At 37.3% G+C, this 72,089-nt stretch overlaps 1 protein-coding gene and 2 non-coding genes across 4 annotated transcripts; all 3 read right to left on the bottom strand.

Moving 5' to 3' along the window:
* Positions 1-28,734: 28,734 nt before the first annotated feature.
* LOC130970968 (small nucleolar RNA R71) lies at positions 28,735-28,842 on the bottom strand. The gene has a single exon (XR_009082209.1). It is a non-coding gene; the product is annotated as a small nucleolar RNA R71 (small nucleolar RNA).
* Positions 28,843-37,028: 8,186 nt separating this feature from the next.
* On the bottom strand, positions 37,029-37,136 carry LOC130970967 (small nucleolar RNA R71). Its single transcript, XR_009082208.1, has one exon. It is a non-coding gene; the product is annotated as a small nucleolar RNA R71 (small nucleolar RNA).
* Positions 37,137-61,576: 24,440 nt separating this feature from the next.
* On the bottom strand, positions 61,577-68,708 carry LOC130970325 (kinesin-like protein KIN-14J). Of its 2 annotated transcripts, none has more exons than XM_057896377.1 (22): positions 68,327-68,708; positions 67,706-67,850; positions 67,443-67,597; positions 67,152-67,253; positions 66,757-66,952; positions 66,514-66,638; positions 66,269-66,352; positions 66,079-66,162; positions 65,895-65,987; positions 65,738-65,767; positions 65,038-65,391; positions 64,870-64,951; positions 64,694-64,789; positions 64,415-64,594; positions 64,206-64,312; positions 63,940-64,118; positions 63,527-63,691; positions 63,175-63,428; positions 62,871-63,034; positions 62,209-62,762; positions 61,986-62,092; positions 61,577-61,885 (listed from the first exon to the last, which is right to left on the bottom strand). In XM_057896377.1, the coding sequence occupies exons 2-22, from the start codon at positions 67,791-67,793 to the stop codon at positions 61,824-61,826; spliced, it is 3,261 nt and encodes a 1,086-aa protein (XP_057752360.1). In that variant the 5' UTR covers positions 67,794-67,850; positions 68,327-68,708; the 3' UTR covers positions 61,577-61,823. The 2 variants fall into 2 exon arrangements, with proteins under 2 accessions (XP_057752360.1, XP_057752361.1); XM_057896378.1 differs by having other exon boundaries at positions 67,706-67,845.
* Positions 68,709-72,089: the final 3,381 nt, after the last annotated feature.

The following is a 72,089-nucleotide window of genomic DNA, read 5'->3' as shown; positions in this document are numbered from 1 at the left end:
CTTACCTTGTATGTGCCTCAATCAAACTAAAGCCCACTCATTCCTTAACTCAATTTGATCCTATAACATCAATATAACCAAGATCTTAACACACCAAAAACCCTAAAATTTCAGATCTGAAGAAGAGAGAATAGGAGCTGAGATTATGATTTCCTCACCTTGAAAGGTATCGGGTTTTGTAAAGCTCATCACTGCGGACGCATGGGTGCAAACAGTGCGGCGATCGGAACTCCAGATCAAAATTTATTGGAATTTAATCAAAGCCAAGGGTTTTTGGTAAAGCTAAGAGCTCTTCCCCCTTTGCTGAAATATTTTCAGCGTGAATGAAGTTGAAGGGAGAAGGGACCTGTCTTCCTTTAAGGCTTAATGGGTTGAATTGGGCCTTGGGCCTATTTTGGGCCCGATTTGACCCGTTCAGCCCAATCGTGGGCCAAATTCTTTGAAATTGGTGTCAAAATTCTCATTTTAATGAGCTCTATTTTATTTTAATATTAGATTTATATTTTTAATTTTTCCAATTAAAATTTAATTTATTGACTAATTATTAACTAATTTTACGGGATTTACACTTCCAAACATTATCGGAGATAAGTACAAAATTGTCCTGATTATTTAGGGTGTGTTTGGGAAACGCGTTGGAGGCTGGAGAGGATAAAAGTGCATTTAAATTCTTTAAATACTGTTTTTTGGTGTTTGATAACTTTTTCTTCTCTAAACGCAGAGATAATTTTGCATCCTAAAAGCCCATTCACTTAATGTGCGTTTATGTTTGTTGCTGATCATTATTGGTTTTAATATTTTTCTCCATAAGAATTTTAAAATTTATTTCAAGTCATTTCAAATATTTTAATTTTTTATCATTTTTAGTACTTTTTTTATATTTTAATTTTTTATTAAATTTTTAATTGTAATTTTGTTATAATATGAATTATTGATATTAATAAAAAGGACAAAGTAAATAAAAAAATGATCATAAATAACAATAGAGTCATAAGTAATAAAATTTTACTTTTTAAAATAATACTAAATAAAAGAATACTGAGAGTATTAAAAAATTATAAAATATTTTTTATTTAACATTATAAAATTTATTATTGTAATTCTTATGCACAATTTATTATTCTAATTTTTCATAATATATATTATTGTTTCTATTAGAAATGATAAATTAAATAAAAAATAACCATAAATAATAATAAAAGCATAACTAATAAAAAGTTAAAATCCAAAACAATAATACAAATCAGATTATTGAAAGTACTTAAAAAAAATACTAAAATATGTTATTTTATATGTTACTTTTAATTTAATAAATAAATATTAATTTTTATTATAAAAATAATACTTAAAAAGTTGTCAGTTTTTATATGTTATTTTTAATTTAATAAATAAATATTAATTTTTATTATAATAATAAAAAATTATAACATATTAAAATAGAATACTATGAAAAATACTATATAAAAAATATACCAAAAAAGTATAAAAAATTAAAAATATTTAAAAAAATAATATTATAATTTAATGTTATATTTTTTACTAATTAACTAATTATCTATCTAAAAGTAATTTTAACTAATATTATCGAAATAATATTTATTTTATCATAATCAATTTTTGTATAGAATTGTCAAACATAAATTATGTTGGCATAAACTCACTTCTTTCCAAAATCAATTTTACAGAATTACTTTTATTCAAATTTTAGTTTGACAAACGCCAATCCAAATACGCACTTATGTTCCCCACAAACAAGTAGTTATTAGAATGCAGATCCTTCTAGATTGCGTTGACAATGAACATAATAAGGTCGTGGTCATTGGAGAGAAAAAGCGTAATAGCAAGGTAACTGGTGCATTTGAAAAATAAGGCGTCGTGATGAGTCATCTTAACGGCGTGAATGTGTAGTCGAAGGAGGCATCGTCGTCGGTCTTCTTCCACTTGAATTGAACTTCTACGATGGAATTTACCAGACCTAGGTGCTTTTGATTGATCGAATCCACCTTGTGAACCCATCGCTAGCTCGTGACCAATTGTTTTCAGCTGCTTTATTTGACCATGGAATGGAATCGCAGAGATTTGAAGGGGGAGAGAAAAGAGTGATAGAAAGTGATGAGCGACAAAGTGAAGAAGATTGGATTAGTGCTGCAATGGTGAAACTTGGAAGGAAGAAGGATATGCTTAACGAAGAATCAAGTCTCACTCTCAAACGACAGCATTTTGAGTAAGGGTGTCAAAATTTTCCAGGAGACGGCCTCGAATGGGGCCTTGATGGTGGAAGATTTTTCCTGCAGGGATGGAGATGGAGGCCAAAATTCTTTTGAAGCAGGTGTGGGGACCCGAGCGGGGATCTCCGTCCCCGTTCCCGCATTCCCTGAAATCTCCAAATATATTAAATTACTTAAACACCCTTGGTGGTTTATTTTTTACTTTGATTTTTTAGTCATTTCACCTTCCATATACATATTGAAAAGGAAAAAGTATAGAGTACCAATATACTATCTGCCAACTTATTGCCAACAATAATTAATAGTAAAGACACCTCCACTTGAAGACACATATATAAAGAAACATACTCAGGAAACATATCCAAAAAGACACTTTCATTAGACACAGCCGTAAAAAGATATTTTCATTAGACACATCCACAAAAATATTTTCATTAAACACAGTAATAAGCAAGAGTTGGCAGAAATTGCTAGAATCCTTGTTGGTTACGTAGCGAGAATGATTAAAGAGTTAGAACCCTAATCCCTTCTCCCACAGTCCCACACATTAGCGCCGCTCCCCCACCCAATCACCCTCACCCATCCTCGCGACCCCCCTTCTGCGTTCTCCCCATCTTCTCTGCAACCAGCATCCCAGCCAGCTACCTCCGAACATCACCTCCCTCACCACTATCCATTTGACCTCACCGTCCCACTCACCACACCATCACCAGGCACCGTGCCGTTCCCCCTCTGCTGCACTACTGCGATTTTATCTTCTCCCCTTTTCCTTTGTCAATGTCGCTGGCTCAGTGCTTCGTTGAATCCATTCAACTCTCATGCCACCGCCGTCCTGCATTGCTACTCTGCGTCTCTGCTCTTCTCTTCATCGGCGTCTCTCACCTCTCCGGCCATTTCTTCCCTGTCCCTGGTAAGATTCACTGCTCTGTCTTTTTCTGCTTGGATTTTGGCATTTTACTTCATTAGTTTTGGTTGACTTTGACTCATTTCAAGTATTGATTTATAATATTGCAATGAATTATTATCTTTTTTATTTTTAATTAGTTCATAAATTATCTGCTTGAATTTTCTTTTCTTCTTCTATACATGCATGATGAATGTAACTTCCAAATTCTTATTTTGCATTGCAATTTCTATTAATTCACTATATATCACTGCTGTAGTTCTATGTTACGATCTTTTAGCAATTTTTTAATCATTGAACTATGCTCTTGACTATTTTCTATAACTATAACAACTTGAAAGTTGTACATATTTTCTTTTTTCTTTAGTTTATTAATTTTTCTCTTGTCCCTGATAAGATAATAATTTTTTGTTGTTGGTGCCTGTTATTTTTGTTCATGAATGTGGTTATGAACTTCTGATTTTGTTGGCTGTTCTGTTTAAAGATATATGAATGTATTTCCAAATTTTCACCATGTCTCCCTTTCTGCCATGTTGTGTTCATGTCATTCCTCCTGTGTAATACAAAAAATTCCCATGACCGTGCAGTATGTGGTTTATCATTAATTAGAAAAGGTCCTATTTTGCTTCTTTTGTTGTTTATTAGTAATTAGTAATTTTTTATCCTTCTGTTTTTTTTTTTGCCATTTTTAGTTATTTGTATGTATTTTTTTGTATTTGATTTAATCCTTTTTCTTTTTTGAATTTTTCTTTGTATTTGAAATTGAGCTAGAATCTAATTTAGTGTTTCTATATTAAAACTTAATTTAGTGCTTCTGTATTAAATTTTGCTGTTTATGTGCAGAATGGATAGTTTTAGCTCAACTCCTATTAAAAATAATAATGAGACGGAACCAACACAAGATAATGATAGTCAAGCAATTGAAGCAAATCTTCAAGAAACACAAGAGAAAGGACAAGAAGAAACACAAGAGAGAGGATGATTTGTTATGTTATATTTTAAGATTTTATTTTATGGACTATGATTTGTTATGTCGTATTTCTGGACTTATAATCTTGAATAAGATATATTTGTGTGTTTGTAATAATATTTTGTAGTTTGTTTTTTGTTTTTTTTATTTTTTACTATAATTTTCATATAAATGTTAAACATAAGGAGATGGAAAATGAGGCCCCACGAAAAACACGAAAAATGCAAAAACGAAGATGGGACAATTATTCTCCCATGACGGAGATCGGGGTGGGGACGAGGAGTAGGGAGGTATTCTCCGCCCCCGCCCCACTCCATTGACATCCCTAACTTTGAGTTAGGGGACCCTCTTAACTTTTATCTCCTTCTGTAACCGTTGTGTATACATAATTCTTTTCATATCACTAAATTCTGTAGCATTTTATAGACTAAGATGGATAGGAGAATTTAAATGTCTCACATTTAAAAATGTCATAGACTTTAATATATTTCTCATTTATTAATAACTTAAATATTTACAGAGAAAAAGGTTAGTAATTTATTTATCTTTTTTTCTAATAATAATTATAAAAAATTTTAATCGTAAATATTAAAATTTTATATCTTATACATGTTAAGACTTTTATTACTACATTATTCAGTTCACTTATGAATGTTACATAAGACTTTTACTATTCTTTATTTCTTAGTCTCTCGTACCAATTGACAAAAACTCCTCCAAATAAATTTAAATTTGAGACATCTTCTTACTAAGTATATTCAAATATATCATGATTATAAAGTTAATTCATAATTTTGTATTATATTTTTAATATTTTTTATTCTCATTTTATTTTTTGAGCAATGCTATGGGGCCAGCAATTTTTGTGATTGTTAGCCATCAACTAGCCATCAATGATTATTTGATGGTGTGAGATTGGTGTGAGATTTCATCCAATGGCTCACCTTCCTCTGCTGGTTACATGCTGGCCAAAATTCAATAAAACTGCTGGCCCCCTAGACTTTTCCTTATTTTTTTTCTAACCCAAGTAAATTTAAATTTGACATGTCTCTTTACTATGTAGATTTAAATATATCATGATTATAATTTTTCTTTTGGTATTGATCATGATTATAAAATTAATTTATAATTTTATATTATATTTTTGGTATTTTTTATTCTCATTTATTTTTTCTAATTTTTTTTAATTATTTGCAAACTAAAGAACAATATATAAAAAGACAAAATATGACAACTAAAACAAATATAAAAATAAAAGCAACAAGATAGAATTTTGTGCAATTTTAATATAAAAGGCTTATATTTTTAAATAAATAAATTCAAATTCTTAATATAATAAACTATATTTTAATTTGTATTATATTTTAGTTAAATAATTATATGGACTTGTATACACATTATTAAATAAATATTCTATAAAATATTTTTAATATAAAATACTTTAAATTTAATATTAATTTATATATTATCTAATCAATGTTTTAATAATATAAGACTTGTTAAAATATATTATATTCTATAATTAATTTATTTTTTCGTCATTGGGCGGTTTCCTCTAGGTTTTTTTCGAAAGACAATGTGCATCAACGCATAATCAATGTGGTGACATGACCACTAATTGTCATGGAAGAGATAGTTAAGATTGGTCAAAATTAATTTGTAGTTCAAGAGAGTTAAAAATTTAGAAATTACCATGAACCGTTTTATCTTTTAAAGAAAACTAGCAGTCTACCCGCGCGTTCGCCCAGTGTAGGTTGAAGTAGTTACCAGAAGTAGTTATTAATCCTAATAGCCATTATTTGTATGAGTAATTGTTAGCGGAGAAAAGAAAATGTTTAAGCCGAGTAAAGATATTTATTGGAGTTAATTTTAAAATGGTAAATTTATTGTGGGGTGTGAGAAAAAGAGCAAAGGCAGTATTGCTGCATAATTATAATACAGTAGTAAATTGGACAATGTGTGTAGGTCATGGCTGGGCATTATTTTTAAAATGAGTGTGTGGTTATATGTGAGGTAATTAGTGTGTGATACGCCTTGGAAAAAATTGTTTAGCGAAATTGGGAAGGAAAACATCTTGATGGTGAAGTAATTAATTAATTATAACATGATGCAGGTATGCAGTCTTGTCCCTCGAATGAATGTGTCTTTTAAATAGGCTGAAAAGTGAAGGTATTTGCATTAGCAAGAACCAACCTATTGTGGTTGGCTTTTGTATTGATATTTGAATTTAAATTAAATTTAAGCACGTGTGTCGCCATTTGATAAATTACCCGCGCATGAATAATTTATGCATCTTTGTGAAAGGACTTGTGCTTCGATGACATAGTTTTGTAGCTTCTTGAAAAGTGAGAGTGAAGATTGTTGTGGTAGTTAAGGCAGGGTTTGGTTTATGTCTTTTTTGAGATAAAGACGTAGAGATATAAACATTAAAGATATATACATAATGAATAAAGTTTTGTTTTTATCCCTAACGGGTAAATTTTAAAGTTGTTCCTAACGCTTAAATCATCTTATTTAAGTTTCTAACATTTTAAATTAACCTAATGTTGTCCTGTCGTTAGGGAACTGTTAACAGAATTGACGGCGAGACAAAATTGAGATGATTTTGAAACGTTAGGGACTTAAATAGGACGATAATATTGGAGACAAAAACGATACATAGAAATAAATTTTAATTTTGTCCTTCAATAATATCAATTTTTTACGGTACATAGTTATTCAATAATTTTTTATCACATCTAGGTAAATTATACTTAATCGCATTGCTTTTGTTTCAAATAAATTTATTTTTTTATAATTTTACTTGTAAAAATTTTTATTTATCATAAAATGTTTATAAAATGCCTAGTACATAAACCTGTGGGGAAAAATGATACATATACAATAAAATAATGTGATTCTAGTCATTATTCTAAAAACATTTTATGATGAGTAAAAATTTTTAAGAGTAAAATTATAAAAAAAATAAATTTATTTAAAATCAAAGTAATGTGATTAAGTGTAATTTACTTAGATGTGATTAAAAAATAATTGAATAACTATGTATCGTAAAAGATTGATATTAGTGAAGGATAAAATTAAAATTTATTTTTATGTATTATTTTTGTCCCCAACATTTTCGCCCTATTTAAGTCCAAAACGTTTTAAAATCGTCTCAATTTTGTCTTGCTGTCAATTCCGTTAACAGATCCCTAACGGCAGGACAACATTGAGTCAATTTTAAAACGTTAAAGACTTAAATAGGACGATTTAAACGTTAGAGACAATTTTGGGACTTATCCCAAACGTTGGGACAAAAATAATACTTTACTCTATACATAAATTACAGTATATATGTATTGTGTTTGGTAAAATATTAAACAGTTTCGCTACATATACAAGTCTTTTTTAGCAAACAAGCCCAAACAAGTTAATCATAACCCAACAAAACCCACTTATATAATGCGCGCGTGAAATCACGCCATTTTTTCTTCACGTCCCTCTTCGAATGTTTGTATCCCGCGTTCCTCCTCCTCCTCCTCCTCCTCCTCCTCCTCCTCCTCCTTCTTTGCATTCCTCCTCCTTTTTCTTTGTGTTCCTTTTTCTTTGCGTGTTTCATCCTCATCGTCGTTTTTTTTATGCTGATCTTGTTACTGCATTTTTTTCCTCCTCTTTTTTCTATTGATTTTACAACATTATGTATTTTTTTCTTCTTTATTTGATTTTTTCCTCCCAAAAAGAATTATGAGAAAATGAAATAAGAAAATGAAGAAGAAGCAGTAGCAGGAAATGAGGAGGAGAAAGAGGAAGAGTTTTGAATTATGCAAAACTTATCAGAATACAAATACATCAAAAAATTTCCAAAATACACCGAAAGTTTTCCAAAATACACCGAAACGAGAATGAAACATATTCACCACAATAATAATTCAGATCCAAAACGACTACACCAAATTTTTGCAACGAATGCACAAAAATATTTTTTTAATGTATTTTTTCTTCTTTTTTATTTCTTTTTTTCTTTTAGTTGAATGAATGTAGGTTCATGATCTTTCAAGTAATTTTGCAACATTATATGTTTATTCTTTTTTGTTTGATTTTTTTGTTTTTATTCTTGTTAAAAAAATAAAACAAGAAGAAACTTGAGAAAGTAAAACAAGAAGAAAAAGATAAATAAGAAAAAAGAAGATGAAGATGATGATAAAAAAGAAGAAATAGCAATAGCAAAAGATGAGGAGAAGAAAGAGGAAGAGTTTTGAATTAGAAGAACTTATCAGAATATAAATACATCAAAAAATTTCTAAAATACACTGAAAGATTTCTAAAATACACCGAAAGTTTTTCAAAATACACCAAAATAAGAATGGAACAGATTCATCATAATAATAATTCAGATTCAGAACTCCTACACCGAAATTTTGCTAAAAATGCACAAAAATATTTTTTAATGCATTTTTTTCTTCTTTTTTTCCTTATTTCTTTCTTTCTTTCTTTTAGTTGAATGAATGTGGGTTCATCCTCTTCCAAGTAATTTTGCAGCATTATATATTTCTTCTTTTTTGTTTGATTCTTTTTATTTTTATTCTTGTTAAGAGAGTAAAATAAGAAGAAACTTGATAAGGTAAAACAAGAAAGAAAAAGATGAATAAGAAAAAAAAGATGATGATGATGAAAAAGAAGAAGAAGCAGCAGCAAAAGATGCGGAGGAGTAAGAGGAAGAGTTTTGAATTATGCAAAACTTATCAGAATATAAATACACCAAAAAATTTTCAAAATACACCGAAAGTTTTTCAAAATACACCAAAACGAGAATGGAACATATTCATCACAATAATAATTCAGATTTAGAACTCCTACACCGAAATTTTACTACAAATGTATCAAAATGTTTCTTTTAATGCATTTTTTTCTTCTTTTTTTCTTATTTCTTTCTTTTTTTAATTGAATAAATGTAGGTCCATCCTGTAATTTTGCAGCATTATATGTTTCTTCTTCTTTTTTGTTTGATTTTTTTGTTTTTATTCTTCTTAAGAGAGTAAAACAAGAAGAAACTTGAGAAAGTGAAACAAAAAAGAAAAAATGAAGAAGATGATGATGATGAGAAAGAAAACGAAGTAGCAGCGAAAGATGAGGAGGAGGAAGAGGAAGAATTTTGAATTATACAAAATTTATTAGAATAAAAACACAGTGAAACTTTTTAATAATAACACCTAAATTTCTTTGTTTTTATACTGAAATTTTGCTACAAATACACAAGAATGTTTTCTTTATTGTTGCATTTTTCTCTTCTTCTTTTTTCTTTATTTTTTTTTTTAGTTGAATGAATGTAGGTCCATTCTCTTCCAAGTAATTTTACAGCATTCTGTGTTTCTTCTTTTTCTTTGTTTGATATTTTTTTAAATTCATGTTAAGAGAGTAAAATAAGAAGAAATTTGAGAAGGTAAAATAAGAAGAAAAAGATGATGAAAAGAAGAAGAAGCAGCAGCAAAAGATGAGGAGAATGAAGAGGAAGAGTTTTGAATTATGCAGAACTTATCAGAATAAAAATACACCAAAATTTCTTAACAATAACACATAAATTTATTAGTTTTTACACCGAACTTTTACTACAAATACACAAAAATATTTTCTTTAATGATTACAGCACATAAACTGAGTTTGAAAACAACACACAAAAATGACTAAATTATCAACCAAAATACATCCAAAACAATTTTGGATCTGGCGTCATCAATGATGTGTGGAAAACGATCCAACACAAAACTCACCGGCAAGTGTACCGGGTCGCATCAAGTAATAAAACTCACGGGAGTGAGGTCGATCCCACAAGGATTGAAGGATTGAGCAATTTTAGTTCAGTGGTTGATTTAGTCAAGCGAATCAAGTATTGGTTGAGTGATTTTGTATCTAACAGTAAGTAAATAGGTGAAAATGTAAAGGGAGAGGGATAAATTACAGAAATTAAAGAGAACTGAAAGTAAAGGTGCTGAATCTTAAAGAACAAGAAATTAAAATGACTGAAACTTAATGTGCAAGAAATGTAAATTGCAGTAACTTAAAGTGCAAGAAATATAAATTGCTTGAATGGAAAAAGGGATTTGAGGACTGGAAATTCAGAATTTAAGCAAGGGAAATTAAATTGCAGCAATTAACAAAGCAAGAGAAGAATTGAAATTATCTAGATCTCAAACAGAAATGGAAATTTGATTTTAGCAGTGGTTCAACAGAAGAACCAAAATGAAAATTGGATCTCAGGACTCCAGAGACTAGATAGCAAAGTCTAGATCTCAATTGCCTTCCCAGATTCAAGTTCACAAAGCAATTAAAGAGAAATTGAAGATTGAAGCAGCAAAGGAAATTTAATTCAACTCAATTATGTAGTAGGAAAATCAAAGAGATCTTAAATGGAGATTGAGACAGAAATTCCTCAATTCTTCACACCCAAGTCTCAAACAAGAAAATTAAAAAGTGCTCAAGCAAGAACGAGGAAGAAGAGAGATCTATTCTCCTTCCCAATTCTCTCAGATCTCAGTTCAAAGCTCTCAAAGAAAATGAAGTCTCAAAATGTCAAAATTCAAAAATCAAAAAGAAGGGGTCCTAATTACATCAAACTATCTCCTATTTATAAACTTTCTATTCTTGGATTTTTGGAATTTGGATGGGCTTTTGATTTGGTGAAGAAATGAATTAAATTGGATTTTTAATCCAATTTTCTGCCCATGAGAAAGTAGCTTCCAGGAGGCTGCCCTGCCCTTGTGGAGGGCAGAGCAGGAAATGGTGCATGCGGCCTCATTGCGTGCATGCTTGGTGAGTGTGATGCGTCAGGATGCTGCCTTGCCCTTGTGGAGGGCAGGGCAGTGTTGCCATGGTGCGCCTTCCGTGCCTCCAAGCTGCGCGTGATGCTCCTGGTCGTGCGTGCTTGGTGCGCACTTTGTGTGCTGCCCGTGCCAATTTGTGCGCTGGCCATGCACCAAAAAAATGCTGCCCTGCCCTTGTGGATGGCAGGGCAATGTTGCCACTTGGTGAAGTCCTAAGTTCGAAACTTGGTGGAGGCACACACTGCTCCTTTTTCCTTGGTTTTCTTGGCACCAAAGTAACGCCTAGTTCCTTGCTTCCTCATGGTGGTGTGTTCGATTCTTGGAGATTGAAAACAAGCCAAGTTTTGCTTGTTTTCCTTGTATTTGAGCGCTACTCCTTTCCTCCTTGTTCTTGGGTTCGAAACCCATAGGAAACACTAGGAAGCAATTTCCTTTGAATTATTTTTCATGAAAGCCCGATATTGCTCTTGAGGAGGGCAGGGCAGAGTTTTTGCTTCCTTTGGTCCTTGGCATAGAATTGTGCTCCGCTCTTGTTGTGGGCAGAGCAGTGATGCTTTTAAAGGCTTGGTTCATTATGCTGCTCTCCTGGAGGGCAGTGTGCTCTTGTGGAGGGCAGTGTTTGCTTCCTTCTTCTATGTTGCACCACACTTCTCTTCTCTTGGCCACACTTCTTAAGCCACATTTTTCTTCTTTTCTTCCTTTCTTCACCTACAAGAAACCAAAACAACCAATCAAAGTATCTCTAAACTCATAAGGTTTATAATTCATTAAAAATCAATAAATTTTAGCTCAAACCTCATGATTTAGCATCAATTGAATGGTGGTTGTTTGATTTAAAGAAGTTATGCATTTTCATTCCAAATCACTTACTTAGGATGCAAGAAAGTTCATAAAGACTAATGAAACAAGTGAATTTAGCTTAAAAAATGGGTATATGATGACTTGTCATCACAACACCAAACTTAAATCTTGCTTGTCCCCAAGCAAGCATCAAAACTAAGAGAAAATGAAATGAACAAGAAGAGCAAACATATCCTTATTAGGCATATAGCAGAACTTGATTCATGGAGTTTTTATGCAGACAATGATAACTCAGTTATTGTTTGCTGTTACATAATATACACTTTTCCTCAAAGGCTTACTAAACTTGCTGTTATAAGGTTTACTCTTTACTTGCTCCCTTGCTAACTTTTCTTTTCTCATTTTTCTTAACAAGCTTATTATTCTTTGAAGGCTTGGTGTCAAATGCTGTAGTATCCTTTGGCTTTATTTTTACTCAACATTTCTCCACCACAGACACATGGCTCACTATTTCCTCCTAGGATCATTGATGCCCAGCATCTCTTTGGATAACTAAATGTTCTGTATCTAGGTTGCTCTTTATTGTGGACTTTCAATTGGCCATCCCAAATCAGTTGATCTAAGTGACCGGGTTTTGAAATACCCCTCAGAATTTACTTGTCCAAGCATATCCTAGTACAAGAACACCACAGGCATGTGTCCTAGGGTCCAAGCTATTGGTGTCCAGCCTTTATTCTTTGTTTTTCTTGCCACATTGGCTTTTTCTACTTCCTTTTCTTTCTGTTTTATTTTTGTTCTCAAGGGCTTTTTCTTTATTGATATGAACCTTTATAACAGCAAGCTAGCTCACACTTCAATGAAAATGACATTATGCAGCAATTATTTCATGAGTTATACATTTAATCAAACACATACACCACCATTAACTTCCATTCTAACTTATGCAACATTGGATATTTACTTTCTAATTCAAACAATTCTCTTTTATTCAAGCATATGGGAAACAAAACAAAATTCAGCTAGGTGATGAATGACAAGCATCATGCAGATCATTTCTCTAGCTACTTATTAAGCAATAAAAAAAATGCATGAAAATGGAGTAAAAGGGAATAAACAGTAGAGGCATATCATGTTTCAGACATGCATCTCCTTATTAGTAGTATGAAAGAACTTTTCCACCTTCTAATGATTGTGGCTGCTGCTTGATTCTCCCTTTTTCTTCTTTCTCTTCCCTAGCTTGGAATAGTCTCGAACTTCTTCACCAGGGCATCTTCTATCCCAGACAGAATCTAAGAGCCCTGAGAGCCCAACTTCTTCCAATCTGTTAAGTGTTACCTCCGTATAGTGATGAGACCTTGCTTGCTGCTTGGCTTCAAATTCGGGGCATTGCTCAAATGGCTTGATCTGTGGATTGAGTGTTGGCAAATTGTGGGTCAAGTACTCCAACCTTGCTTGTATGTTTTCATCACTCTCCATTCTTTGCACATGTCTAACTTCTCCCATGGTGTGATGAATATTCTTCCATTGATACAGGTTGTGACTATATTCTCCTGCTTTAGCTTGACTAAAGTACAGCTTATCATATGATTCTTTGAGTTCTTTGTATTGCTCCCTTTGTTCTTCAAGAATCTTTGTGTGAAATTCTTGCTGTTGAGTCATCATCTGTTGTTGCCAGCTCTCTTGCCTCTCCTCCATTTGACGCTGCCAAGCTTCTCGCTCCTCTTTATCCCTCAAATATTGCTCCCGAAACTCTAGATGGGGCTCTAGATATTGCTCTTGGCGTCCTTGATTTTGCTCTTGTTGAGCTTGCATGAGTTGCTGGGATAGCTCTTCAATTGCTCTTTGTAGCTGGCTCATGTCTATGGCACCATGAACTTGCTCTTGTTCTCCCTCTCTTTGAGACCTTCTTTGTCTGGGAGCTACCACTCCCTCTTGATCATCTTCTTCATTCAACCCTTCCATGCTCCTCTTGGTGATTCCTTTCCCCTTTTTCACTTTTTCTGTGTCCTCATCTTCAAAGATCACTCCAGCCTTGTTGCATAGCCTGAGGATGGTACTTGGATGTCCAAGACCACTTGATTTACTTGTGCTGTTAGCCATCTCTTGAATACTGTCGGCTATAAGTTGTGCGAGGTTGATTTCACCTCCATGTAGGATACAGTATGTCAAGAGTGCTCGTTTGATTGTGACCCAAGAGGCGTTTCCAGTAGGAAGGATAGATCTCCTTACTATCTCATACCATCCCTTGGCCACAGGAGTGAGATTTATTCTTTTCAAGTGGCTTGGGATCCCTTTTGAGTCTCTTTCCCAGTCTGTGTTTTCCATACATAACCCTTGCAAGATTTCATCAGGATTGTTTTCCATCTGCAATCTGGTCTCACAACTAGGCTCTGCATAAGTTATGGTTCTCAACTTTAAGGCCCTTGTGATGGCTGCTGGACTGAAATTCACTTCAACTCCTCTGACATAGCTCATGTAGGGGACACTATCTTTGTTCTCTTTTACAGCATTTGCATAGAATTCCTTGATCATAACTGCACAAATGTCAACGAGAGGAGCACATAAAAGTTCCCACCTTCTTTCTTTAGTGATTTGCCTCATGATGGGCCATTCCCCGTCCTTCAACTCAAGGCCCTTCTCATAAATGACATTCTTTGTCTTCATGAATCTATGATATCTCCCTTCATGGAATTGGGACCTAAATTTTCTTGCATCATATGATGGAGGCTCGGTCACCATTGGTTCCTTTCCCGGCCTTCTTTTTGAACTTGAGGAGGCCATTAGATTTGAGGCGAGAGAAAGGGAAAAGTGGGAGTAAGGGAAAAATGTGTTGTGTTTGGGATGATGCTTGGTTTTGTTGTGCAAGAGAAGGGAATTGTTGGCTTTAGTTTTGGGAGTAGAGGGGGTTATGTTTTACAAGTGAAGGTAGTTTGTATGAATGTGTAAGCCATTTAATGCTAACGGCTATTTATAGGCAGGTTTTTCAAACTTTCTAACAAAACCACAATGAATGAGGGGGGAGTTCGTTGGTGATCATGAAGGGTTGAGATTGAGTTGAACATATAGAGGGCTCATGGATTGAACGGCTTGCATGCATTGTTAAGGCTTGACGAGGATCCTCTTCTCATTGGTTGCATGTATTTAGGTGTTCGATGGTGCATGCATGCAGATTCTGCTTCCCAAGGAGCACACTTCTCTAGGCACATGTGACCACTCCTCAATTGGCTTGTCCTAGCCGTGGCCCCTCTCCTCCTAGTATTTATCTCAACCTTTTTTTCCTAATCAAACCAAAACAGCTAGCCTTAGAACATGAATATATACGTTGGTAAGTGGTTTGCAATAAAGAAGAAAATTGCTTTTGTTTCTTTTTCATAAATGATCAATTGTGTCCCTTAGTTAGCAATGCCAAAGGTTGGTGAACACCAAACTCATCTCTCACTGAGGGAATAATTCTTCACAATTGATATATAATTTAAAAAATTTTTTTCAAAATTTCAAAATATAATGATGGATGATCCATCTCTGTATGATTTTGATTCCATGAGTAGAAATTGATCTTCTGAACATTGTTACATATGCAGATACCAAACTTAGTGTTTGGTCATATGCTTCATCAAAAATGATTATGCATATGTTCTAAGAATAACCCCCCCTTTTTTTTTTGAAAAACAAATTTGGGTGTGCCTTAAGGCACACCAAACTTAGAAGTCTGACATATGCTTCAAAACAATATATGCATTTATATGAAAGTTCAAAATCATGCTCAGGTAATCATAACTTATTGAATAAAAGAAAGGACAGGAATCTTAAATCATGGGTTGCCTCCCATGAAGCGCTCTTTTATTGTCACTAGCTTGACATTGAACTCCCTTTTAGGGTGGTTGATGCTAGTGATGTCTCAACTTGTCCCCTCTCACTGTAAGCTTTCTGTGCGTGCCTTGATGCTCAATTTCAATGTGCTCAAGAGAGAGTACTTGGTTGACAGTGTAATGATCTTCTGTTCCCAGCTGTTGATATACTAGTTGCACCTTGTCACCTTTGGAAAATCCTTCAGTTGGGATTTTCTTATTCTTCCACCCTTTGTAGGCCTTCTTCTTGTTCTTCATCTTTTTCTTTCTTGTTGATCTTTCTCCCTTGACAGTGACTTGAGTTGTGATACCTCCCTTTTTGTTTATCATCCCGGCTTCTTTTTAAATTCCTTCTCCTTCTTGCACCTGCTCATTTTTCTGTTCTACTGTGTTGTTGGTTGCGTGCCTTGGAAGAAAGTCACTACTTGTCTTGCTTGTTCCTTCTTTACTTTGTGATTCTGGAAATACTTTCAGGGTGATGCTTTCTTCATGCATCCTGAGGGTTAGCTCTCCCTGCTCTATATCTACAATGGCTCTAGCAGTGGCCAAAAATGGTCGACCAAGTATTATGGAGTCATTCTCATTCTCTGCTGATTCTAGGATCACAAAGTCTGCAGGAAAGATGAACTTGTCAACCTTAATTAAAAGGTTTTCAATTAACCCTTTAGGATATACCACTGATTGGTCCACCAATTCCAAGGACATTTGTATTGGTTTCACCTCTCCTATGCCAAGCTTTTTCACTAAAGAGGATGAAATTAGATTTATGCTTGCTCCTAAGTCACACATCCCCTTGTCGATGAATAGACTTCCAATAGTGCAAGGTAGGAAGAAACCTCCAGGATCTTCAAGCTTGGGAGGAAGTTCTTTTTCTGATTAGTGCACTGCATTCTTCAGTGAGCATTACAGTCTCCTTCTCATTCCAACTCCTCTTCTTGTTGATGAGCTCCTTTAAGAACTTGGCATATAGAGGCATTTACACCAATGCCTCAGCCAAGGGTATGTTGATCTCTAGCTTCTTGAAAGTCTCAAGGAATTTGTGAAAATGTTGATTCTTTGCTTCTTTTTGGAATCTCTGTGGATAAGGTAGTGGAGGTGTAAGACTCTTCTCCACTTGCTGCTGTGTTGGATTTGGTTCTTCCATGATCTGTTTTCCCTTCTTTAAATTTTGTGGTTGGTTGTTCTCTTCTGTGAGCTTTTCTGGGACATTCTTACTTGTTATGTCCTTGTTGTTAGCTCCATCTTTCTCTGTTGGTTCTTTGTCACTCTCCGTAAGTTTCTTGGTTGCTCCTTGGTTGCCATCCACCAATGTCTTTCCACTCCTTAATTGCACAGCTTTGCATTCTTCTTTTGGATTAGAAATGGTATCACTTGGTAGTGAGCTTGAAGGTCTTTCAATAGAAATCTGCTTGGAGATTTGTCCAATCTGTCTTTCTAGGCTCTTCATGGAAGCTTCTTGGTTCTTTATTATCAATTCTTGGTTCTTCATCATCTTCTCCATGAGCATCTCCAGATTAGTAATCCTAGAGTCTTGTGAGATTGGTTGGTTTTGGGGTGTTAATGGATGATGGTAAGTGTTTTGGTTAGTTGGTTGGTTATTGGGTGGATAATGGTTAGAGTTGGGGTAATTATTTTGGGGTTTTCTGTAAAAGTTTTGGTTAGTTGGCTGCTGGTTGTGATTTTGATTATTTCTTAGAGTGTTTTGAGCTGAGTTTCTTTGCCATGATTGTTGGTTTTGGTTGTGGTTGTCTCCCCACCTAAGGTTTGGGTGGTTCTTCCAAGATGGATTGTAGGTGTCACCATACACTTCATTTGATCCAGAATTTTGGTTGTTCATATAGTGCACTTGCTCTTGTTGTTGCTCCTCTTGAGTTTCTTCATTTTGCACCCATGTGGTTGATGGTTGGCTTGTATTAACTGCTGCAACTTGAAGGCTATCAATCCTTTTGGCCATTTGCTCAAACTGTTGTTGAATTTGCTGCTGCATCATTTTGTTCTGAGCTAGGATTGAATCCACTCCTTCCAACTCCATTACTCCTCTCCTTTGTGATGGTTGGCGTTGCCTTTGGTGAGCAAAGAAATATTGGTTGTTAGCCACCATATCAATGAGGTTCTGAGCTTCCTCTGCAGTTTTCATCAATTGCAATGATCCTCCAGCTGAGTGATCAAGTGCCTCTTGAGCCTTCAGAGTAAGTCCTTCATAGAAGTTCTGCAGCTTGTCCCACTCAGTGAACATCTCTGGTGGACATTTCCTCAGCAGAGCCTTATATCTTTCCCATGCCTCATATAGATTTTCAGCATCCATTTGAGTAAGTGGATAGATGTTGATTCGGATCCTCCAATGGCCCTCCTCCAAAAGAGCAGTTGTTTTGGACCAATGTGATGAGTTGTGGCTTTAGTTCAAAGTTGTTTGTATTGACATTAGGGGTAAGAATGCTACTCCCACAATGTCTAGCATTTGCAAATGTGTAGGAAGCCAGTACTCTCCTTTGTTGTGGGTTATTGTTGGCCCCTCCTTCTGGCTGATTGAGATTTGATGGATCTCCTTCCATCTCTTGGAATTCCTCCTCAGATTCTTCCTCTCCAACAATGTCCTTCCCTCTTTCAGCTCTTCTTATTCTTCGAAGAGTTCTTTGGTCAATTTCAGAGAGAATAGGGGAAGCTCTTCCTGTACCTGACATACAAACACACACAAGAAACACACAGAACCAGAGAACCAGTGAAGCTTCAAACTATTGCTAGAGTGAAGTTTTGGTTAGCTTAGGCAAATAATCAAACAGTTAATATGTTAATTAAGAACAAAAGAAAAAAATGCTTAATCTAGATCTCCACTTCACTTAATCATTGTCAATCTATTTCAATCCCCGGCAACGACGCCAAAAACTTGATGTGTGGAAAACGATCCAACACAAAACTCACCGGCAAGTGTATCGGGTCGCATCAAGTAATAAAACTCACGGGAGTGAGGTCGATCCCACAGGGATTGAAGGATTGAGCAATTTTAGTTCAGTGGTTGATTTAGTCAAGCGAATCAAGTATTGGTTGAGTGATTTTGTATCTAACAGTAAGTAAATAGCGGAAAATGTAAAGGGGGAGGGATAAATTGCAGAAATTAAAGAGAACTGAAAGTAAAGGTGCTGAATCTTAAAGAACAAGAAATTAAAATTACTGAAACTTAAAGTGCAAGAAATGTAAATTGCAGTAACTTAAAGTGCAAGAAATATAAATTGCTTGAATGAAAAAAGGGATTTGAGGACTGGAAATTCAGAATTTAAGCAAGGGAAATTAAATTGTAGCAATTAACAAAGCAAGAGAAGAATTGAAATTATCTAGATCTCAAACAGAAATGGAAATTTGATTTCAGCAGTGGTTCAACAGAAGAACCAAAATAAAAATTGGATCTCAGGACTCCAGAGACTAGATAACAAAGTCTAGATCTCAATTGCCTTCCCAGATCCAAGTTAACAAAGCAATTAAAGAGAAATTGAAGATTGAAGCAGTAAAGAAAACTTAATTCAACTCAATTATGCAGTAGGAAAATTAAAGAGATCTTAAATGGAGATTGAGACAGAAATTCCTCAATTCTTCACACAGACTCAAACAAGAAAAGTAAAAGTGCTCAAGCAAGAACGAGGAAGAAGAGAGACCAATTCTCCTTCCCAATTCTCTCAGATCTCAGTTCAAAGCTCTCAAAGAAAATGAAGTCTCAAAATGTCAAAGTTCAAAAATAAAAAAGAAGGGGTCCTAATTACATCAAACTATCTCCTATTTATACACTTTCTATTCTTGGATTTTTAGAATTTGGATGGGCTTTTGATTTGGTGAAGAAATGAATTAAATTGGATTTTTAATCCAATTTTCAGCCCATTAGAAAGTAGCTTCCAGGAGGCTGCCCTGCCCTTGTGGAGGGCAGAGCAGGAAATGGTGCATGCGGCCTCATTGCGTGCATGCTTGGTGCGTGTGATGCGTCAGGATGCTGCCCTGCCCTTGTGGAGGGCAGGGCAGTGTTGCCATGGTGCGCCTTCCGTGCCTCCAAGCTGCGCATGATGCTTCTGGTCGTGCGTGCTTGGTGCGCGCTTTGTGTGCTGCCCGTGCCAATTTGTGCGCTGGCCATGCACCAAAAAAATGCTGCCCTGCCCTTGTGGATGGCAGGGCAATGTTGCCACTTGGTGAAGTCCCAAGTTCGAAACTTGGTGGAGGCACACGCTGTTCCTTTTTCCTTGGTTTTCTTGGCACCAAAGTAACGCCTAGTTCCTTGCTTCCTCATGGTGCTGTGTTCGATTCTTGGAGATTGAAAACAAGCCAAGTTTTGCTTGTTTTCCTTGTATTTGAGCGCTACTCCTTTCCTCCTTGTTCTTGGGTTCGAAACCCATAGGAAACACTAGGAAGCAATTTCCTTTGAATTATTTTTCATGAAAGCCCGATATTGCTCTTGAGGAAGGCAGGGCAGAGTTTTTGCTTCCTTTGGTCCTTGGCATAGAATTGTGCTCCGCTCTTGTTGTGGGCAGGGCAGTGATGCTTTTAAAGGCTTGGTTCATTATGCTGCTCTCCTAGAGGGCAGTGTGCTCTCGTGGAGGGCAGTGTTTGCTTCCTTCTTCTATGTTGCACCACACTTCTCTTCTCTTAGCCACACTTCTTAAGCCACGTTTTTCTTCTTTTCTTCCTTTCTTCACCTACAAAAAATCAAAACAACCAATCAAAGTATCTCTAAACTCATAAGGTTTATAATTCATTAAAAATCAATAAATTTTAGCTCAAACCTCATGATTTAGCATCAATTTAATGGTGGTTGTTTGATTTAAAGAAGTTATGCATTTTCATTCCAAATCACTTACTTAGGATGCAAGAAAGTGCATAAAGACTAATGAAACAAGTGAATTTAGCTTGAAAAATGGGTATATGATGACTTGTCATCAATCAATATGGCAAAAATTCTATGATAATGATAACAATAACAACGATACGTATAAGAAGAAGATGACGATGACTATAATGATGATGTTCATGTGATGAAGATGATGGAGGAGAAGAAGAAATTCTAATGAGAAAAGAAGGAGGAGGAGGAGGAGGAGGAGGATGAGGAGGTGGTGGTGGTGGTGGTGGTGCTAGTGACGATGATAACGAAAGACAAAAATAACAAAAAAAGAAGGAGAAGAAGAAGAAGAAGAAGAAGAAGAAGAAGACGAAGTATCAGGGATGTAACACCCAATTTTCAGTACATCATGATCATACTGAAAATCAAGCGTCACTAACTTGCTTCCTAAAAATTAACTAAGTATTTATTATTAAGCCTGTAATCGTAGTAGCGCGCGAATCGAATTTTCTGAAAACTGAATTAATTAAGGAAGTTTGATAAAATAACACAAACATCAGATATATATATATATATAGTCATACATGTTTTGAGTTAGCGTACAACCCTTCACATCTTGTTACTATATACATAATCAACACTCTGGGCTGTGGTCCATATAGAAGCCCCTAAACTGGTGCCCGAAAATTAGCCTAGTCAACTATATATATCCTACTCTCTCAGTGAGTCTAATCAAAAGTGAGAGACTAAACACAAAAGCTAGGCTAACAAAAAAAAACTCCCAAAAATCACATCCTCAGCTCCCAAGCACCAACTGTCATCGTTTGAGGAAATCACAATCATATCTGAACACTCCTCAGGATCCTCCTCATCATCAGAAGTCTCAATAATCTCAGGAGTGGTACTAGCACTTGTACTACTACTCTGGTCTATACTCGTCGGTCCACTAATAAAGGTGGTGTGTAACTCCTCAGATGATGGTTCAAACGAAGACACTGAGATTTGTTCTACATGAATATCTCCCTCAGGTATAGGCTCCAGTACATGTTCCTCCATAGGCTCAGGCTCAGGGTCCACCTGATCCTCAGGCTGATCAGGGTACTGATGAGGTACAGGTCCGGCATGGAACGGGGAAAACAGAGCATCCTGATGAAGCCAATGCAACAGAAACTCATAAGGCATATTAAGGTTAAAGAGCGGAGTGTTAATTGGATGACGGAAGAGGTGGTCGCGTATAATGTACATACGGGTCCTAATTTTTGCAGCTACTACGTAAAACATATGCTGTACAAGATCCTCATATATGTAGGGAGGATCCATCTCATAGAACAGGACTCATGTCTCCATCTGAAGGGGAGGAAAGAAGGGGTAAGAATTGGGGGGTTCTTAGTAGGGTTGAGGTAGTTAGTTATGTCAGGATTTTCACAGTTCAAGTAATCCACAGCTAAATATACAAGAATCACATAGGAATAGCCAGTCACAACAATTCAGAATACCATTAAGGAATGCACCAATACAAGAAGACAATTACAAACAAATTCACATTATCAAGTAAAATGCAAATGCACAGCAAGGATGATGCATGTCTAGTCCTATCGCAGGTAATGAGCTCATTTGTCGGTTTTGACTCGCACCCGACGCAATCCAACTCACAAATTAGATAAGGCATTCCAGTGACATAACCTTTCCAAGTTTCTACTTCTTGCAGGCACTAATTATGCAGTTGCAGTACGTCAAACATGACCTCTGCAAGTACTTGCAGGCGCTGATTCTCCAGCTAAAGCAAGTGACCTCTTCTCCTAGAAGTCATTCCATATTTATGGGTGTCCTCGCACAATCATTCACATACAAAGCTCACGACTTAATACTTTCACATCAGCACCATAATTAAATACTTTCCGTCACTCTCTCGTGACCTTTCAATCATTCTCATAATCACACGTGCCGATTTATTTTCTCTTTCATTAAGAATCAAGCCCATTTTTATACAACTTCCCCTAAGTACTTTATGGAAAGGGATTCTATATTTATAAAGCTTTTAAGGATGCTTTTCCTTACTGTTCTCTATTCTGTCCTTCAGAAAAATACTATTATTACTAAATAATAATAATAATAATAATAATAATAATAATAATAATAATAATAATAATAATAATAATAATAATAATAAGGGATAAGTATTGTTTTGGTCCCTCACGTTGAGGGTCGGAATCGAACCTGTCCCTGGTGTATATTTTGATTTAAAATCATCCTTAAAGTCGCATTTGAATTTAAAATGGTCCTTTATAATATTTTTGGACATAAATGCCCTTGCATTGTTATGAGGCAGTTATGACCACCGAAAACAATTATATATATATATAGGAAATTAAAATTAATGGAAAAGTTTAATCATTATACATTGAATTGAAAGGAAGAAAGGGTAAAGCAGCGTGGAAGCCATTGTTGTAGAGTTCACCGTGGAGGACCTGCTAGAGGGAGAACGCCATGGCTGCACGAAGCTCAACCTCGTCTCGAAGCAGGGCTTCGTCACAAGGTAGGCTGCTACTTTGTTCCCATGGTGAGAAGCCGTTGTTGCGAATCTCGGGGACCAAGGAGAATTCAGGTCGCAGATTTTGGGGTTGTGTCTACTTCGAGGTTTATTTTTTTACTTTTCCTCTGAATTGGGTCTTCTGGGTGATGGAATGGATGGTGATCTTAGTGGGTATGTGCATGTGAAGAAGGCTACAATTTCTTTCGTTGGGCAGATCCAGAGACAGAGGTGGAACATTCAGAAATTGCTAGAATAAGGAAGAAGCTTTCGATGATGAAATCAAGAACCAAAGCAGCAGATTGGAAGCTGAAGTTCGTTGCAGTGTTAGGGTTTTTTGGGTGGGTTGGGTTTGTATGTTTGCTGTTGCAGAGTTGGTCTAAAGCAACGCAACAGTGTCTAATTCCATTGAACCTGGTATGAAACATGTGTTGGTGTGTTCTCCTGTTGTTTTTGTTGGTGAATTGGACTAGGGTTTATCTATTAGGGGGGTTCCTAATTGTGTTATGTTGAATGTATTTCAACATGTATATATGACTGTTTTGTAAGCATGGTTGGATATTGAAATGAGCGTGAACCTTTTTCTTGGCAAAACATGATTTCCATGACTGAACAATAAGATAACAGTGTCATTAAAATGGTAAATGTCTAAATACATAAAGTATAGTGTTTGACATTACCAGAACCTTAAAAGAAACTTAACTCAAAATAACCTAACCATCAAAAGGATTGGCTGGGAACAAGCCAATATTTCAGTACAACAGCCAGTAGCACAAAGGCAAAATATAAGCAACAAAAAGCAACCAACAAGTCCACACTGGATTAACCAGAACCTTAACACAAACTTAAAACAAAATAAACCAACATGCTAAGTGTTGTCATTTTCCTAAAGCAATCCCCATTTTCTTGGAGGTAACTTTGCCATTAACTTCAATTTCCTGGGAGAAACATGAGGTCCTCCAGTAAAGCTAACAGAGTAGTGCCCAGTGGGTTGGCTTGAAGCTGTGGCAAGGGATGGCTGAGATGCTGGAAGAGTTGTGGTGGTTGGCTGTGATGATGAAGTAGAAGGTGCTGAGCTTTTTGGGCCTGCTATCCTCTTGGCCGCTGGTGGACGAAATTGTGATTCGTACTCTTTGTACTTATATGAAATTTAATTCGAGATAATAGCTCTTTACTATGTGTGGTCACAACTCCGTTCAACTAACCAGCAAGTGTACTGGGTCGTCCAAGTAATAAACCTTACGTGAGTAAGGGTCGATCCCACAGAGATTGTTGGTATAAAGCAAGCTATGGTCATCTTGTAAATCTCACTCAGCCAGATTTAAATAAATTATGGAATTTGGAAAATCAAATAATAGTAAATAAATATAAAATAAAGATAAAGTTACTCATGTATTTCCATGATGGGAATTTCAGATAGGTGTATGGAGATGCTGTGCTCCTCCTGAATCTCTGCTTTCCTACTGCTTCATCCAATCCTTCTTACTCCTTTTCATGGCAAGCTGTATGTAGAGCATCACCGTTGTCAATGGCTACATCCCATCCTTTCAGTGAAAAAGGTCCAAATGCTCTGTCACAGCACGGCTAATCATCTGTCGGTTCTCAATCAGGTTGGAATAGAATCCCTTGATTCTTTTGCGTCTGTCACTAACGCCCAGCCTTCAGGAGTTTGAAGCTCGTCACAGTCATTCAATCCCAGAATCCTACTCAGAATACCACAGACAAGGTTTAGACTTTCCGGATTCTCATGAATGCCGCCATCAATTCTAGCTTATACCACGAAGATTCTGATTAAGGAATCCAAGAGATATGCGCCCGGCCTAAGGTAGAACGGAAGTGGTTGTCAATCACGCGCGTTCATAGGTGAGAATGATAATGAGTGTCACGGATCATCACATTCATCAAGTTGAAGTGCAACGAATATCTTAGAATAGGAATAATTCGAATTGGATAGAAAATAATAGTAATTGCATTGAAACTTGAGGTACAGCAGAGCTCCACACCCTTAATCTATGGTGTGTAGAAACTCCACCGTTGAAAATACATAAGTGAAAGGTTCAGGCATGTGATGAGCGGATAATTTGTACGCTTTTTGGCATTGTTTTTAGTATGTTTTTAGTAGTTTTAGTTGAGTTCTTAGTATATTTTTATTAGTTTTTAGTTAAAATTCACTTTTCTGGACTTTACTATGAGTTTGTGTGTTTTTCTGTGATTTCAGGTATTTTCTGGCTGAAATTGAGGGACCTGAGCAAAAATCTGATTCAGAGACTGAAAAGGACTGCAGATGCTGTTGGATTCTGACCTCCCTGCACTCGAAGTAGATTTTCTGGAGCTACAGAAGCCCAATTGGCGCGCTCTCAACGGCTTTGGAAAGTAGACATCCTGGGCTTTCCAGCAATATATGATAGTCCATACTTTGCCCAAGATTTGATGGCCCAAACCGGCGTTCAAAGTCACCTCAAGAAATTCCAGCGTTAAACGCCGGAACTGGCACCTAAATGGGAGTTAAAACGCCCAAACTGGCATAAAAGCTGGCGTTTAACTCCAAGAAGAGTCTCTACACGAAAATGCTTCATTGCTCAGCCCAAGCACACACCAAGTGGGCCCGGAAGTGGATTTTTATGTCATTTACTCATCTCTGTACACCCTAGGCTACTAGTTTTCTATAAGTAGGACCTTTTACTATTGTATTTTTTAGGAATCTTTGGACATCTAGTTCTTAGATCATAGAAAGTCTTTCGATCATGTTTTGATGATTGAACTCACTTTGGGAGGCTGGTCATTCGGCCATGCCTAGACCTTGTTCTTATGTATTTTCAACGGTGGAGTTTCTACACACCATAGATTAAGGTGTGGAGCTCTGCTGTACCTCGAGTATTAATGCAATTACTATTGTTCTTCCATTCAATTCCGCTTGTTCTTTTACCAAGATATCACTTGTTCTTCAACTTGATGAATGTGATGATCTGTGACACTCATCATCATTCTCACCTATGAGCAAGGTGACTGACAACCATTCTTGTTCTACAAGCATTTGAGGCTTAGTGAATATCTCTTGGATTCTTTAATCGGAGTCTTCGTGGTATAGGCAAGAACTGATGGCGGCATTCAAGAGAATCCGGAAGGTCTAACCTTGTCTGTGGTATTCTGAGTAGGATTCAATGATTGAATGACTGTGACGTGCTTCAAACTTGTAACCTGCTGGCCGTTAGTGACAGACGCAAAAGAGGGATTCTATTCCAGTAGGGGAGGGAACCAACCGGTGATTGGCCGTACTGTGACAGAGTGCGTGAGCATTAGCTTTCACTGAGAGGATGGGAGGTAGCCATTGACAACGGTGAAACCCTACACAAGCTTGTCATGGAAAGGAGTAAGAAGGATTGGATGAAGACATTAGGAAAGCAGAGAGACGGAAGGGAAGGCATCTTCATTCGCTTATCTGAAGCTCTCACCAATGATATACATAAGTATCTCTATCTTTATCTTTTATGTTATTTTCGTTCATCACCATACCCATTTGAGTCTGCCTGACTGAGATTTACAAGATGACCATAGCTTGCTTCATACCACCAATCTCCGTGGGATCGACCCTTACTCGCGTAAGGTTTATTACTTGGACGACCCAGTGCACTTGCTGGTTAGTTGTGCGAAGTTGTGTTTATGCCATGGTATTGAGCACCAAGTTTTTGGCGCCGTTGCCGGGGATTGTTCTTGTGTATGGACAACTGACGGTTCATCTTGTTGCTTAGATTAGGCATTTATTTTTTTCGAAATTCTTGAAGATGAATTCTAGAGTTTCATGATGATTTGTTGAAATCTGGCTGGCTGTAAAGCCATGTCTAATTTCATTGGACCGAGGTTTCAACTTATCATCACAAGAGCTTGTTGATCTTGCTTTTGGAGCAGTGATCTGCTAAGGCTTGGCTGGCCTTTGGCCATGTCTAGTGTTTTGGACCGAAGCTTTCTTTGAAAGCTTGGCTGGTTGTGAAGCCATGTCTAATTCCTGGACCGGAGTCTTAGACTAGCATTGCACTGATTCCTGAAATTTTCATTAAGAATTTTGATGTTTTCACTTAATTTTCGAAAAACACAAAAAAAAAATTAGAAAATCATAAAAACCAAAAATATTTCTTGCTTGAGTCTAGTGTCTCATTTTAAGTTTGGTGTCAATTGCATGCATTCATTCATATGTTTTAAGCATCTTCAAGTAATTCTTGATGATTTCTTACTCTGATCTTTGAATTCTTTTGACTTGAGTGTTTATGTGTCTCATATAGTGTCAGTAGTATACAAACTGCTAAGTTTAGTGTCTTGCATGCATTGTTATTTGATTCTTGTTGCATTTTGATTATTAAAAATCCAAAAATATTTTTTATTTTGTGTCTTTTCAAGTCAATAATACAGAGAATTGAAGATTCAGAACATACTGCAGAGGAATTATACAGAAAAAGCTAGGCATTCAAAAATGCCCAGTGAAGAAGGCAGACTGGCGTTTAAACGCCAGCCAGGGTACCTGGTTGGGCGTTTAACGCCCAAAAAGGGTGCATTTTGGGCGTTAAACGCCAGAATGGATACCATTCTGGGCGTTTAACGCCAGGATGGTGCTAGGGGGAAGATTTTGTTTTCAAATCAATTTTTTTCAAAGTTTTTCAAAATCAAATCTTTTTCAAATCATATCTTTTCAATCAAATGTTTTCAAAAATCAATTTCTTTCCTTTTTCAAAGATACTTACTAACAATTAATGATTTGATTGAACATCTCTAGTATATTGCCTTTTCTGTTGAGAAAGGTTTAAATGTTTGAATCATATCTTTTCTTGTTAGGCAAGTCATTAACTTTCAAAATCAAATCTTTTAAAATTGTTTTCAAATCAAATCTTTTTTAAAAATTGCTTTCAAATCATATCTTTTCAATCACATCTTTTTAAAACCAATCATATCTTCTTAACTACATCTTTTTCAAAATAGTTTTCAATCAAATCTTTTTAATTTCTAATTTCAAAATCTTTTTCAAAAATCACTTTACTTCTTTCCCACTTTTGTTTTCGAAAATCAATTAGTGTTTTTCAAAAATGTTTTCAAAATATTTTAATTAATTTTCGAAAAATTACTTCCCTCCTCCTCACATCCTTCTATTTATGGAGTACCACTCCTTCTTAATTCACAATTCGAACCTTATCTAAGTAAAGTTCGAATTCTTCTTCTCCTTCTTCTTTCTATTTCTCTTTTCCTCTGACACCTCAAGGAATCTCTATACTGTGACATAGAGGACTCCACATTTTCTTGCTCTCTTCTCTTTCATATGAGCAGGAGCAGAGACAAAGGCATTCTTGTTGAAGCTGACCCTGAACCCAAAAGGACCTTGAAGAGAAAACTAAGAGAAGCCAAAGCACAACTCTCTTAGAGGACCTGACCGAATTCTTCAAAGAAGAAGAAGACATGGCAGCCGAAACAACAATAATGCAAATAATGCAAGGAAGGTGCTGGGTGACTTTACTGCACCTACTCCTGATTTTTATGGGAGAAGCATCTCTATCCCTGCCATTGGAGCAAACAACTTTGAGCTTAAGCCTCAATTAGTTTCTCTAATGCAACAGAATTGCAAGTTCCATGGACTTCCAATGGAAGATCCTCATCAGTTCTTAGCTGAATTCTTGCAAATCTGTGACACAGTCAAGACTAATGGGGTAGACCCTGAGGTCTATAGACTGATGCTATTCCCTTTTGCTGTAAGAGACAGAGCTAGGATATGGTTGGACTCTCAACCTAAAGAAAGCCTGGACTCTTGGGAAAAGCTAGTCAATGCCTTCTTGGCAAAGTTCTTTCCACCTCAAAGATGGAGCAAGCTTAGAGTGGAAGTCCAAACTTTCAGACAGAAGGATGGAGAATCCCTATATGAAGCTTGGGAAAGATACAAACAATTAATCAGAAAATGTCCTTCTGACATGCTTTCTGAATGGAGCATCATAGGTATTTTCTATGATGGTCTCTCTGAACTATCCAAGATGTCTTTGGATAGCTCTGCTGGAGGATCTCTTCATCTGAAGAAGACGCCTACAGAGGCTCAAGAGCTCATTGAAATGGTTGCAAATAACCAATTCATGTACACTTCTGAAAGGAATCCTGTGAACAATGGGACAAGTCAGAAGAAAGGAGTTCTTGAGATTGATGCTCTGAATGCCATATTGGCTCAGAACAAGATATTGACTCAACAAGTCAATTTGATTTCTCAAAATCTGTCTGGAATGCAAAATGCACCAAGCAGTACTAAGGAGGCTTCATCTGAGGAAGAAGCTTATGATCCTGAGAACCCTTCAATGGAAGAGGTGAATTACCTAGGAGAACCCTATGGAAACACCTATAATTCTTCATGGAGAAATCACCTAAATCTCTCATGGAAGAATCAAGAGAGACCTCAACAAGGTTTCAATAATAATGGTGGAAGAAACAGGTTTAACAATGGCAAACCTTTTCCATCATCTTCTCAGCAACAGACAGAGAATTCTAAGCAGAACCCTCTGACTTAGCAACCATGGTCTCTGATCTAATCAAAACCACTCAAAGTTTCATGACTGAAACAAGGTCTTCCATTAGGAATTTGGAAGGACAAGTGGGACAGCTGAGCAAGAAAGTTACTGAACTCCCTCCAAGTACTCTTCCAAGCAACACAGAAGAAAATCCAAAAGGAGAGTGCAAAGCCATCAATATGGCCGAATTTGGAGAGGAAGGGGAGGAAGTGAACGCCACTGAGGAAGACCTCAATGGGCGTGCACTAGCCTCCAATGAGTTCCCCAATGAGGAACCATGGGAATCTGAGACTCAACATGAGACCATAGAGATTCCATTGGACTTACTTCTGCCTTTCATGAGCTCTGATGAGTATTCTTCCTCTGAAGAGGATGAGTATGTCACTGAAGAGCAAGTTGCTAAATACCTTGGAGCAATCATGAAGCTAAATGACAAGTTATTTGGAAATGAGACTTGGGAGGATGAACCCCCTTTGCTCACCAAAGAACTGGATGACTTGTCTAGGCAGAAATTACCTCAAAAGAAACTAGATCCTGGGAAGTTTTCAATACCCTGTACCATGGGCACCATGACCTTCAAGAAGGCTCTGTGTGACTTAGGGTCAAGTGTAAACCTCATGCCTCTCTCAGTAATGGAGAAGCTAAGGATCTTTGAGGTACAAGCTGCAAAAATCTCACTAGAGATGGCAGACAACTCAAGAAAACAAGCTTATGGACTTGTAGAGAATGTTTTGGTTAAGATTGAAGACCATTACATCCCTACTGATTTCATAGTCCTAGAGACTGGGAAGTGCATGGATGAAACCATCATCCTTGGCAGACCCTTCCTAGCCACAGCAAAGGCTGTGATTGATGTTGATGGAGGTGAACTGATCATTCAAGTGAATGGAGAATCCTTTGTGTTTAAGGCTCAAGGATATCCCTCTGTCACCATAGAGATGAAGCATGAAGAGCTTCTCTCAAATCAGAGTCAAGAAGAGCCCCCACAGTCAAACTCTAAGTTTGGTGTTGGGAGGCCACAACCAAACTCTAAGTTTGGTGTTGAACCCCCACATTCAAACTCTAAGTTTGGTGTTGGGAGGTTCCAACATTGCTCTGAGTATCTGTGAGGCTCCATGAGAGCTCTCTGTCAAGCTATGACATTAAAGAAGCGCTTGTTGGGAGGCAACCCAATGATTATAATTTATATAGTTTCTTTGTTATATTACGTTTTTGTAGGTTGATGATCATAAGAAGTCACAAAATCCATTAAAAAAGCAAAAACAAAATGAAAAACAGGAAGAAAAACAGCACACCCTGGAGGAAGATGTTGCTGGCGTTCAAACGCCAGTAAACCTAGCAGTTGGGCGTTTAACGCCCAGTCTGGCACCATTCTGGGCGTTTAACGCCAGAAAGGGGCACCAGACTGGCGTTAAACGCCAGAAAAGGGTAAGAACCTGGCGTTAAACGCCAGGAATGGGCATCAGCCCGGCGTTTAACGCCAGAAATGCCTCAAAACGTGATTTTGAGCAACATTTGGTGCAGGGATGACTTTTCCTTGACACCACAGGATCTGTGGACCCCACAGGACCCCACCACCACTCTCTCTTCTTCCCCCATTCACCAAACACCTCAACACCTCTTCCCCAAACACCCTTCACCTATCAAATCCCATCTTTCTCTTCACCACTCACATCCATCCTTCATAAAACCCCACCAACCTCACCCTTCAAATTCAAACCACTTCCCTCCCAAACCCACCCATAATGGCCGAACCTCTTCTCCCTCTCTCCTATATAAACCCTTCTTAAACCCTTCATTTTCCCACAACCATAACACCACATCTCCCTCTTCCTCATTTCTTCTTCATCTACTCTCTTCTTTCTTCTTTTGCTCGAGGACGAGCAAACATTTTAAGTTTGGTGTGGTAAAAGCATTGCTTTTTGTTTTTCATAACCATTATGGCATCCAAGGCCGGAGAAACCTCTAGAAAGAGGAAAGGGAAGGCAAAAGCTTCCACCTCCGAGTCATGGGAGATGGATAGGTTCATTTCAAGGGTGCATCAAGACCACTTTTATGAAGTTGTGGCCTTGAAGAAGGTGATCCCCGAGGTCCCTTTTCACTCAAAAAGGGTGAATATCCGGAGATCCGCCATGAGATCCAAAGAAGAGGTTGGGAAGTACTTACCAACCCCATTCAACAAGTTGGAATCTTGATGGTTCAAGAGTTCTATGCCAATGCATGGATCACCAAGAGCCATGATCAAAGTATGAACCCGGATCCAAAGAATTATCTTACTATGGTTCGGGGGAAATACTTGGATTTTAGTCCGGAAAGTGTGAGGGTGGCGTTCAACTTGCCTATGATGCAAGGAGATGAACATCCTTACACAAGAAGGGTCAACTTTGATCAAAGGTTGGACCAAGTCCTCACAATCATATGTGAAGAGGGCGCACAATGGAAGAGAGATTCAAGAGGCAAGCCGGTTCAATTGAGAAGGCATGACCTAAAACCAGTGGCTAGAGGATGGTTGGAGTTTATCCAACGCTCAATCATTCCCACTAGCAACCGGTCCGAAGTTACTTTAGACCGGGCCATCATGATCCATAGCATCATGATTGGAGAAGAAGTGGAAGTTCATGAGGTTATAGCCCAAGAACTCTACAAGGTAGCGGATAAGTCCTCTACCTTAGCAAGGTTAGCCTTCCCTCACCTCATGTGTCACCTCTGTTATTCAGTTGGAGTTGACATAGAGGGAGACATCACCATTGATGAGGATAAGCCCATTACCAACTAAGGGTGGAGCACCAAGAACACTCCATTCTCCTCCATGAAATAAGAGAAGATCAAAAAATCATGAGAGAGGAGCAACAAAGGCAAGGAAGAGACATTGAGGAGCTCAAGCACTCCATAGGACCTTCAAGAGGAAGGAAGAGCCGCCATCACTAAGGTGGACCCGTTCCTTGATTTCCTTGTTCTTTATTCTTCTGTTTTTCGAATTTTAGTGCTTATGTTTATCCATGTTTGTGTCTTATGATCATTAGTGTCTTAGTGTCTATGCCTTAAAGTTATGAATGTCCTATGAATCCATCACCTTTCTTAAATAAAAACGTGCTTAATTGAAAAGGAAAAGAATTGCATGAATTTTGAATTTTATAACAGTTTAATTATTTTGATGTGGTGGCAACACTTTTGTTCTCTGAATGTATGCTTGAACAGTGCATATGTCTTTTGAATTTGTGGTTCATGAATGTTGGCTCTTGAAAGAATGATGAAAAAGGAGACATGTTACTGAGAATCTGAAAAATCATAAAAATGATTCTTGAAGCAAGAAAAAGCAGTGAAAAAAAAAAGAGGAGAAGCAAAAAAAAAAAACCGAAAAAAATATAGAAAAAGAAAGAAAAAGAAAGAAAAAGAGTTGTGATCCAAGGCAATAAGAGTGTGCTTAAGAACCCTGGACACCTCTAGTTGGGGACTTTAGCAAAGCTGAGTCACAATCTGAAAAGGTTCACCCAATTATGTGTCTGTGGCATGTATGTATCCGGTGGTAATACTGGAAGACAGAGTGCTTTGGGCCACAGCCAAGACTCAATAAAGTAGCTGTGTTCAAGAATCATCATACTTAACTAAGAGAATCAATAACACTATCTGGATTCTGAGTTCCTAAAGAAGCCAATCATTATGAGTTCCAAGGGATAAAGTGAGATGCCAAAACTATTCAGAGGCAAAAGCTAAAAGCCCCGCTCATCTAATTAATACTGATCTTCATAGATGTTTTTGGAGTTCATTGCATATTCTCTTCTTTTTATCTTATTTGATCTTTAGTTGCTTAGGGACAAGCAACAATTTAAGTTTGGTGTTGTGATGAGCGGATAATTGTACGCTTTTTGGCATTGTTTTTAGTATGTTTTAGTAGTTTTAGTTGAGTTCTTAGTATATTTTTATTAGTTTTTAGTTAAAATTCACTTTCTGGACTTTACTATGAGTTTGTGTGTTTTTCTGTGATTTCAGGTATTTTCTGGCTGAAATTGAGGGACCTGAGCAAAAATCTGATTCAGAGACTGAAAAGGACTGCAGATGCTGTTGGATTCTGACCTCCCTGCACTCGAAGTGGATTTTCTGGAGCTACAGAAGCCCAATTGGCGCGCTCTCAACGGCGTTGGAAAGTAGACATCCTGGGCTTTCCAGCAATATATGATAGTCCATACTTTGCCCAAGATTTGATGGCCCAAACCGGCGTTCAAAGTCACCTCAAGAAATTCCAGCGTTAAACGCCGGAACTGGCACCTAAATGGGAGTTAAAACGCCCAAACTGGCATAAAAGCTGGCGTTTAACTCCAAGAAGAGTCTCTACACGAAAATGCTTCATTGCTCAGCCCAAGCACACACCAAGGGGCCGGAAGTGGATTTTTATGTCATTTACTCATCTCTGTACACCCTAGGCTACTAGTTTTCTATAAGTAGGACCTTTTACTATTGTATTTTTTAGGAATCTTTGGACATCTAGTTCTTAGATCATAGAAAGTCTTTCGATCATGTTTTGATGATTGAACTCACTTTGGGAGGCTGGCCATTCGGCCATGCCTAGACCTTGTTCTTATGTATTTTCAACGGTGGAGTTTCTACACACCATAGATTAAGGTGTGGAGCTCTGCTGTACCTCGAGTATTAATGCAATTACTATTGTTCTTCCATTCAATTCCGCTTGTTCTTTTACCAAGATATCACTTGTTCTTCAACTTGATAAATGTGATGATCTGTGACACTCATCATCATTCTCACCTATGAGCAAGGTGACTGACAACCATTCTTGTTCTACAAGCATTTGAGGCTTAGTGAATATCTCTTGGATTCTTTAATCGGAGTCTTCGTGGTATAGGCAAGAACTGATGGCGGCATTCAAGAGAATCCGGAAGGTCTAACCTTGTCTGTGGTATTCTGAGTAGGATTCAATGATTGAATGACTGTGACGTGCTTCAAACTTGTAACCTGCTGGCCGTTAGTGACAGACGCAAAAGAGGGATTCTATTCCAGTAGGGGAGGGAACCAACCGGTGATTGGCCGTACTGTGACAGAGTGCGTGAGCATTAGCTTTCACTGAGAGGATGGGAGGTAGCCATTGACAACGGTGAAACCCTACACAAGCTTGCCATGGAAAGGAGTAAGAAGGATTGGATGAAGACATTAGGAAAGCAGAGAGACGGAAGGGAAGGCATCTTCATTCGCTTATCTGAAGCTCTCACCAATGATATACATAAGTATCTCTATCTTTATCTTTTATGTTATTTTCGTTCATCACCATACCCATTTGAGTCTGCCTGACTGAGATTTACAAGATGACCATAGCTTGCTTCATACCACCAATCTCCGTGGGATCGACCCTTACTCGCGTAAGGTTTATTACTGGACGACCCAGTGCACTTGCTGGTTAGTTGTGCGAAGTTGTGTTTATGCCATGGTATTGAGCACCAAGTTTTGGCGCCGTTGCCGGGGATTGTTCTTGTGTATGGACAACTGACGGTTCATCTTGTTGCTTAGATTAGGCATTTATTTTTTTTCGAAATTCTTGAAGATGAATTCTAGAGTTTCATGATGATTTGTTGAAATCTGGCTGGCTGTAAAGCCATGTCTAATTTCATTGGACCGAGGTTTCAACTTATCATCACAAGAGCTTGTTGATCTTGCTTTTGGAGCAGTGATCTGCTAAGGCTTGGCTGGCCTTTGGCCATGTCTAGTGTTTTGGACCGAAGCTTTCTTTGAAAGCTTGGCTGGTTGTGAAGCCATGTCTAATTCCTGGACCGGAGTCTTAGACTAGCATTGCACTGATTCCTGAAATTTTCATTAAGAATTTTGATGTTTTCACTTAATTTTCGAAAAACACAAAAAAAAATTAGAAAATCATAAAAACCAAAATATTTCTTGCTTGAGTCTAGTGTCTCATTTTAAGTTTGGTGTCAATTGCATGCATTCATTCATATGTTTTAAGCATCTTCAAGTAATTCTTGATGATTTCTTACTCTGATCTTTGAATTCTTTTGACTTGAGTGTTTATGTGTCTCATATAGTGTCAGTAGTATACAAACTGCTAAGTTTAGTGTCTTGCATGCATTGTTATTTGATTCTTGTTGCATTTTGATTATTAAAAATCCAAAAATATTTTTTATTTTGTGTCTTTTCAAGTCAATAATACAGAGAATTGAAGATTCAGAACATACTGCAGAGGAATTATACAGAAAAAGCTAGGCATTCAAAAATGCCCAGTGAAGAAGGCAGACTGGCGTTTAAACGCTAGCCAGGGTACCTGGTTGGGCGTTTAACGCCCAAAAAGGGTGCATTTTGGGCGTTAAACGCCAGAATGGATACCATTCTGGGCGTTTAACGCCAGGATGGTGCTAGGGGGAAGATTTTGTTTTCAAATCAATTTTTTTCAAAGTTTTTCAAAATCAAATCTTTTTCAAATCATATCTTTTCAATCAAATGTTTTCAAAAATCAATTTCTTTCCTTTTTCAAAGATACTTACTAACAATTAATGATTTGATTGAACATCTCTAGTATATTGCCTTTTCTGTTGAGAAAGGTTTAAATGTTTGAATCATATCTTTTCTTGTTAGGCAAGTCATTAACTTTCAAAATCAAATCTTTTAAAATTGTTTTCAAATCAAATCTTTTTTAAAAATTGCTTTCAAATCATATCTTTTCAATCACATCTTTTTAAAACCAATCATATCTTCTTAACTACATCTTTTTCAAAATAGTTTCAATCAAATCTTTTTAATTTCTAATTTCAAAATCTTTTTCAAAAATCACTTTACTTCTTTCCCACTTTTGTTTTCGAAAATCAATTAGTGTTTTTCAAAAATGTTTTCAAAATATTTTAATTAATTTTCGAAAAATTACTTCCCTCCTCCTCACATCCTTCTATTTATGGAGTACCACTCCTTCTTAATTCACAATTCGAACCTTATCTAAGTAAAGTTCGAATTCTTCTTCTCCTTCTTCTTTCTATTTCTCTTTTCCTCTGACACCTCAAGGAATCTCTATACTGTGACATAGAGGACTCCACATTTTCTTGCTCTCTTCTCTTTCATATGAGCAGGAGCAGAGACAAAGGCATTCTTGTTGAAGCTGACCCTGAACCCAAAAGGACCTTGAAGAGAAAACTAAGAGAAGCCAAAGCACAACTCTCTTTAGAGGACCTGACCGAATTCTTCAAAGAAGAAGAAGACATGGCAGCCGAAAACAACAATAATGCAAATAATGCAAGGAAGGTGCTGGGTGACTTTACTGCACCTACTCCTGATTTTTATGGGAGAAGCATCTCTATCCCTGCCATTGGAGCAAACAACTTTGAGCTTAAGCCTCAATTAGTTTCTCTAATGCAACAGAATTGCAAGTTCCATGGACTTCCAATGGAAGATCCTCATCAGTTCTTAGCTGAATTCTTGCAAATCTGTGACACAGTCAAGACTAATGGGGTAGACCCTGAGGTCTATAGACTGATGCTATTCCCTTTTGCTGTAAGAGACAGAGCTAGGATATGGTTGGACTCTCAACCTAAAGAAAGCCTGGACTCTTGGGAAAAGCTAGTCAATGCCTTCTTGGCAAGTTCTTTCCACCTCAAAGATGGAGCAAGCTTAGAGTGGAAGTCCAAACTTTCAGACAGAAGGATGGAGAATCCCTATATGAAGCTTGGGAAAGATACAAACAATTAATCAGAAAATGTCCTTCTGACATGCTTTCTGAATGGAGCATCATAGGTATTTTCTATGATGGTCTCTCTGAACTATCCAAGATGTCTTTGGATAGCTCTGCTGGAGGATCTCTTCATCTGAAGAAGACGCCTACAGAGGCTCAAGAGCTCATTGAAATGGTTGCAAATAACCAATTCATGTACACTTCTGAAAGGAATCCTGTGAACAATGGGACAAGTCAGAAGAAAGGAGTTCTTGAGATTGATGCTCTGAATGCCATATTGGCTCAGAACAAGATATTGACTCAACAAGTCAATTTGATTTCTCAAATCTGTCTGGAATGCAAAATGCACCAAGCAGTACTAAGGAGGCTTCATCTGAGGAAGAAGCTTATGATCCTGAGAACCCTTCAATGGAAGAGGTGAATTACCTAGGAGAACCCTATGGAAACACCTATAATTCTTCATGGAGAAATCACCTAAATCTCTCATGGAAGAATCAAGAGAGACCTCAACAAGGTTTCAATAATAATGGTGGAAGAAACAGGTTTAACAATGGCAAACCTTTTCCATCATCTTCTCAGCAACAGACAGAGAATTCTAAGCGAACCCCTCTGACTTAGCAACCATGGTCTCTGATCTAATCAAAACCACTCAAAGTTTCATGACTGAAACAAGGTCTTCCATTAGGAATTTGGAAGGACAAGTGGGACAGCTGAGCAAGAAAGTTACTGAACTCCCTCCAAGTACTCTTCCAAGCAACACAGAAGAAAATCCAAAAGGAGAGTGCAAAGCCATCAATATGGCCGAATTTGGAGAGGAAGGGGAGGAAGTGAACGCCACTGAGGAAGACCTCAATGGGCGTGCACTAGCCTCCAATGAGTTCCCCAATGAGGAACCATGGGAATCTGAGACTCAACATGAGACCATAGAGATTCCATTGGACTTACTTCTGCCTTTCATGAGCTCTGATGAGTATTCTTCCTCTGAAGAGGATGAGTATGTCACTGAAGAGCAAGTTGCTAAATACCTTGGAGCAATCATGAAGCTAAATGACAAGTTATTTGGAAATGAGACTTGGGAGGATGAACCCCCTTTGCTCACCAAAGAACTGGATGACTTGTCTAGGCAGAAATTACCTCAAAAGAAACTAGATCCTGGGAAGTTTTCAATACCCTGTACCATGGGCACCATGACCTTCAAGAAGGCTCTGTGTGACTTAGGGTCAAGTGTAAACCTCATGCCTCTCTCAGTAATGGAGAAGCTAAGGATCTTTGAGGTACAAGCTGCAAAAATCTCACTAGAGATGGCAGACAACTCAAGAAAACAAGCTTATGGACTTGTAGAGAATGTTTTGGTTAAGATTGAAGACCATTACATCCCTACTGATTTCATAGTCCTAGAGACTGGGAAGTGCATGGATGAAACCATCATCCTTGGCAGACCCTTCCTAGCCACAGCAAAGGCTGTGATTGATGTTGATGGAGGTGAACTGATCATTCAAGTGAATGGAGAATCCTTTGTGTTTAAGGCTCAAGGATATCCCTCTGTCACCATAGAGATGAAGCATGAAGAGCTTCTCTCAAATCAGAGTCAAGAAGAGCCCCCACAGTCAAACTCTAAGTTTGGTGTTGGGAGGCCACAACCAAACTCTAAGTTTGGTGTTGAACCCCCACATTCAAACTCTAAGTTTGGTGTTGGGAGGTTCCAACATTGCTCTGAGTATCTGTGAGGCTCCATGAGAGCTCTCTGTCAAGCTACTGACATTAAAGAAGCGCTTGTTGGGAGGCAACCCAATGATTATAATTTATATAGTTTCTTTTGTTATATTACGTTTTTTGTAGGTTGATGATCATAAGAAGTCACAAAATCCATTAAAAAAGCAAAAACAAAATGAAAAACAGGAAGAAAAACAGCACACCCTGGAGGAAGATGTTGCTGGCGTTCAAACGCCAGTAAACCTAGCAGTTGGGCGTTTAACGCCCAGTCTGGCACCATTCTGGGCGTTTAACGCCAGAAAGGGGCACCAGACTGGCGTTAAACGCCAGAAAAGGGTAAGAACCTGGCGTTAAACACCAGGAATGGGCATCAGCCCGGCGTTTAACGCCAGAAATGCCTCAAAACGTGATTTTGAGCAACATTTGGTGCAGGGATGACTTTTCCTTGACACCACAGGATCTGTGGACCCCACAGGACCCCACCACCACTCTCTCTCTTCTTCCCCCATTCACCAAACACCTCAACACCTCTTCCCCAAACACCCTTCACCTATCAAATCCCATCTTTCTCTTCACCACTCACATCCATCCTTCATAAAACCCCACCAACCTCACCCTTCAAATTCAAACCACTTTCCCTCCCAAACCCACCCATAATGGCCGAACCTCTTCTCCCCTCTCTCCTATATAAACCCTTCTTAAACCCTTCATTTTCCCACAACCATAACACCACCATCTCCCTCTTCCTCATTTCTTCTTCATCTACTCTCTTCTTTCTTCTTTTGCTCGAGGACGAGCAAACATTTTAAGTTTGGTGTGGTAAAAGCATTGCTTTTTTGTTTTTCCATAACCATTATGGCATCCAAGGCCGGAGAAACCTCTAGAAAGAGGAAAGGGAAGGCAAAAGCTTCCACCTCCGAGTCATGGGAGATGGATAGGTTCATTTCAAGGGTGCATCAAGACCACTTTTATGAAGTTGTGGCCTTGAAGAAGGTGATCCCCGAGGTCCCCTTTTCACTCAAAAAGGGTGAATATCCGGAGATCCGCCATGAGATCCAAAGAAGAGGTTGGGAAGTACTTACCAACCCCATTCAACAAGTTGGAATCTTGATGGTTCAAGAGTTCTATGCCAATGCATGGATCACCAAGAGCCATGATCAAAGTATGAACCCGGATCCAAAGAATTATCTTACTATGGTTCGGGGGAAATACTTGGATTTTAGTCCGGAAAGTGTGAGGGTGGCGTTCAACTTGCCTATGATGCAAGGAGATGAACATCCTTACACAAGAAGGGTCAACTTTGATCAAAGGTTGGACCAAGTCCTCACAATCATATGTGAAGAGGGCGCACAATGGAAGAGAGATTCAAGAGGCAAGCCGATTCAATTGAGAAGGCATGACCTCAAACCAGTGGCTAGAGGATGGTTGGAGTTTATCCAACGCTCAATCATTCCCACTAGCAACCGGTCCGAAGTTACTTTAGACCGGGCCATCATGATCCATAGCATCATGATTGGAGAAGAAGTGGAAGTTCATGAGGTTATAGCCCAAGAACTCTACAAGGTAGCGGATAAGTCCTCTACCTTAGCAAGGTTAGCCTTCCCTCACCTCATGTGTCACCTCTGTTATTCAGTTGGAGTTGACATAGAGGGAGACATCACCATTGATGAGGATAAGCCCATTACCAACTAAGGGTGGAGCACCAAGAACACTCCATTCTCCTCCATGAAATAAGAGAAGATCAAAGAATCATGATAGAGGAGCAACAAAGGCAAGGAAGAGACATTGAGGAGCTCAAGCACTCCATAGGACCTTCAAGAGGAAGGAAGAGCCGCCATCACTAAGGTGGACCCGTTCCTTGATTTCCTTGTTCTTTATTCTTCTGTTTTTCGAATTTTAGTGCTTATGTTTATCCATGTTTGTGTCTTATGATCATTAGTGTCTTAGTGTCTATGCCTTAAAGTTATGAATGTCCTATGAATCCATCACCTTTCTTAAATAAAAACGTGCTTAATTGAAAAGGAAAAGAATTGCATGAATTTTGAATTTTATAACAGTTTAATTATTTTGATGTGGTGGCAACACTTTTGTTCTCTGAATGTATGCTTGAACAGTGCATATGTCTTTTGAATTTGTGGTTCATGAATGTTGGCTCTTGAAAGAATGATGAAAAAGGAGACATGTTACTGAGAATCTGAAAAATCATAAAAATGATTCTTGAAGCAAGAAAAAGCAATGAAAAAAAAAAGAGGAGAAGCAAAAAAAAAAAAACCGAAAAAAATATAGAAAAAGAAAGAAAAAGAAAGAAAAAGAGTTGTGATCCAAGGCAATAAGAGTGTGCTTAAGAACCCTGGACACCTCTAGTTGGGGACTTTAGCAAAGCTGAGTCACAATCTGAAAAGGTTCACCCAATTATGTGTCTGTGGCATGTATGTATCCGGTGGTAATACTGGAAGACAGAGTGCTTTGGGCCACAGCCAAGACTCAATAAAGTAGCTGTGTTCAAGAATCATCATACTTAACTAAGAGAATCAATAACACTATCTGGATTCTGAGTTCCTAAAGAAGCCAATCATTATGAGTTCCAAGGGATAAAGTGAGATGCCAAAACTATTCAGAGGCAAAAAGCTAAAAGCCCCGCTCATCTAATTAATACTGATCTTCATAGATGTTTTTGGAGTTCATTGCATATTCTCTTCTTTTTATCTTATTTGATCTTTAGTTGCTTAGGGACAAGCAACAATTTAAGTTTGGTGTTGTGATGAGCGGATAATTTGTACGCTTTTTGGCATTGTTTTTAGTATGTTTTTAGTAGTTTTAGTTGAGTTCTTAGTATATTTTTATTAGTTTTTAGTTAAAATTCACTTTTCTGGACTTTACTATGAGTTTGTGTGTTTTTCTGTGATTTCAGGTATTTTCTGGCTGAAATTGAGGGACCTGAGCAAAAATCTGATTCAGAGACTGAAAAGGACTGCAGATGCTGTTGGATTCTGACCTCCCTGCACTCGAAGTGGATTTTCTGGAGCTACAGAAGCCCAATTGGCGCGCTCTCAACGGCGTTGGAAAGTAGACATCCTGGGCTTTCCAGCAATATATGATAGTCCATACTTTGCCCAAGATTTGATGGCCCAAACCGGCGTTCAAAGTCACCTCAAGAAATTCCAGCGTTAAACGCCGGAACTGGCACCTAAATGGGAGTTAAAACGCCCAAACTGGCATAAAAGCTGGCGTTTAACTCCAAGAAGAGTCTCTACACGAAAATGCTTCATTGCTCAGCCCAAGCACACACCAAGTGGGCCCGGAAGTGGATTTTTATGTCATTTACTCATCTCTGTACACCCTAGGCTACTAGTTTTCTATAAGTAGGACCTTTTACTATTGTATTTTTTAGGAATCTTTGGACATCTAGTTCTTAGATCATAGAAAGTCTTTCGATCATGTTTTGATGATTGAACTCACTTTGGGAGGCTGGCCATTCGGCCATGCCTAGACCTTGTTCTTATGTATTTTCAACGGTGGAGTTTCTACACACCATAGATTAAGGTGTGGAGCTCTGCTGTACCTCGAGTATTAATGCAATTACTATTGTTCTTCCATTCAATTCCGCTTGTTCTTTTACCAAGATATCACTTGTTCTTCAACTTGATGAATGTGATGATCTGTGACACTCATCATCATTCTCACCTATGAGCAAGGTGACTGACAACCATTCTTGTTCTACAAGCATTTGAGGCTTAGTGAATATCTCTTGGATTCTTTAATCGGAGTCTTCGTGGTATAGGCAAGAACTGATGGCGGCATTCAAGAGAATCCGGAAGGTCTAACCTTGTCTGTGGTATTCTGAGTAGGATTCAATGATTGAATGACTGTGACGTGCTTCAAACTTGTAACCTGCTGGCCGTTAGTGACAGACGCAAAAGAGGGATTCTATTCCAGTAGGGGAGGGAACCAACCGGTGATTGGCCGTACTGTGACAGAGTGCGTGAGCATTAGCTTTCACTGAGAGGATGGGAGGTAGCCATTGACAACGGTGAAACCCTACACAAGCTTGCCATGGAAAGAAGTAAGAAGGATTGGATGAAGACATTAGGAAAGCAGAGAGACGGAAGGGAAGGCATCTTCATTCGCTTATCTGAAGCTCTCACCAATGATATACATAAGTATCTCTATCTTTATCTTTTATGTTATTTTCGTTCATCACCATACCCATTTGAGTCTGCCTGACTGAGATTTACAAGATGACCATAGCTTGCTTCATACCACCAATCTCCGTGGGATCGACCCTTACTCGCGTAAGGTTTATTACTTGGACGACCCAGTGCACTTGCTGGTTAGTTGTGCGAAGTTGTGTTTATGCCATGGTATTGAGCACCAAGTTTTTGGCGCCGTTGCCGGGGATTGTTCTTGTGTATGGACAACTGACGGTTCATCTTGTTGCTTAGATTAGGCATTTATTTTTTTTCGAAATTCTTGAAGATGAATTCTAGAGTTTCATGATGATTTGTTGAAATCTGGCTGGCTGTAAAGCCATGTCTAATTTCATTGGACCGAGGTTTCAACTTATCATCACAAGAGCTTGTTGATCTTGCTTTTGGAGCAGTGATCTGCTAAGGCTTGGCTGGCCTTTGGCCATGTCTAGTGTTTTGGACCGAAGCTTTCTTTGAAAGCTTGGCTGGTTGTGAAGCCATGTCTAATTCCTGGACCGGAGTCTTAGACTAGCATTGCACTGATTCCTGAAATTTTCATTAAGAATTTTGATGTTTTCACTTAATTTTCGAAAAACACAAAAAAAAAAAATTAGAAAATCATAAAAACCAAAAATATTTCTTGCTTGAGTCTAGTGTCTCATTTTAAGTTTGGTGTCAATTGCATGCATTCATTCATATGTTTTAAGCATCTTCAAGTAATTCTTGATGATTTCTTACTCTGATCTTTGAATTCTTTTGACTTGAGTGTTTATGTGTCTCATATAGTGTCAGTAGTATACAAACTGCTAAGTTTAGTGTCTTGCATGCATTGTTATTTGATTCTTGTTGCATTTTGATTATTAAAAATCCAAAAATATTTTTTATTTTGTGTCTTTTCAAGTCAATAATACAGAGAATTGAAGATTCAGAACATACTGCAGAGGAATTATACAGAAAAAGCTAGGCATTCAAAAATGCCCAGTGAAGAAGGCAGACTGGCGTTTAAACGCCAGCCAGGGTACCTGGTTGGGCGTTTAACGCCCAAAAAGGGTGCATTTTGGGCGTTAAACGCCAGAATGGATACCATTCTGGGCGTTTAACGCCAGGATGGTGCTAGGGGAAGATTTTGTTTTCAAATCAATTTTTTTCAAAGTTTTTCAAAATCAAATCTTTTTCAAATCATATCTTTTCAATCAAATGTTTTCAAAAATCAATTTCTTTCCTTTTTCAAAGATACTTACTAACAATTAATGATTTGATTGAACATCTCTAGTATATTGCCTTTTCTGTTGAGAAAGGTTTAAATGTTTGAATCATATCTTTTCTTGTTAGGCAAGTCATTAACTTTCAAAATCAAATCTTTTAAAATTGTTTTCAAATCAAATCTTTTTTAAAAATTGCTTTCAAATCATATCTTTTCAATCACATCTTTTTAAAACCAATCATATCTTCTTAACTACATCTTTTTCAAAATAGTTTTCAATCAAATCTTTTTAATTTCTAATTTCAAAATCTTTTTCAAAAATCACTTTACTTCTTTCCCACTTTTGTTTTCGAAAATCAATTAGTGTTTTTCAAAAATGTTTTCAAAATATTTTAATTAATTTTCGAAAAAAGAAGAGAATATACTATAAATTCCAAAATATCAACGAATATTAATTCTAATTAGATGAGCGGGACTTGTAGCTTTTTGCTTCTGAACAGTTTTGGCATCTCACTTTCTCCTTTGAAGTTTAGAATGATTGGCTTCTTTAGGAACTTAGAATTTCGGATAGTGTTATTGATTCTCCTAGTTAAGTATGTTGATTCTTGAACACAGCAACTTTTATGAGTCTTGGCCGTGGCCCTAAGCACTTTGTTTTCCAGTATTACCACTGGATACATAAATGCCACAGAGACATGACTGGGTGAACCTTTTCAGATTGTGACTCAACTTTGCTAGAGTCCCCAGTTAGAGGTGTCCAGAGCTCTTAAGCACACTCTTTTTGCTTTGGATCACGACTTTAACCACTCAGTCTCAAGCTTTTCACTTGGACCTTCATGACACAAGCACATGGTTAGGGACAGCTTGATTTAGCGGCTTAGGCCTGGATTTTATTTCCTTGGGCCCTCCTATCCATTGATGCTCAAAGCCTTGGATCCTTTTTACCCTTGTCTTTTGGTTTTAAGGGCTATTGGCTTTTTCTGCTTGCTTTTTCTTTTTCTTTCTATTTTTTTTTCGCAAGCTTTTGCTATTCACTGCTTTTTCTTGCTTCAAGAATCAATTTTATGATTTTTCAGATCATCAATAACATTTCTCTTTGTTTATCATTCTTTCAAGAGCCAACAGTTTTAACATTCATAAACAACAAGGTCAAAAAATATGCACTGTTTAAGCATTCATTCAGAAAATAAAAAGTATTGTCACCACATCAATATAATTAAACTAAATTCAAGGATAAATTCAAAATTCATGTACTTCTTGTTGTTTTGAATTAAAAACATTTTTCATTTAAGAAAGGTGAAGGATTAATGGAATTATTCATAACTTTAAGACATAGTTACTAAACACTAATGATCATGAAGTAGAGACACAAAACATAGATAAACATATAATATAAAAACCGAACAGCAGAAAAGTAAGAACAAGGAATGAATCCACCTTAGTGGCGTCTTCTTCTTGAAGGACCAACAATGTCCTTAAGCTCCTCTATGTCCCTTCCTTGCCTTTGTTGCTCCTCCCTCATTGCTCTTTGATCTTCTCTTATTTCATGGAGAATGATGGAGTGCTCTTGATGTTCCACCCTTAATTGTTCCACATTGTAGCTCAAATCTTCTAGGAAAGTGTTGAGTTGTTCCCAATAGTTGTTGGGAGGAAAGTGCATCCCTTGAGGCATCTCAGGGATTTCTTGATGATGAGCTTCCTCATGCATCTCTTGAGATCCGTGGAGGGTCTCTCTTGCTTGCTCCATCCTCTTTTTGGTGATGGGCTTATCCTCTTCAATGAGGATGTCTCCTTCTATGATAACTCCAGCTGAGTAACATAGATGGAAAATAAGATGAGGAAAAGCTAGTCTTGCCATGGTGGAGGACTTTTTGGCTATTTTGTAGAATTCATGAGAGATGACTTCATGAACTTCTACTTCCTCTCCAATCATGATGCTATGAATCATGATGGCCTGATCCACAGTAACTTTAGATCGGTTGCTAGTGGGGATGATGGAGCGTTGAATGAACTCTAACCACCCTCTAGCCACAGGCTTGAGGTCCAGTCTTCTTAGTTGAACCGGCTTGCCTTTGGAGTCTCTTTTCCATTGAGCTCCTTCCACACATATGTCCATAAGGACTTCGTCCAACCTTTGATTAAAGTTGACCCTTCTAGTGTAGGGGCATTCATCTCCTTGCATCATGGGCAAGTGGAATGCCAACCTCACATTTTCCGGACTAAAATCTAAGTATTTCCCCCGAACCATTGTGAGATAATTCTTTGGACTCGAATTCACACTTTGATCATGGTTCCTAGTGATCCATGCATTGGCATAGAACTCTTGAACCATTAAGATTCCGACTTGTTGCATGGGGTTGGTTAGGACTTCCCAACCTCTTCTTTGGATTTCATGTCGGATCTCCGGATACTCATTTTTCTTGAGTTTGAAAGGGACCTCAGGGATCACCTTCTTCTTTGTCACAACATCATAGAAGTGGTCTTGATGGCTTTTGGAGATGAATCTTTCCATCTCCCATGACTCGGAGGTGGAAGCTTTTGTCTTCCCTTTTCCTTTTCTATAGGATTCTCCGGCCTTAGGTTCCATTGATGGTAATGGAAAAACAAAAAGCTTATGCTTTTACCACACCAAACTTAAAATATTGCTCGCCCTCGAGCAAGAGAAGAAAGAAGAGAAGAAGAAGAAGAAGAAAATATGGAGGAGAGTGAGGGAAGGTGTTTTGGCCAAGGTGTAGAAGAGGGGGTTTGTGTTGTGTGAAAATGAAGTAGAATGGAAGGGTATATATAGGGAGGGGAGTGGGTGTAGTTTCGGTCATTTAGGGTGGGTTTGGGTGGGAAAAGATTTTTGAATTTTGAAGGTGGGTGGGGTTTATGGGGAAGAGTGGATGGATGTGAGTGGTAGAGGGGGTAATTGGGAAGAGAGATTGAAGTTGTTGGGAAGTGTGTTTATTGGAAAGAGAGAATGAATGTTGAGAAGAGGGGAGAATATGTTAGGTGGGGATCCTGTGGGGTCCACAGATCCTGAGGTGTCAAGGAATTACATCCCTGCACCAATTAGGCATGTAAAATGCCTTTGCACACCATTCTGGCGTTTAAACGCCGAAGTGATGCACACTCTGGGCGTTCAACGCCCATGTGTAGCATGTTTCTGGTGTTGAATGCCAGTTCCATGCTTGTTACTGGCGTTCAGCGCCAGCTTTCCTCAAGGCACATTCCTGGCGTTCAAACGCCAGGATGTTGCTTGTTTCTGGCGTTCAACACCAGAAACATGCTTTGTTCTGGCGTTGAACGCCAGCCAGATACACCTTACTGGCGTTTAAACGCCAGTAAGTCCTTCCTCCAAGGTGTGATTTTTCTTCTGCTATTTTTGATTCTATTTTTAATTTTAGTATTTTTTTCGTGACTCCACATGATCATGAATCTAATAAAACACAAAATAACAATAAAATAAAATTAAAATTAGATATATAAAAATTGGGTTGCCTCCCAACAAGCGCTTCTTTAGTGTCATTAGCTTGACAGTGGGCTCTCATGGAGCCTCACAGATATTCAGAGCATGATGAGGGCCTCCCAACACCAAACTTAGAGTTTGAATGAGGGGGCTTCTCAACACCAAACTTAGAGTTTGGTTGTGGCCTCCCAACACCAAACTTAGAGTTTGACTGTGGGGGCTCTTTTTGACTCTGTACTGAGAGAAGCTTTTCATGCTTCCTCTCCATGGTTGCAGAGGAAGGTCCTTGAGCTTTAAATACAAGGTTGTCCCCATTCAATTGAAGGACTAATTCTCCTCTGCTAACATCAATCACAGCTTCTGCTGTGGCTAGGAAGGGTCTTCCAAGGATGATGCATTCATCTTTTTCCTTCCTAGTGTCTAAGATTATGAAATCAGCAGGGATGTAAAGGCCTTCAACCTTTACTAACACGTCCTCTACTAATCCATAAGCTTGTCTTACTGACTTGTCTGCCAATTGAAGTGAGAATAAGGCAGGATGTACCTCAATGATCCCCAGTTTCTCCATTACAGAGAGTGGCATAAGATTTATGCCTGACCCCAGGTCACACAGAGCCTTGTTAAAGGTCATGGTGCCTATGGTACAGGGTATTAAGAATTTACCAGGATCTTGTCTCTTTTGAGGTAAAGTTTTCTGAATCCATGTATCTAGTTCACTAATGAGCAAGGGGGGTTCACCTTCTCAAGTCTCATTACCAAACAACTTGGCATTCAACTTCATGATAGCTCCTAGATATTGAGCAACTTGCTCTCCAGTTACATCTTGATCCTCTTTTGAGAAAGAATAGTCTTCATAGCTCATGAATGGCAGAAGGAGATTTAGTGGAATCTCTATGGTCTCTATATGAGCCTCAGATTCCTTTAGGTCTTCAATGGGAAACTCCTTCTTGTTTGAGAGACGTCCCAGGAGGTCTTTCTCACTAGGATTTTCGTCCTTCTCCTCCCTTGTGCATTCGGCCATATTGATTACTTCAATGGCCTTGCAATCTCCTTTTGGATTCTCTTCTGTATTGCTTGGGAGAATACTGGAAGGAGTTTCAATGACTTTCTTACTCAGCTGGCCCACTTGTGCCTCCAGATTTCTAATGGAGGACCTTGTTTCACTCATAAAACTTAAAGTGGCTTTTGACAGATCAGAGACTAAGTTTGCTAAATTAGAGGGGCTCTGTTCAGAATTTTCTGTCTGTTGCTGAGAAGATGATGGAAAAGGCTTCTTATTACTGAGCCTATTTCTTCCACCATTGTTAAAGCCTTGTTGAGGCTTTTGTTGATCCTTCCATGAGAAATTTGGATGATTTCTCCATGATGAGTTATAGGTGTTTCCATAAGGTTTACCTATGTAATGAACCTATGCCATTGCAGGGTTCTTAGGATCATAAGCTTCTTCAGAAGCTGCCTCTTTAGTACTGTTGGATGCATTTTGCCATCCATTCAGACTTTGAGAGATCATGTTGACTTGCTGAGTCAACACTTTGTTCTGAGCCAATATGGCATTCAGAGTATCAATTTCAAGAACTCCCTTCCTCTGAGGCGTCCCACTATTCACGGAATTCCTCTCAGAAGTGTACATGAATTGGTTATTTGCAACCATGTCAATAAGTTCTTGAGCCTTTTCAGGCGTTTTCTTTAGGTGAATAGATCCACCTGCAGAATGGTCCAATGACATCTTGGAAAATTCAGATAGACCATAATAGAATATATCTAATATGGTCCATTCTAAAAACATGTCAGAATAACACTTTTTGGTCATCTGCTTGTATCTTTCCCAAGCTTCATAGAGGGATTCACCATCTTTTCGCTTGAAGGTTTGAACATCCACTCTAAGCTTGCTCAGCTTTTGAGGAGGAAAGAATTTATCCAAGAAGGCCGTGACCAGCTTATCCCAGGAGTCCAGGCTATCTTTAGGTTGTGAGTTCAACCATGTTCTAGCTCTGTCTCTTACAGCAAAAGGGAAAAGCATGAACCTGTAGACTTCATGATCTACTCCATTTGTCTTAACAGTCTCACAAATCTGCAAGAACTCAGTTAAAAACTGGTAAGGATCTTCAGATGGAAGTCCATAAAACTTACAGTTCTGTTGCATTAAAGCAACTAGTTGAGGCTTAAGCTCAAAATTGTTGGCTCCAATGGTAGGAATGGAGATGCTTCTTCCATCAAATTTGGACGTTGGTTTTGTGAAGTCACCAAGCATCCTCCTTGCATTATTGTTGTTGGGTTCGGCTGCCATCTCCTTCTCTTGTTCGAAAATTTCTGAAAGGTTACCTTTAGATTGTTGTAATTTAGCTTCTCTTAGTTTTCTCTTCAGAGTCCTTTCAGGTTCTGGATCAGCTTCAACAAGAGTGTCTTTTTCCTTGTTCCTGCTCATATAGGGAAGAAGAGAACAAGAAAAGAAAGAGGAATCCTCTATGTCACAGTAAAGAGGATCCTGGTTGTTAGTAGAAGAAGAAAGGGGAGAAGAGTGAAGAAGAATGGATAAGGATAGAGGTAGTGATCTGAGAAGAGGAGAGATGAAGAGAAGTGTTAGTAAATAAATAAATAAATGGAAGAATGGGAGAGGGAAGAAATTTCGAAAATAAATTTGAAAAGAAGTTAAATGATTTTCGAAAATAAAAGGTAAGATAGAATTAAAATTAAAACAATTAATTAATTAAAAAGAATTTTTGAAAAAGGGATGAGATATTTTCGAAAATTAAAGAGGGAAAAGTAGTTAGGTGGTTTTGAAAAAGATAGGAAACAAACAAAAAGTCAAATAGTTAGTTGAAAAAGATATTAAAGTCAAATTGAAAAGATAAGAAGATAAGAAGTTAGATAAGATATTTTGAAATCAAATTTTTGAAAAAGATAAAATTTTGAAAAAGATATGATAAAAAGATAAGATAAGATATGATAAAAAGATATGGTTGAAAAAGATTTAATTTTTAAAATTTAAAATTAATTACTTCACTAACAAGAAACTTCAAGATAAGATTCTAGAACTTAAAGATTGAACCTTTCTTAACAAGAAAGTAACAAACTTCAAATTTTTGAATCAATCACATTAATTGTTAGTGTAATTTCGAAAATATGATATAAAGATAAGAAAAAGATTTTTTTTTGAAAAATATTTTTGAATTTTCTAAAAATAGCAAAAAAAATTAAAAAGATATGATTTTTGAAAAAGATTTTGAAAAGATAAGATTTTTAAAATTGAAATTTGACTTGACTTGTAAGAAACAACTAATTTTGAAAATTTTTTGACTAAGTCAACTCAAATTTTCGAAAAGTATGAGAAAAATAAGGAAAAGATATTTTTTTGATTTTTTGAATTTTTTTATGATGAGAGAAAAACACAATTATAACCCAAAACTTAAAAATTTTGGATCAAAACACATGATGCATGCAAGAATACTATGAATGTCAAGATGAACACTAAGAACACTTTGAAGATCATGATGAACATCAAGAACATATTTTTGAAAAATTTTTTATGCAAAGAAAATATGTAAGACACCAAACTTAGAAATCTTTAATGCATGGACTCTAACAAGCAAAAAAATGCATATGAAAAACACAAAACAAGAAACATCAAGATCAAATAAGAGGACTTACCAAGAACAACTTGAAGATCATGAAGAACACTATAAATGCATGAATTTTTCGAAAAATGCAAGAAAAAATTTTTTTCAAAGCATGCAATTGACACTAAACTTAATAATTGACTCAAGACTCAAACAAGAAACATAAAATATTTTTTATTTTTATGATTTTATTAATTTTTTTTTTCGAAAAATATTATTTAGAAAAACAAAAATAAATAAAAAATTTTTGAAAAATTTTGAAAAGAAAATTACCTAATTTGAGCAACAAGATGAACCGTCAGTTATCCAAACTCAAACAATCCCCGGCAACGGCGCTAAAAACTTGGTGGACGAAATTGTGATTCGTACTCTTTGTACTTGTATGAAATTTAATTCGAGATAATAGCTCTTTACTATGTGTGGTCACAACTCCGTTCAACTAACCAGCAAGTGTACTGGGTCGTCCAAGTAATAAACCTTACGTGAGTAAGGGTCGATCCCACAGAGATTGTTGGTATGAAGCAAGCTATGGTCATCTTGTAAATCTCAGTCAGGCGGATTAAAATAAATTATGGAATTTGGAAAATCAAATAATAGTAAATAAACATAAAATAAAGATAAAGTTACTCATCTATTTCCATAATGGAAATTTCAGATAGGTGTATGGAGATGCTGTGCTCCTCCTGAATCTCTGCTTTCCTACTGCTTCATCCAATCCTTCTTACTCCTTTCCATGGCAAGCTGTATGTAGGACATCACCGTTGTCAATGGCTACATCCCATCCTCTCAGTGAAAAATATCCAAATGCTCTGTCACAGCACGGCTAATCATCTGTCGGTTCTCAATCAGGTTGGAATAGAATCCCTTGATTCTTTTGCGTCTGTCACTAACGCCCAGCCTTCAGGAGTTTGAAACTCGTCATAGTCATTCAATCCCAGAATCCTACTCGGAATACCACAAATAAGGTTTAGAATTTCCGGATTCTCATGAATGCCGCCATCAATTCTAGCTTATACCACGAAGATTCTGATTAAGGAATCCAAGAGATATGCGCCCGGCCTAAGGTAGAACGAAAGTGGTTGTCAATCACGCGCGTTCATAGGTGAGAATGATGATGAGTGTCACGGATCATCACATTCATCAAGTTGAAGTGCAACGAATATCTTAGAATAGGAATAATTCGAATTGGATAGAAAATAATAGTAATTGCATTGAAACTTGAGGTACAGCAGAGATCCACACCCTTAATCTATGGTGTGTAGAAACTCCACCATTGAAAATACATAAGTGAAAGGTTCAGGAATGGCCGAATGACCAGCCCCCCAAAACATGATCAATAGTCTCCTCAGATGAAGAATAAAACAAAACTGAGACTAAAGATGTCTAATACAATAGTAAACTATCCTATTTATACTAGACTAGCTAATAGGGTTTACATGAGTAAGTAATTGATGCATAAATCCACTTCCGGGGCCCACTTGGTGTGTGTTTGGGCTGAGATTGATCTATCCACGAGCTGAGGCTTCTTTTGGAGTTGAACACCAAGTTGTAACGTGTTTTGGGCGTTCAACTCCGGGTCGTGACGTGTTTCTGGCGTTTTACTCCAGACAACAACATGGAAATGGCGTTGAGCGCCAGTTTACGTTGTCAATTCCCGAATAAAGTATGGACTATTATATATTGATGGAAAGCTCTGGATGTCTACTTTTCAACGCCATTGAGAGAGCGCCATTTGGAGTTCTGTAGCTCCAGAAAATCTATTTCGAGTGAAGGGAGGTCAGATTCCAACAGCATCAGCAGTCCTTTGTTAGCCTCCTATCAGAGTTTTGCTCAAGTCCCTCAATTTCAGCCAGAAATTACCTGAAATCACAGAAAAACACACAAACTCATAGTAAAATCCAGAAATATGAATTGAACATAAAAACTAATGAAAACATCCCTAAAAGTAGCTTGAACTTACTAAATACTACCTAAAAACAATGCCAAAAAGCGTATAAATTATCCGCTCATCAGCCGCCATTCTCCAGCAGATCTAGACCTCCTCTCCAACCTCGTGGTCATTCTCTATTTCATCACTCCTTGATCCATCCTCATCTTCAAAGTTTTCAGTTGTGACCCCCTTTTTTTTCACTGCCCTACTTTTTTCATTCACCACATTAACATCTTGAAACCCACTAACAGCAGGATCAAGCTCATCTTTACTGTTGGTAAAGTGTAAATCATCTTCAGTCTCCTCCTCTTCCTCATATGGTTAATACTCTGAATCAATGCTGTCACTATCACTATAATTACCCATATCAGCCTCCAGATTAACATCATTACCACTCTCCGTATTCTCGGCCCCAGAGATATCAGCAGCTGCTTCAGATTTGTTTAAACCAGCATCTTCTCCTCGATACACAACCAGCTGTTGTCCCACATCATCCATCCTATGATCCCCCCAACATCAATGTAGCCAGAAGCAGGAAACACGTCTTCCTCCTCAACCTTGTGCACTACATACAACTCAACATAATCTCTTAACTCAGCTATTTTGCACATAGCAATAGAATCTGCATCAGACTTAAACAACTTCAAATTTTCCTCCAACTCTTCATGTGTAGGATCTTTGAACCACAACGAAGGGATATTCTCCTCCACATAACCAAACTGCTTTAACTCTACATAGGCTTCAAATACGGACAACTGATCACCATCAATCTCTTCTATCACTGTTGTTTCTCCCCCCACATACTCTAACAGCCCATTCCGATAGGTAAACCACCCCATGATAGACTTTCAGTTTAAAGTACACCATTGTCTTCTCCAACAACCTATACACAGTGCCATATCACAGAAATAGAAGAAAAAAGTAAAACCTAAACCACACAGTGATGTTTATCCCTAATCTCAGTAAACAACGAAACATACCTGATAGAATGTGCACGACCCTACCTTCCAATAAACCAGACTCGGCTGCGATGTTCACTTCAAGAATACCTTCTAGCGTTTCTGATTCTTACTTAGGGCACAGTGCAACAACATTGGTGAAGTGAAACGTTCTGATTAATGTTGGGTCTATGTTGAGGGTTTGGAAGCATATGAAGGGGTGAAGTGTTTCGCGCGAAACACAAAAACTTCAGAAGGGTATCATCGTCATTTACAAAAAGTTTACTTTGTAAAGGACAATTTTAAATTCAAATGCGACTTTAAGGATGATTTTAAATTAAAATATACACCAGAGACGGGTTCGATTCCGACCCTCAACGTGAGGGACCAAAACAATAATAATAATAATAATAATAATAATAATAATAATAATAATAATAATAATAATAATACTTTAAAATTATTTAAATAAGCTAATATTTAATATGTAAATCTTTTCTTGAAAACTCAGCTCCTTTTAACGATAACTCCAAAACTTTTGTTAATTACGTTTTAAACTACAAACTTTAAAATATTTTATTTCTAACCCAATATTTTTATAAAATCATACTTTAAAATCTCATTGAATTTCATGTTTATAAAAGTAATCCTGAACTTTTATAAAATATCCGTTTTACTTCTATACCTTATCTATTATCCGAAATACCCAAAACACTCGTATATTTACAAATTTAACCTCAATATTTCTATAAAAATACAATTATACCATTCAAAATAAAATTTACTAACTGAATTCTTCTCCTTCTCAAAACCAAAACATTGCTTCAAAAAAAATTTTTCATCAAGATACTAATTGGAGATTTTATCCGTTTTCGAACGTTTCGGTCACCGATTCTTCGTAATTTTTAATATAATCTCTCGGCCATTAAATCTCACTAATTTTTTTCAAAAACTAACACAATGATAATCCCACATCAGCCTTATCATCACGATTTGGACATCACCAAAATCACTGAGCCACAATCTTAATCACATACAATAATATATCAACAAAATTCAATATAAAGTTAATCAAATTCCATCAATAATCAATCACAACAATCATTCACTTATTCAACACAATTTTAATCAGTGAGATTTTATTGAAATTCTATCTCTGTATAAAATCATAACAACGAAAATTTCGGAGAAGCTTGAGCTGCTGAAGAAGAGAATGTCAGAAATCGTCTATACCTCCTAGAATTCTAATTGGCCGAACTTAAACGGTAGGGGAGCTACGTCACTGTCAACTTCTATCAATTAAAAGTGACGCCAACGTGTAAATGAGCCGATTAAAAGTGACGCCAACATATAAAAGAATAAGATACGAATACTTTTATCGGATTAGATTTTTTATTAAAGTTACGAATTAAAAGAAATTGAAGAAGTAAAATGGAAGAAACTCACGGTTTCACCATGCAATTCGGCTACACTCTCTCTCCATTTTGATAAAATGCAGGTTTAGTGATTACAATAATGAATTAGAGAAGGTGCTTAATGAATTTGATGATGATTTGGCAAGGCAATAGTAGTTAGGTGTCATAATATTTGGTATTACCAATCTTTCTTTTTCTTTTACTATGGTTCGGCTGATGATTCATGAGGAGTTAGAAAAGATTATATTTAATGAAGGATGGTTTAATAATGGTAAAGGCGGTTTGACAAGTTTCGGTGTAACCAAAAGAATGGTTCAACTGTTCAAGTTATAAATATCTCAAACAAATAATTATAAAAATTGGATATATTAATACATAAATATATATATATATATATATATATATATATAAAAGTAATTATATACGAGTTACTAATATAAATGACATTAATAATTTGTTGGCAAAAGATATGTGATAAAGTGTTAGCAAATTTAAGTTCACCAAGAAGTACCGATAATCATTTATATCGGCGAATATCGAGCTTGATAATAATAATATCATTATCTAAACTCTATTATAATTAGAGTAAGAAAAATAAATAAATAATATAATAATAAAACCAATCATTAAAAATAACATTGTTTGAAAAATATCATGTTGGCATAAAAATTTGAGTTGTTACAAAGGGTGACAAAGAAGAAGAAGAAGAAGTATAGCAAGGGCGGGTGTGAAGAAGAAAGTGTGCCCAAGTGTAGATGACTTGTTGGATTTGTTTGGTTAATTAATTTGTATGTCGATATTTATTGAATATTGAATAAGACACAATAAAATTAGAAAAAAGTTCATATTTTATAAAAATTAATAAGGGATAAAAATGTAAAAAATTGATAAGGGTAAAAGTGTACAAAATTGATAAGGAATGAAAGTATAAAAATTAATTGTGTAAAAGTTAATAAGAGATAAAAATATAAAAAATTGTGTCCAATTAATTGTGTTTTGTGTCTCATTTTGGAGGAATATTAAATACATGTATTCTGTAATGTGTCCATCCAAAATTTATGTCTCAACAAACAAACAATAGACATATACTAACGTGTGTATGTGTCTGTGTCTTTGAAACCAAACGCTGTCTAATATTACAAGCCATAAATATATGAGTGAACTACCAACACAGCCCCTTTCCATTTCTCAGAATGACAATGTGACCCCTCAAGAAAAAAGTAATCCACTTCGGTCCTTGTCCCCTACTTCCGTGACACAAGGCGGTCCTTGTGGGTGATTCTCCGATGACTCCAAACAAAAAATGTTGAGCTGTCACGGTGAGCATGTGTTAACTTGCTGAGGTGAATGATCGCTACAGACGTGGACACCTAGAGATGGTCAGGGAGTTAATTATTCCCTTCCACGTCAACAAAAACATCGTCGTTTTGATGGGAGGAGACATTTCAACTTTAGTTCACATTGTGGCATTCCATAAAAACCCTTCATTCACCTCTCAGAATTACTAGAAAACCCTAAGAGAGAACATTTTTCACTGTCGTAACCATTGTTGACTTTGGGGAGGTGGAGTCTCGTGTTGACGTTTTTACTGCGGAGGGCGTTGACAAAATTGACGTCGTTGTCATTGATGGAGCTCTGACGGTGCTTGGAGGAGTTCACTGATGATGCTTGTCATAGTCAAGGTTAGCCCCATTCTTCATGTACCTCTTTGTCTCTTGTTCTTTATGTGGTCTTATTAACTGACTCTGACATACCACCACTGATATTTGCAACCCACTTGTGGTACTATTAACTGACTCTAACATAAAACCTAATTAATTATTTGTTAAATAATTTTTTTCTAATTAAAGTAATGCTCAATGTGAGTACTCAGGTTTGACAATATATTATTTTATAGGACATTAGAAAATCTAAAAACAGATTCCGCTAATTTAGACTGGATGAGATTAGAAAAAATTGAAATGTTTGTCAACCGTTTGTTGTTTCGATATGCTACTAAGATTCTAATACATATATATTTTTTGCAGATGTCTGAATATTTAATTATTCCTGTGTTTCATTATGGGAGAAGATTTCAGAGAGATTTTGAGGGAGATCTTTGCTACTTGCATGGAAAAGTGAAGAGGTTTTTCTCACTAGACTTGGATTATGTTAATTTCTCTAACTTGGTGACATTGTTTAAGGAGTTAGATTACACCGGATATAAAAGAGATGTTTTGGCTTGATATGAGAGTACTCAACATAGAAGCAGGTCTTCATGCCATTGAAGGGGATATAGAGATTAATCAGATGAGAAAAAATAAGCTGATGGACAAGGACACTGATGAATTATATCTTTATTTTGATCACGTAGTGGATCTGCCTGAAATAATTGATGAAGGTGTAGCCTCTAGGACTGTTGTGGTGAGTTCATCATCATCTTCCTCTGATGATGGATACGATACTACAGAGGATGAGCCCTACAAGTCTCCTCCTCATGGATATGAGAAAGATGACAATAGTAGTGATGAAGAAAAAAGAATTAATAAAAAAAAGAGAAGGCCAAAGAAATCAGTACCAGGTAAGAAGAAAGTGAATGAAGAGGCTACTGGTTATGAGATAGATGACAAGGGTAGTGATGAAGAACTTAGGAACTCAGAAGGTGAGGGAAAAAAATGAGTCTCACCTAAGAAGAAGAGTGGGGGTAATAAGGCTTCTTCATTTGGTACTGGGCCTAACCTGACACCAAAAAATGCTAAGAAGAGGGCCTCTAGAAATTATTCAGGTGTTAGAAGAAGACATATACTAAGGGATGGGTTGTCTGATGGAAACATGAAAGGTCAGAATTTTGGGCCTGAGCCAAATGTTAGGGGCCCACGAAGAGGACAAAAACCAAGGCTTGTAGGTGGCACAGAGGATGATGAAGAAAATAATGTGGGTGAAGGGATTCATGAGTCCGGTTCGGTTCCAACCAATGTGGAGATGGATAGTGACTATGATAAGTCATATAAGTATGAGAGTGAGGCTTTCAACAACCCAATTTCTTCAGAGGACGAGAGTAAGATAACATATAATTCATTTGATGAAGATACTAAATATGGTGAGGTTGAGTTCAAAGTTGGAAAGATGTTCTAAACAATGGACCTTTTCAAAAAGGCACTAAAAGACTATTTTGTTTATGAAAGAAAAGATTTCTTATACATTAAGAATGAAAAGCATAAATTGAGGGCAGCATATACAACTGAGGGTTGTCCTTGGTTGATTTTAATTTCTTGAAATTCTACGAGTAGATGTTTCCTAGTGAAGACTTTATTTGATGAGCATACTTATGCTAGGGACTATGGTAGCAACATGGCTGACCGAGGTTGGGTTGCTTCTAAGCTAATTAAAAAGCTACTCATTCATCCCGACATGAAACCAAGACATGCAATGGACCATATGATAGAAGAGTATAATATGCAGCTGAACCCAAAAATGATCGCAAGGGCACTTAAAGTTGCTAGAGAAGTTGTAGTTGGTAATGTTAGAGCACAATATGAAAAGGTGCGTGATTATCTGAATGAACTACATAGGAGTAATCCCGGATCAACAGCATTAGTGGAGACAATTCCCAGCCGGAGTCTTTTTCACTGTTTGATATGTTGTACATTAGCTTGGACACATGTAAGAAGGGGTTTAAAGAGGGTTGCAGACCTCTTATTGGACTAGATGGTTGTTTTCTGAAAGGGTATTACCGTGGCCAGCTCTTGAGTGCAGCGGGGGAAAGATGCTAATAACCACCTCTTCGTCATAGCCTATGCAATCATTCCTAACAAATGCAAAGACATATGGAAGTGATTTTTGACACTCTTACAAGAGGATTTGAGAGAAGTGACACAGTTTGGATGAAATTTCATTTTGGACCAGCTAAAGGTAACATGACTAACTTATTATGCTCCTAGTGGTTGTTTGATGTTAAGTTTGATATTAACTTATATGAGTTGAGGTTGTTACAGTATTATGCATAGCCTAGTGGTTATTTGATATTAAGTTTCATTTTAGCTTATATGAGTTAATGTTGCTACATCATGAATAGTGATACCATACTTGTATTCTATTCCTGGTGGTTGCTCATTTGTTTACTGACATGAATGCATGATGCTTGAGGGATTTGGAGCTGGCCATAAAAGAAGTAACGCGTAATGCACACCACAGGACCTATGTGCTTCATATCTGGAAAATTTTTATTAAGCATTTCAAGGATCAACAAACTAAACAAATGGTATGGGAATGTGCACGAAATAGCATCTCTACTGAGACAATAAATGCAGCAAGCTTTGGGACTGCTTCAAGGCTGTTTAAGTTTATCCCAACTCCTGGGTTCATCCCACCAAGAAAGAAATAATCTATGCAGGGATATAACATACTTATTTGATATGTTTTGTCTGTTATTTTGGTTATGAAGACCAATATTTATTTTGCTTGGTATTGGAAAGTTTAGGCCCCTAATAGACAATTGATAAATTATGTGTGATCTCATTTTTGTAGAGTTATAAGCTGTCCTTTTTTTTTGTGTGTTGCTTCATTTTAAGAACATGCTTTGTTACAGGGTTATATGTTGTCCCTATGTTTGAACATCATAAGCTTTTTTACTGCAGTAAATTAATATAATATATGACTTGTGTTTGCTTTTCGTAAGCCTATTGTCAACTTCGTATAGGTCCACACTAACAAGCATAATATTAAACGACAATTTAGCTTCATTGACTCCAAACATAATATCATAACATGATAACAGGCTTAATATAAATTCACATAATAATCCTCTAATTTAATGTCCTAAGAAAATTTGCAATTACAATTCCATAGAAAAAAGCAACGACTGAAACATTCAAACACTTATGACCATTCTGCATATGTTTGTATCTCTTAACTTGCAATTTTAAACCATATACTCTGTGCTCTAGCTCCCTCACTTTTCCACCAAACATCTCAGCTGCAGTCACATGCTGATCTTCATTTTGCTTCCCACTATCAAAACCAAATAATTTTGTGCCTTCAACATCAAACAATGCAACATAATCATCAAGATAGGCAAAGTATTTGCAATGTGATCCTAAACTCTGCAATATACAAATAATGGTAAGAACATGCTAGAAGGAGTCACATTAAATGAACTTAACCATAATTCAAATCACCTTAAAGTTTGGACAATCTTAAAATAACCTATTAGGGTTCAGCTCCGTTGAAGATAAGAACAAAATCGCATTAGTTCCACAATAGCACTGCGGAGCATTGAACCTCTTCTTCTTCGTCGTCTTCCGCGGTTCAACACTTCCAGCAGAGCCGATGGTTGCACTCCTGCCTTTATCGTTGACTCCGTCTCTTCCAATTTCGTGAAAGGACGTTGAACAGAGCTCTCTCATGCTGCTCATGGCCACTTAGGGCTTCACAAATTAGTCAAAATGAGGGAGATGCACACCAACAACGCATAAAAAGTCTCCTCCCATCAAAACGACGACTTTTTTGTTGACGTGCAAGGGGACAATTAACCCCCTAACCATCTCGAGGTGTCCACGTCTGCAGCGATCATCCACCTCAGCAAGTTAAGACACGCTCACCGTGACAACTCAACATTTTCCGTTCAGAATTACCAGAAAATCACTCACAGGAATCGTCTTGTGTCACGAAAGTAGGAGACAAGAACCGAAGTAGATTATTTTTATTTTGAGGGGTCGCGTTGTCATTCTGCGAAATGGACAAAGACCGAGTTGGTAGTTCACTCTAAATATATTAGCAGACATAGGCTTGATCCATGCGAGATCCTGATCAATCCTGGTGCAAATGAACTTTTGAAGATATGGACGCGTTTGATTCCCTGCAATGATGCCAAGAATGAGAATGAGATTTTTCACATCTGTATTTATCGTTCAGATGTGGATTTTTTTTTTTTTTTTTTGGGATAAATACAGATGTAAGTTTTAATCAGATGTGACTTAGTGTCTTCAATGATTCTCACTTTCTTACTTGGTGGCTACATATGTCATAAGCATAAAACAACAAAGATACATACAGACATAGATTCTAATCAGTTGAGTTGTGTCTTGAACGATTCTCACAATCTCACAGAAAAGATCGCGATGCTTAAATACAAACTAGTTACAAGCTAGGGTTTGCAATCGCCTCACTAAATAATAGATTGAGGCTGAAATGAGCTATAACTCAGCCTTGGGTGCAGAATAATATAATAAGCACCTAACATGAATAAAAAGTTCCTATGGCCCTAATCTTTCTACAGCATCCAAGTTGTATCCTAACTATTGCCATCTTTTGAGGGGCTTCGCCGAAGAAGAGCTACCAGCTGTCTGTTTTCTAACACCTACATGCAGGACGTTAAGTTAAAAACAGAACCAAGGGAGACAGGGAAAGAGATTAAATTAAAATAGTAAGCGAAGTGAGAGCAAGCTGGAGACACATACTTGAATTTGACATTGTGTGGGTTCTGTTCAATGATAGCCTAGAAGATTTCGTTGGCAGTTTCGATGCAACTTGCGGGGCTTTGGGAATTTTGGATGGAATGATAGGCCTGCATGCAATTCAATGCAAATCGATATCAAGTTTATGGCTCAGCAATGACTCAAGTTCCACACAATGAAAGTACATAGTTACTACAATAGTGTTGAACACAGAGAGAGCACTCACTTTCCCGTGCTCTGAGGTGGAAGGTCGTCCACTGTTGTGTTCTTTGCTGGTGTGGTTTCAGCTGCCTTCTCGACTTCAGGGAAAAGAGTGTACTCAACAATACTGCTGATTGAATCGGTTTCTGTACCCATTGAAAGACCGCCATCAGATATGTCACTTAATCGCTCTTCCGAATCTGCATCTCCAAATCCTAAGAGGTCAATGTCCTCATTGAAATTTTGATGATTATCTTCTCTGGCTAGTTTCATTTGTAGGGAACTGGACTTGTGCCTGAAATCATCCAACGATCGAGGAGAACCAGCTTCTGATTGCCTGTCACTATACTCAGAGCAATTGTCAGCATCAGAAGTTGCTTTGTCACGGGCTCCAATGCTCCTTGTTCCTGAGTGCCTCAAGCTATGCCGAGGAGTCCCCATTGAGTGTCTTCTCGGAGATGATGGGACATGCCTGGGTGAGATCGTACCAAGCTTTGCACCATTGTTATTAACCTTGACCGACTGCAACCGCTCAATTTCTTCATCCTTCCTTGTAATTGCATCGTTGAGAGACGACACCTACAATAAAAGTAGAAATCAGTGTGCAACTGTAGAGGATATTGCAAAATCAGTTTAAGCCAACTGGTTTCAACATATATGTTAAATGCAATTAAGACTGGATATAACCTGTTCCATAAGTTCTCTCACATCCTTGCCCTCTTTGTTGCTACGAGCAGCGCCAAGCTCCACACCAGAAACCCTCTCAGCAAACTTCAAGGTACTTATAGTTTCAGAATATGAAGCGACATCAGGATTAAGTTGTACAAACATAAGGGTTTTTGCTTGACCACCTAGAAAATACAAGTACGAAAGTTACCATAGTAAGATATGATTACAACATGCCCCAAAAGAAAAAAACAAACAAACAAAACAAAACAAAATAAAACCAAGAGAACAAATATAACTTGATATTAATGATGGCAAAAATTACCTAATGAACTCTGAAGAAGTTGAGTCAGTTTACTATTTCTATATGGCACATGTGAACTCTTCTGTGCTAGAGCAAATATCACATCTCCAAGTGCTGAAAGTGATTTGTTTATATGTTGTGCCTCCTTAAGCCTATCTCCTGTTGCTTCAGAACGATCTACTCTTTCACTTCCAGCAAGATCTACTAGATGTAGACACCCACGAAAGAGAGTGTTGGTCTTCAAATCCGTTCCCCGAACATGAATGGAGAGAACACTGGCACATAATTATAATAACAAAATGAGTACCGCACCTTCACAATTCGACAAATGACATTAAGAGGGGAAAAATATTCTGCAAGCTTTGAATACAACCTATGTGATCTACTACTCCTTTCATTTAAGGCTGTGGCACTTGTAGCCCGATTTGTCATCCCGATATTCATCAACTCAAGGACATCTGTCATTGAATTTACAGAGTGCATACTTGCATCAGGAACTGCCAACCCATTTGGTTGGGTTGTATTCCAAATCCCAAGTGTGTGCAAGTCAAGGAAACAGTATTTTATTTGCTTGAAAACAAGAATGAAAGGAAATGTATGCTAAACGATACTATAAATTTATATGTCAATTTTTTATACATATCTATATGCAGTAAATAGTTGTACCTCAATACATAAATGAAAAAGCATGCATGCAGGTTTAAGGATAGATAGGAGATGCTTAGCTTATAATAAAGGGCAGCCCAAAGCATCTGTGTATATTTATTAGAATTAAAAAAAGGATATCTCTTTTGAGGGCCATTGGTTGATAGTAAATCACGAACTTGTTCATTATAAATCTCAACCATTTGAACACCAATTTCATACATGATAGAGTTCCTTCTGCTATGGGAGATATGGAAAAGATCATGTAGCGCCCGATAGTTGACTCCCCAATCTGATTTTGACGATAAGGAAGGTCCACTCTAGAAGAAGGGGGTGAAAACCTAAATTAAACTTTTGAAACACAATGCAGTTAAAATGTAAATAATGCCCAACATATTAAATGCTACCATTGTATATGTTTTTCCAGCACCAGTTTGACCATATGCAAATATACAAACATTGTAACCGTCAAGAACAGAACGAATTAACGGTTGAGTATCCCTGAAAACTTCTTCTGCAGAAACAATAATAAGAGGTGCAAGTAAAAAGTTACTACCAATTTGGTAAAATATAAAACTAATAACAAACATGAAATTCAAAAGAATGAATGTCGTACCTTGACTTGCAGCTTGACCAAAAACCTTGTTAAATTTAAAAAGCTTGCGACTATCTTTTCCTTGTTTGAGAGGATTACTGACAATTAGTTCTCCATCCTCACCCGCAAACTCAATGGTTGAATGATTTTGATTTTGTCCCGGAAGAAAGGGTCTAATTCGGCAATATACCCTAATATTTCCTATTCATCAATGATTTAGAAAACAACAAAAAGAATAGGTCAGGTCAGAATCAAGCAAAGACACAATAATAGTGTGTCTAAGCACTACAAAATACACACCTTTCAAATCTTGAACTTCATTATACAATTTTCTATTTTCAGCAAGAACTACGTGATAATTTTCAGCAGCATCAGCTAGACCTTTGAGTTTGGTTCCTATATATGAGCACATCTTGTAAGTATATGACACATCATAAAACAATATAAAGTACTTAAAGAGATACAGTATATATTACCAAAGTACTTGAAATCCTCTAAGTAGCTTCTTTTTGTTTTTAACACTTCATTTTTGACAGATTTCATTGCAGCTCTCAATTCCTATAAAGCACCAAATAATATAAATATAGCACAAGTAAAAAGAAAATGGAAATAAAAAATGAAGCAACATAAACAACAAAGCAAACCTGAAAAGCTCTAGATTGACAATCGACAAAACTTAGGTAAGTACGCTCCTTATTCTTCCAATTCACAGATCTGGATTCTGAAAATGCCTCCAATTCCTTCACTTGCTTCCTTGCATCAGCAAGAACACTTTCAAGTTCGGATATTCTTTTCAAGTACTCAACTTTAGATTCAGTAGCTTGTGATTCTAGCTGCAAAACATGTTCTTCATGTGTTCTTTTGATCATTTCCAGTTCTTGCTTCAGTGTAGAAACTTCAATTTCATTACGAACTTTTTCTTTCTTTAATCGAGAAAAATCCTGTTCTTCAAGTTTCTTCTTCTCCTCAAATTTACTTTGTTCAAGCTGCAAAGAAACCTGATGAAACAACTGACTGAAGTTAGTAGCCAAACAGAACTAGAGTTGGAAGCTGGAAAACATGTTTTGTAAGTTTAAATGCTAAAGCATTTCAATATTAATCAAATCATCATTTACTTTTCAAAATTATTAAAGGTAGTCCTTTTGCAATTATAGGAACTTTATTATATACAAAGGTAACAATGCTGCATAGTTTCAAACAAATTTACATAAAAACTAGCTTTGTCTACAATAAGCAACATGAGCTGACAGTCCAATCAATTTGAGGTACTTAATCATGCTGAAAATTCAAGTTTTAACTTCTAACAAAAATGAGGATCTATATTGCCAACAGATAGGTTTGCACCTTCAATTGCTGAACCCAACTTGCAACCACCTGTATAAAATAGAGACAACTTTGAAATTAAACTATAATAATAATAATAATAATAATAATAATAATAATAATAATAATAATCAAATAGTGTAAACCACACCCCCAGCTCAATCAACAAAGAAACTACCTCATTCTCTTCAGTGGCCCCAGTTGCAAGAGTTTCAAGTGCATTTATTCTTGATTGGTACTTCTCCTCACGAGCCTTGAAAATATTGTTTTGCTTCATATATGCAACATAGTAAAACAGTCATTCTTCAAGTGAAAAACTTGAATTCTCTAGGGGGGCAATTAACATATAAAGTTAATGTTACATTTTTTATGCTTTCTGCTTGATGTGAAACACGCAACTCAATGACTTGCAGAATTTTCTTCAACAGGCAACCTGCACGTTGAGCCTAGAAACATGCAAATAAATTCAACAACTGTTTATCAACAAAACCAATTTGGCAAGAACAGGGTAGCATTAACATGAATTATTTATTGCAGAAGTATTTAACTCACTTGGGGTACATCTCCATTCTTCCTTTCAAAGATATCACTGAGGATCGCATTCCCTATATTAAAGAGCGATCGAGTTGATACACACTGCAGATATACATTTCACTTATTTATCAGGTTCATATATGAGCAAACTACAAGAGCAATAGTGCATAACACATATTGAAGAATTCCCTAGCGGTAACTGGTAAGCACAAAAAGAAAATAGAAAATTTGATAGAGACAAGTATATTATCTTATTGACTCACATCCAAATTGTTTGATTTTAATAATTCCATAAGTTTAGCATCTGAAAGATCTAAGGGCAGTCCTTGCTTCAACTGGGACAGTTCACTAGACTTCAACCCATTTTGGTCTTTGGCAGCAATTCCTCCTGGACAAAGAAATGTAATAAAATAACATCATTGATATAAGGTAATTGCTGCAGAAAGAATATTAAAATCTTCAATATATCTATTTGGAGCAGAGCATAATTTAATTGATTGTAATACCATGAACAAAAGAACCATCGATAGCATGTCGGAATTTCAAAGTATCCTTGAGACAACTATCATTTTCCTCAAGGGATGTTTGATCTGACTGGCCCCACCTCTTCCTAGAAAAACTTTGGATATTTTCCCGAGCAGCATTGAAAGCAAATTGAGTTTTCAATGTCTCAAGAGATTGTAAGACAGGCACCATGGATCCCTGCATGAATTCTCAAACGACCTCAAAATTAAATAATTACAAGAGAAATTTCAGTTTTGTCTATGGACAGTGCCACCAAATTTCTCCCTCATAGCAACTATAATATAAATAAAAAAAAAATAAAAGAAAGAAGAAGAATAAGGAAAGTCCATAACTCAGCATGTTCTCAAATAGCATTTCAGAAAGGAACTTTTTATACCTGCTCCAGGTCTGACAATTCAAATCTAGACAATCCCAATTCATCCAAAGACATTAGAAACTTTTTAATGCGGCCCACTGGCTCATTCAAATATCCACGTCCCTGAAGTTAAAGATGTACTTCATTAGAAGAAAGAGAACAAAAACAAATAAAATAATAAACTCCAACTTAATGTCAGCACAATCAGAAAACAATGAAAATTGTTGTAGACATACTCATCAAATAGAAACGTTTTTAACAAAAGGAAAAGCAATATATAAGTATTAACACAGCAAAAGATATTTGTATTACTTCGAATGAACCAGGAACCAGCTGGTCCAAAAGGCTGCATAATAAAGATCCATCCCTCAACCATTCTCTCAATTCCTCCTCTGAAGTTTCTAAAGGCAGATTAAGGTTAGGAAGCACGGCATTCATCCACATCACCAGAGAAGCAAGCTGGCTACCTGAAAACATAATCAAATAAAACATTGTAGAAATGGGGAAGTAGGATAACAAGCACAAACAGATAAGCATCTAAACTTAAAAAGACAAGCCAGTAGTAGTTCACTTACCTTCAACTGCACCTCCTAACTCTTCCCCAGAAAACCCATTTAAGCTGCCAGTTTCCCCTTTTCCTCGCCCCTCCTGCCCCAACTGCATGCTCGTTTTAGATACTCTTCCTGCCCCCCTTTGATTAACTGTACCTATTTCCCTACACTGGCACAACAGAGATGAGAGAACTTCCATAAGAAAAGTACCCCCTTGACTCAAACATATTTAGCAGCTTACGTGGACCAGAAATTAACAATGGATTAAGAAATCAAAGTAACTATATCAGAAAAAAGGTTAAATGGCTACGATATAAACAGATAAAGTCAGAAAATAGTTGTCTAACATTTAGAAAAGGGGAGACATTAGAATAATTAGGATATTTTTTCCTTAAACTAAAGTACATTGAAAAATACAGTCAGATTAAAGGAGCTCGGATTGAAATAATTACTCCAGAAAATAATACAGTGAAATTTAGAGCGGCAAATGGAGAAGATCGAATTGAAAAAGAAACAGAAACAAAAATTGAAAAGTGCTCAACTCGGAAACGCAGCTGCGGCATTAGCTGACGCGCATTATTAATAATTAATTCATCAATCAATCGATCAATTCCTCAAGGAACGAAAACAAGATAAAAATAATACCAAGAAAAGCAAATGCAGCAGATCGGCGCAAAGATATGTTGCAGAGGCAATGCAGGAAGAAGTTGAGGAAGTGGGAGCTACCACGCAGCGCTTTGGAGGTACGTAAAAGCCTCCCAGATCAAAATCCGAACCGTTGAAACGACAGCGTGTTGGAGCAGCAATGCAGATACCGAACCGAACAAGGCGATAACGGATGGATCCAAAATTGTGGAGTGGTTATTTTGTAGAGTTTGGTGGAAACGGTGAACGGAATTTAGTTGGCAGAGAGATTTGATTTGGATTTTGGTTTTAGTGGTGTGTGAGACTGTGTGTTGTTGTAGAAGGGGGAAAGGGTAAAAACCAAAAAGAGGTTCGGGATTGGCCCTTTCCTTTGTTAAGTTGTTTTCGTTTTCGTTTTCATTTTTGAAATGATAAAAGCGTCGCGTCGAGACCTGAAACTTTGGAATAAATTTTGCAAATAGTATATTGAATTGGATTGCAAGCTAAATAAAGTGAATTTGAATCTTTAAGTTTTAACCTTTTCTTAAGCTTGCGCCTTTTTGTTTAATTAATGAAATCGCACCTTCTTTATTGCGATTTTGTGAATTGGCCACTGACTAGTTCTCGAATGACATTCCCGCCGGCCTCCTTAAATCCGCTTTTAAAAATTAGATCGTCAGCTTTGTCTTAAGCCTATGTCCTGTATTATTATTTTATATGAATGAAAAAAATTCTACGTCCAAATAATTATCCAACCAAAGTTGTATAACCATTTTTCATATTAACTACTATCACTGTTATTTCTTTTTCTTTTTTTTTCTTTTTTTTTTATTTGAATTTTTTTCTTCTTTCCTTTTCTTTTTCCTTTTTCTTCATCACCATTGTAATTCTTTTTCATAGACGTGGATTTGAAATCTCTATTTAATTATAGTACTTCTTGTGTGATTTAAATTATATTGATAAATTTTTTGGTATCGTCATTTTCAAGTTTCGGTATTATTATGAGTTAGATTTATTGTGATTCATATCTCTATACTTATTTTGAGTTTAGTTTTTTCTGGTATTACCATTTTAAAATTTTGGTATTAATCCGACCATTACAAATCCAACATCATAACTTGGCATTATCTACCATAACTCGCCAATATACGTTATTACTTAGCAATCTACGTTATCATTCGACAAGTTATGTTATAACCAGACTCAACGGATTAGGTCCTATAATCAAAATGTCCAATGTAACGTCGTCACCCATCAAGACTTAATCATTGCTCTTCAATTCAGAAGACCAACAGAAATGTAACCGACCTACCTTGCTTCACCTATAAAGATATGATATTCTATCTTAAAGAGACACATTGAATTCTCAATACTGACTTAAGCTTCGGAGTGCCTTTGCAGGTACACTCCCCCTCTCTTGTTCATACTCTGCGTGATTGGACATCTCTCAGGCGAAAAGCTCGGACTAGCCCAAGGCTCATAGATCAGCATCGAAGATAACAACTCGATGCCATCCCCAGTAGCCGAGCTCCCATCTAAGTATCCACACAAGAACATTTGGCACCTACCGTGGGGTTGAGAATATAATTCTTTCTTTATATCATCGGCCTCGACGTTCTCGCCTGGAGCCATGACTGAGCAACTTCCACCTACGCCTTCTAAACTTCTTCGGATGGTGACCGAGTTACGGCAAGCCAACCAACGCATGGTCGAAGAGAACCAAAGAATGGCAAATCATATTAATAATATGAATAATGCTCGAATTGAAAATAACAATGATCGACAAGAATGAACAGAAGAAGTTGAGCATCAGTTAGGGCCGACGCATGTCTCTGAAACTGCTCGGCACGAAGAAGAGCAGTCTGAGCACAATGAGGAAGCTCAGCCAGAAGACAAGGATGACAACCTAGACAACTCCCCTGGGCCATTCACGGCTGAGGTGATGAACTTCGTGCTGTCCAGGAGGTTCACTCTACCAACCACCCATCCGAGGAAATACATCAAAAAGTTTACCTCCATAATGATAGTAAATGGTGCATCTGATAAAGTTTTATGTCGTTGTTTTCCATCTTATTTAGACGGTCCTGCACTTGATTGGTTATGTTCTTTGCCTGCAGGTTCTATTTTCCGTTTTCGAAACCTATCAAATCCCTTCGAGGAGCATTTTGCTGGATCAACCATCTATCTGCATGACTCTGATTACTTGAACACAATCAGACAAGGCCAGCATGAAAGTCTCAGAGACTACATGACGCGCTTCACAAAGATAGCCATAAGTATACCCAATCTCCACCCCGAGGTGGAACTGCATGCAATAAAAAGTGAACTCCGACCAGGAAAATTTCAGGAGACCATTGTCGTGGCCAAACCTAAAACTATGGCCGAGTTCCGTGAAAAGGCGAAAGGTCAGATTGGCATCGAAGAACTTTGACAAGCTCGAAAAGTAGAGAAACCGCAATACAGAGACGACAACAAAGCACGAGATAGCAAGAAAAACTTCAAACCAACTCCCCGATATGAATCTTATACTCAGTTCAACACCAAGCATGATGACATCATCAAGGAGATCTTGAATTCAAAGTTGATCAAGCCACCAAGAAAAGCCGGCAGCTATCCAGATTCCAAAGGCGTAGACAAATCAAAATACTATTCTTTTCATCAAAAGCACGGACACACTACTGACGAGTGTGTCATCGCCAAAGACCTTCTGGAGCGGTTAGCTCGGCAAGGTCATCTCGACAAGTATATCAGCGGCCACATACAACGACGCGCACCTCCCCCTGGTGACCAAAGCTCAGCAACACAACATGGCCGAGATAAAGATCGACCGAAGCGGTCTTATCGAGCTATGCTTTCCAGAGAAGCCGATCAACATCAACATCAGACACCTCTACATTTTCCTCAGATAACATTCCAAACATCCGACCTTAACACCAACATAACAAATCTAGATGACTCGGTCGTGATTTTCCTGCAGCTCAGAGATCTCCTAGTAAAAAAGGTTTATTAGACCCTGGGAGCAGTGCCGATGTTCTCTTCTACTTCGCATTTCAAAAGATGAAGCTGAGCAACAACATCCTCCAACCTTCCACTGGAGACCTAGTTAGTTTCTCAGGTGAGAGGGTCCCGGTTATGGGCTCTATATGGTTCCAAACCACAGTGGGTGAGGTTCCCTTATCAAAAACTTTGGATATTCAATACTTAGTCGTTAACTGTTTTAGTCCTTACAACTTGATACTTGGCTAACTTTTTTAAATAGGTTCGGCGCTATTAATTCTACAATTCATCTCTGTGTTAAGTTCCCTTTGTAGGATAATACAATTGCGACGATTCACAGCGATGTCTGAGAGGCCAGAGAATGTTATAGCAACAGTTTCAAAAAACGAAATCAAAGTACGCAAGCCCACGTGAACAGTATGAGTAACTAAGGCGAGCTACCAGTCATGGCCGACCTTGATCCCAGGGCAGGAAGCCTAGAAAGACCAACCCCGACTGAAGACCTACATAAAATCTATTTCACAGATAGCTCGGAAATGTTCACTTATGTGGGATCCACACTAAGCTCAGAAGAGAAGGTGTTATTCCGAACATTCCTACAACAAAATGCCGACTTGTTTGCTTGGACCCCAGCTGACATGCCCGAAATTGACCCATCTGTCATCTCCTACTAACTGGCATTAGATCTATCTGTCCGACCTATAGCACAGAAAAAGCGAAACCTCGGTCATGACCACAAACAAGCCTCTCTGGAAGAAACCAAGAAGCTCATCAATGCCGGCTTCAT

Source organism: Arachis stenosperma, chromosome 3 (genome assembly GCF_014773155.1).
Source record: "Arachis stenosperma cultivar V10309 chromosome 3, arast.V10309.gnm1.PFL2, whole genome shotgun sequence".
In the NCBI taxonomy this organism is placed as follows: Eukaryota; Viridiplantae; Streptophyta; class Magnoliopsida; order Fabales; family Fabaceae; genus Arachis; species Arachis stenosperma.
Note: the sequence above shows the minus strand (reverse complement) of the source record. Positions and strands in the feature narration are given on the sequence as shown.

Coding starts and splice junctions, on each gene's coding strand:
- LOC130970325 (XM_057896377.1), bottom strand. CDS start 67,793: ATGCAGTTGGGGCAGGAGGGGCGAGGAAAAGGGGAAACTGGCAGCTTA. Junction 67,254..67,442: donor TGGTTCCTGGTTCATTCGAA/GTAATACAAATA, acceptor CTTTAACTTCAG/GGACGTGGATATTTGAATGA. Junction 65,988..66,078: donor AAGCAGAAAGCATAAAAAAT/GTAACATTAACT, acceptor GCATATATGAAG/CAAAACAATATTTTCAAGGC.